At 40.2% G+C, this 64548-nt stretch overlaps 1 protein-coding gene, 3 long non-coding RNA genes and 4 gene segments (V, D, J or C); 6 read left to right on the forward strand and 2 right to left on the reverse strand.

Moving 5' to 3' along the window:
• Positions 1-3187: 3187 nt before the first annotated feature.
• LOC118227424 (trans-1,2-dihydrobenzene-1,2-diol dehydrogenase-like) lies at positions 3188-7132 on the reverse strand. Its single transcript, XM_035417858.1, has 7 exons — positions 6804-7132; positions 6512-6623; positions 6232-6395; positions 4871-5123; positions 4416-4540; positions 3839-3989; positions 3188-3495 (listed from the first exon to the last, which is right to left on the reverse strand). Exons 1-7 carry the CDS (start codon positions 6891-6893, stop codon positions 3386-3388), a joined length of 1005 nt encoding a protein of 334 aa, XP_035273749.1. The 5' UTR covers positions 6894-7132; the 3' UTR covers positions 3188-3385.
• Positions 7133-10639: 3507 nt separating this feature from the next.
• On the forward strand, positions 10640-15211 carry LOC118227427. Its single transcript, XR_004765276.1, has 4 exons — positions 10640-11187; positions 12013-13091; positions 13227-14198; positions 14406-15211. It is a non-coding gene; the product is annotated as an uncharacterized LOC118227427 (long non-coding RNA).
• Positions 15212-15522: 311 nt separating this feature from the next.
• On the forward strand, positions 15523-16314 carry LOC118227429. Its single transcript, XR_004765278.1, has 2 exons — positions 15523-15748; positions 15876-16314. It is a non-coding gene; the product is annotated as an uncharacterized LOC118227429 (long non-coding RNA).
• A 2158-nt stretch (positions 16315-18472) lies between these two features.
• Positions 18473-20117, forward strand: LOC118227428. The gene is made up of 3 exons (XR_004765277.1): positions 18473-19008; positions 19211-19818; positions 19979-20117. It is a non-coding gene; the product is annotated as an uncharacterized LOC118227428 (long non-coding RNA).
• Positions 20118-20627: 510 nt separating this feature from the next.
• Positions 20628-25850, forward strand: LOC118228173. The segment is given in 2 exon segments: positions 20628-21361; positions 25498-25850. Coding segments are annotated over 2 exon segments (396 nt in total).
• Positions 25851-35621: 9771 nt separating this feature from the next.
• On the forward strand, positions 35622-37463 carry LOC118227426. The segment is given in 3 exon segments: positions 35622-35657; positions 35859-36137; positions 36981-37463. Coding segments are annotated over 2 exon segments (573 nt in total).
• Positions 37464-42677: 5214 nt separating this feature from the next.
• Positions 42678-46272, forward strand: LOC118227425. The segment is given in 5 exon segments: positions 42678-43018; positions 44244-44600; positions 45175-45192; positions 45352-45458; positions 45564-46272. Coding segments are annotated over 5 exon segments (579 nt in total).
• A 9531-nt stretch (positions 46273-55803) lies between these two features.
• LOC118227643 lies at positions 55804-58811 on the reverse strand. The segment is given in 3 exon segments: positions 55804-56661; positions 57917-58226; positions 58439-58811. Coding segments are annotated over 3 exon segments (435 nt in total).
• Between the last annotated feature and the right edge of the window lie 5737 nt (positions 58812-64548).

Raw genomic sequence — 64548 nt, forward strand, 5'->3', positions numbered from 1 at the left:
AAGAACATTGACTACACTGATGGTCAATCAATCAGAGATGTGTAGGCTAGTACTGGTGATTTGACTAGGCTAATTTTCGTATAACTGTCTGGTAGACCTGCTGTTAACCGAGTAAGTTATCGTGCTAGGTTTTCGCCACAGCCCGTTAATGAGCCAGTAACTGCTACTAGCTACTCCATCGTCGTTTGTGGTGTTCACTTGCTGGGTGACGCTAGCTGCCCGATCGTTCGCAAATCACTTTCTACCGAATAAAAATTAACACTGTCAGCGGTGATTAACAAACCTACCAAGTATTTTAATAACTGATCTGCAGGCGTGTAAATATGACAACACACTTTGTACAGCAAGTTTTCCACCTGGTGCAAGACAAAAATAATGTAGCCTACATTGAATTTATAATTATTATTAGGCTATTATTTTTTTCTTGTAAATCATCAAAACCAATGGAGAAAAGCCAATATACGCAAGGAGCCCCCAGGACCGATTCTGAGAACCACTGTCTTAAATGCCTAGCTTGTCGGTCTCTTAAATGCTAAAAACATGTTCCTTTCTAAATGCCAAGATGGTTAAAATTTCGTTAAATTCTGTGTGTGTGGTATGTTATTCAGAAAATGAACCTTGAAACTCTTAATTCGCTTCGTGAAACTGAAAAAGTGTTTATCCCAAAATCGGGATTATAGTAGCTTTGTCACATGCGTGAAGCATGGCCCAGGTAGACATTTACGGAATGTACACGACTGACAAGCCGTCAAACACGTCTGAAAGATTGAATGTTTGCCGGTTAAGGTTAGCTAGCTAGTCAAATGGCTTGGTAGCCGAAGTTGCGAACTGTTTTAGCATAGGCTACTGGACTACCAAATATAGCAAGCTGATTACGCTTTCTGCCAACTAATTATTTGGTTAAGTAGGCTAAAGGAAATAGTAAAAATGTCTCGGCTACCGAAAAACTTAAGAGGAGGATTATTTTATGGTCGTCTAGAGCAGCTGTAAATAGCACACGCCATAATGAAATCACTACGAAATGGGATGCCTGCATTTTCTGACTTCACACAGGTGGACCGTGGCCGGAGCCGCAATATCAAGGCCAAGAGGCGCCACCGCCCACCCCAGTGACCATAGACTGTAGCCCCTACTGTAGCTTAGTCCTCAGCTGTAATCCGGAAGTGACGCAAACTGTACCTCATTGGTCCAGAACAAATATTGGCACTGTGCCCAAATGACGCAATAAATCATGAAATCGACCCATGGACAGTCATAAGACGAATAAAATACACCTATTATGACTATTTGTTCTTGTGAGAAAAAATTATTGACTTTTTGTATTTTGATCGAATTTGTACCGTAGACTTACATGGAAACCGGATATGAAAACACCTATACTGGAGCCATCCGTAGTGGCGCTAGTGAGCAACCAGGAACTACAACACCAGGAAATGAGCTTCAAAAACGAAGTCTGGCTTTGGCCGCTTGGTGCAAACTCATTGAGCTAGCCAACAATTTGAACACACCTAAGGTAAGGTCAACTAAGTTAATGTTAAGTTATGTTGATGAATTTGCTTAGTGTTAGCTTTTTTGTAATTTTTTTGTAAACCAACTTCAACCTGCTGTGGCTAGTTAATATACGAATGTTAACTAACATTAGCTAACGCTACCATCTATCCAATAGCTAGCTTTGTTCCCTCATGGTAACTGTTAGCTAAACGTCAGTTAAAGTAATTATCTCAAAGATTTTCATTAAAATGAATGTCTGTTAAGTCACTATCCATCGCCAAATTAGGTATCACAATGGTGATTGAGGCTATTATTATATTAATTTATATTATTATTATAGTAATTTACGATTAAAGAACTGGGTGTCTGTTGCGACATTCCCGGGAAAAAATCGCAAGCGGCGCACAGTTAGTGACGCGTTTTCCATCACCCATCAGTGGTTGGTCGGCAAGAGAGGGTAGGTGGAGCTAACGCAACAGGCTCGCTGTTCAACCAGAGACTATAAAAAACAGTGTTCCACTCACGTGTGTGAGCGGCGTACAGTTTTTTCCAGGTCTCTGCTAGCGTTGCGACTGGTTATCTAATTTAGCACGGACGAACATGACTCAAGTAGCCTGCATTTTATGTGTGGCGTAGCTTTGAGGTAACAGTTAGCTAGCTATGTTGCCCAGACCAGAGTGTTTGCACCTTTCTGAGAAAACTTTTAGATTTTTAGTGGATGTCGGTGTAGACATAATTTTTTGACTGGACTGTATACTGTGTTTGCATTGGAGGTTTTATAGCTGTATTATCTCTTTGCTCCCTTTTCACCTAAGTTGATGTGTGGTGAGCGTTCTGGGGCAAAATGGCTGCCCTGCATGACCCAGGTGGATGCTACACATTGGTGGTGGTTCAGGTGAGTTCCCCCCCTTCACTGTGTAGCACTTTGAGCATCTTGAAAAGTGCTATAAAAATGCAATGAATTATTATTATTATTATAAATGGCTGGAGCTAAGCAGATGGGAGACCTCCAGGGAAAACTAAGTTGTTGCTGGAAGTGCCCCTCATCACTATGCAGCACTTTCAGTGTGAGAAAAGCACTACATTAATTAAATGATTTATTATTATTATTATTATAAATGACATTAAGTGGTAAAATTTACATGATTTAATGACATTGACTGCAATTTTACTGTAAACTGCTGGGAACTGAGTTGTCAAAATACAGGTTATTACTGTAATTTAGAAACAGCTGATTACTGTAATTCTACATACAGCTATTTCGCATTAATCCATAGTCTCGTTTACGGTGAAATCACAGTATATAGTTGCCATTTAATTGCAATTTACTATGAATATGTAACAGTAAATTAGAATGAGCTTACATTAACACCTCATCCAATCAGCTCTCACTGGCATCACCTGGCTAGATTATACAGTTAGACAGCACATAAAACAAGAGCCTTGTTTCCAGCAGCTCCTGCCAATTCAGCTGCATTATTCTACGCTTCTTTGACACAACTGCAGAGCTCATCACAGAAAATGTTTTCATTGTCTGTGCAGAACAGACAGCCATGCTGGCACCTACGCCGCAGTTTGAGTTTGATTGTGTGTGTCGGGGCACATGCCTGTTTGTTTAACTCCCTTTACCCAATTATGTATTTCACAAAATCATAGAAGCCTTTATGGGATACAATTAAGCCTCTCAGCTGCACACTTCATGATCATGACTCTTTATTGAGCTTTCAGGGCTGAGCCTTCAGTTTCAGATTTAACAGCGGATGACGTTTGCTGAATTGTGCTTTACAGAGCAGTCAGGGGCTTCCTGGGTGAGGCAGTGGAGTTCGGCTGTGTCGCTGTCCCAAGTCAGGACCTCTCTTTACGGCACAGGAGCCACTGAGGCGTGGAGAGGGGGTCACTCGCCATCTTGGGGGAACACCACCCCGACCTGACGCCTGGCTTCGTCCATGATCTCAGTCAAGAGGGATGACTCCTCCAGTGACATCTGAGAGCTCTCTTTAAGCCCTAGGGAAGAGATCCGAATGTAGTGTTAGGCCCTTCTGTCTGCGATCTCAAAAATGACTTTGTTTAGCAAGTCATTCAATTTTGGCAGCACCATGACAGGCCATTTTTAATAGGAAGTTTGCTTTTAAGAAAGCTTAAAAACAGTGAAATGTTGTCATTAAATGCTTATCAGCATATATCCCTTCAAATAACTGCATTTTCTAAAGAGCAATTCGTTTTCTTTAAAAAATATCGAAAAAGCAACAGTATACCGTAAGTCATCGTGATGGCATGCTTACTTTGATAAAAACTTCAACCTAGGCCCTGCGCTCTGCTTTTGAAATGTTCTGCCGGGCTACTGCACCTTTGAGAAGGCACTGCCTCACTTCCTCTGCCTCGTAGCGCAGTCCAGTGCTGTTGGTGTAATGCAGGGGCATAGACGGTTCCGGAAGCGGGTACTGTGACTCCTGCCCATTCACCACCAGGCGGGTTGGGCACCACATGGGAAAGGGCACCTACAACAGCCATCAGACCAGCATTAGGCCTGCTGGCCGTGCAGTCTTAAGTGATGGACACAGATCAAACTGAGAAACACCATCAACAAATGACTGAAAGAAAATGGAATAGACGTTTCTTTCCCAATGGAATACAAATGCATGATGGTTATAAAAGCATCACAGTAAATACTGATGTTAGTTTATGTAAACATTGTGTCTTAACTTTCTGTTCTCTGAGAAGTATTTTTGGTTACATCTTATCTTTGAAAGAATATAGTTCTTATTTAATATTAAGCGATTAAAACATTATGGGCCAGTTTCACAGACAGATTAAGTCTAATCCTAGACTAAATTCAATTTTGAAAAGAGACTCTATACAAAACTCAGTTTAGTCCAGAACTAGCCTTACTCTGTGTCTGTGAAACTGGTCCTATATCACCTTACCGTAATCGTTCCTTTGGTGCCACAGATGGTTGCGTCATTGGGCATGGCTACAGCGATAGAAAAGCCACAGATGGCCATTCTGTTCCGGGAAAATTTTAAAACAACCACCATGGATTCGTCGACTCCTGCAAAACCAGAAAACAAGTTAAAAAAAAGGTGGAAACAGATAACAAAGAAATGATGATTTGATGTGTGTTAACCTTCTGAACCTCAAAATGCTAAATCTATATTGTTGTTTTAGGAAGACTGGATCTGCAACACATTTAGTTGTGACATCTTTTTCAAGGTTAATCTCTGACTCTTGTATTTACCATCAGCGTGTAACAGCATTTCGAAAGGGTGCATCTTTTATGAATGTGGTTGTCGACAATTAGCCGACACTAAATTAGGATTGTAACTACGGTATGTAGAATGTAATGCCGTTTGGGCAATCTGTCCGTTCTGTGAGTCAGTACCGGTTTCCAAACGGACGCCGGTGGCGTGTACGGACTCCGGCCTCTCGCCCCTGTACACCATCAGCACAAACTGCAGGCAGTAGACCCCAATGTCCAGCAGGGCCCCCCCTCCCAGCTCCTTCTCCACCGATCGGGGTATGTGGAGCTGGGGAGAGCCGAAGTAGGCCTTCACCATCTTCACCTCGCCCACCGTGTCCTCGGCCAGCAAGCGGCACACCTCAACGTGAACGGGAAAGCACCGCGACCAAATGCCCTGCAGGAGGAGATACCGTCTGTCAGACAAGGCTGTCTGCCCTGCAGCAGCAAGAACATAATTAGCGGCCTGTCTCTGTGCCTGGAACCAAAGCAAATAACTCTGCTGTACGAAAACAGGTTTCCCTTATTCAAATATGTATAAGTGGGTCAGGGAAGTCCATGCATGTAAAATGTATCATCCAATTGCAAGTTAAATGAGAGAAACCACTACACCGGAATTTAAATTGCTCATGATTCTAAAATGCAGAATTCCTTTGGCTTTACACAGCCTTGCAGGAACTACCTCCTCTGTGACTCGCATATGTACTGCATATTCAAACCCCAGCCACATTTTCTATGACGCTTATTTGATATAAGTGACACCATATCTGAAGAGTGGAGGGTCCAAGGTATTCAAAACACCCCCATATCATTTAGACAACATGTCCAGGGGAGGCAGCAGCGCATTATATATGTCATGCTATCGGAAAGCAATTGGGATTTAATTGATTGAAATCCGCCCTATGTACTGCATGCTTATACCCCAGCCATGATATTCTGTGTGTGATGTTGTCACCTTTACAAACAAGTGTCAATACTGTCCTATTCTCCTTGCCATTCTAGTGAAATATCCAGCCACATTTTTATATATATATATTTTTTTTTTTAGTTGCATAGTTGATGTTACAAGGTAGCACAGAATGTTGAAGTAACGCATTTTCCTTACCATTCAGTTAAACTTATGTACTGATGTAATGTATTGGATATTGCAATAATAATTAAAAGTAATGGGTGTATTTTATCTATTATTCTCCATTTAAAATTTTGGATTGTCATTGTTAAAAATGTAGGGGGAAAAATAGAAAAAAGGAAGACAGGTTTGTTTGTAATTAATATTAGTGTTGTGATTAGTTTTACAATGTCTGTGTTTAAAATCGAAGTTGTTTTAATATTGTACACATAGAAAACGAATAGTTCGTATTTTAGGACAATTGCAGTCCGGTTTTTCCTTAATTAATTTCATTTTGCTGAACGTAACAGTGGTTTTATCGTCGGACTTTTATTTTAAAGTTTTCAGACCCGCGCGAAAGTCCTTACTGTCGCTAGCTTCACACTGCTCAGTGTACCTCCATCAGGAAAACGTTGTTCTCTCTGGCGCTGGCGATGAGTTGCTTCACCTCCCGGGAGTTCATGGCGAAGGGCTTCTCGCACAGCACGTTTCTCCCGGCGCGGAGGAAGAGCAGGCCGACCCGCAGGTGCTGCGTGTGCAGAACGCCCAGGTAGACCACGTCTGCGGGAACACGGGAGGCTCGGTTTCAGACAGACGGACCGACGGTCGGCCTCGCTTCGTTAACCGCCTCCGGTCTCGCGGACCGTTCGCCGCGGGCCGCTCGCCCACCTACCTACCTATCTCCGGGTCCTTTGCCAGCTCCTCGTAGCTCCCGTACGCTTTAGGGATGTTGTGCTTTTTGGCGAATTCCTCCGCGTTCTGTAGAATGCGGGCAGCCACAGCCACAATCTGGAAGAGGAGGAAGTGATAGGGAGAGCTAGAAAGAAAACCAGAAATTTGGGGAACTTCAGTTGATACTTCTGTCTTAAGGAACTTCGGATTCAGAACAGGAATTCTGTCTTAACTGTACATCTTGTGGCGATAGGCATTACTTATCGTGTCACCTGTGGCAGCAGTGGGATTCCATACCTTATGATTTTCAGCCGGAAGCGTCTTCAGAGCCACGGTGAAGTCGTGGCTGATCTTCCCGGCGCCGCATATTCCCCACCTGGTTGCCATGTTGACCTCGCTTTTAGTTAGCCGGTGACGGGAATGGCATAAGGGTGATGTCCAGAAAGACGGAAGCAGGCGTTGTTTGCTCCTGTGCTGTGGGAAGTCCTGACTTCTAAAATGGTGCTGTCAGAAGAAGCACTATGACTGGTGCAGTCGTCCAACAGAACAGTAGCACGCCTACGGAGCAGGTTGTTATTTATATGCAACAGAGCTTTTCCCCCTCCCTCTTAATTCGCCACCTCACCAACTGGTGGTAATCCGCAGTATGTTTTTGCGTGTGGCAGGACTGCTGCTACAAGCTGTTCAGACTGGGGAGAAGCAGTCTGTACCGGCTGTCTGAAACAATTTGTTCCAAAACAGTCCCCTAGAATGTCTACCAACATTAATGCAGAACAGGAAAAAGCCTTTATTGTATAGAACTTAAAGGTTTACCTGCACTCCACACATTTACCAGACCAGAAAGATCAGTGTTCTAGGTCAACCTGCTGCAGCACATTGATTTATCCAGCAAATCATCTATGTGCAGGGAAATTATTAAAATCCAACTTGTCTGAGGGAATGTTTATCAGTAGGTTAGCTGAGTACTCTGTCCTGCTCCACTTTTGTATTAACTTCACACAATTTAAAAATGCGAAAAATACTGTTTTGTGGTAATACTGTACGTTATTTCCCTCACCTGCAAAATCAAACAGTTTCTGGCGCATTTGTGTTGAAGTCGTTCTGCAAATGAAGAGTACCTTGTCTGTGCGTGTGTGTGCTTGCATTTGTGCATGTGTGCGTGTGTGTGGACAATTGTTTTTATTGACAAATGTATAAATTCATACTTAATATAATATACAAATTAAACATACCTAGCAAACCAGGGCTGTTTTCAGTCTGCAGCATATAAGAATCATTGTTAATGATGTTAATGAAGATGTTAATGAACACTTGTAATGAACTGTAAAGAACTATACATTGGGCACAGTGCACGAATAGACAGTGGAAGATTCTACTCCGCGCGAGGAGAAAGTGGCTCTTCGCGAGCGAGGAGAAAAATTTTGCGAGCGAGTAGAACTAGCTCGCGCGCGGCTCATTGTTTTACTCGCGGTGTTGAAATTTGCGCAGGTGAAAGTGGTTTTGTGCTCGCGCAGTGAATATCTACCCTCGTGGCTGCTTGTTTTACTCGCGCAGTGAATATCTGCGCGTGCGTGCCTGCTTTTTTTAAATTCGCGGAGTGAATATCTACTCGCGCTGATTTATGGCATTAAATTGACGCCATAGAAACCTGAGTGCAGTGTGTGACAACAAAAGTAATCGGTCATAATAATTTCAAAGTGTAAAAACCTACCACAAACTGGATCCTCTCGCAATGGTAGATGCGATCGATCTATATTTTCGAATGACTGATGAAAAATATTCCTTAGTGTCTGGTTGTAACCACGACGAGAGTCTTATATGAAACATTTTAATTTTGTCTTAGCCTATATGAAACATTTTGAGCCTTGTTTCGTCATACATGAAACACGACCAGCTTCAAGGCTGTGTGCCTACAGTTAGTCCGAAACATTTTTGTGTGTGTGTGTGTGTGTGTGTGTGTGTGCAAAACTGTTGTTAAACTTGTCCTGTCTTATTTATTGTATGTAGCCTATTGCATGCTACCCCCTGGCCAGGACACCTTTGAGATATTAATCTCAATGGGACACTGCTGGTAAAACAAAGGGTAAATAAATAAAGAAATAAAATTTTATTGCATTCATTGCCAACTTTGAGCAGTTTAGCTGATTGATTTGGGACAATTTGGTGTTTGTTTCAAAGCACTGTGGACATGCTCGCTGCTATTTCTATGATTTGGCACTGCATATGCTTCATATGGGGCAAAATATACCCAAAATATTTATTTACAGTGGTTTTGCCCAAAAAAAACAAACAAAAAACCACATTTCCACCAAATGCTTTTCAAATGAAACATAATGATTGTTACATGAGTTTTAAAATAAGTTTAAAGAAGTATATTTTGATGGGGAGCTCTATATTTGGTAGTGCTATACTCTGAGCCCCATAATTTCCATATTGTGCACTCCTTCTACTTGCCTATTTTACTTATGCTGTGTCCAAATCACAGACTGTAAAAAATATGGACCAACTCACTGTGACATCACCCACTGACTCTCCATGGGCTTGGTGAAAAGCATTTTGAAGCCACCATGTTGTACAAGTAGGAGCCAGAGATGTGATGCCGCATTTTTGCATTCCAGTGTGTTACACTGATGGTCTTCACTTCTGTATGCCGCTGTGGGTATGAACTCTGCTAAGTGATTGTAATATTAGGAAGGTATACTTTGTGAGAGACAAAAGGAAATTAAACTGAGAAACAGTCTGAATCGTGCAAGGTTAAAGCCCTTGTGCGCTTTTTATTTCTGAAGGAGTAGTCCTTGTATTTATAACAAGCCATGTAAGGACAGATACTGCCTGCAGAGGGAGACATTCTTCACATATTACCATGTGGCTCAATAAGGAACCTTCAGACCGATATTACTGCAGAAAATATCTGTTCTGCTCACTTCTACGTGAGCTGAGAGACGGACACCACTTGTACTATTAGTTTCAGCACCAGGATATTAGAAATGAGCAAAGACTTTCATCTACTGCCTAGCTGTCTGTTATGTCTATTTCGTAAGAGCGTCATCATGGTTTTATTAGTATATGCTTTCATCACTGGAATATAGATTGTGTACATTGAAATGCATAGTTTATTTATGATTATTTAATTGCATTCTCTCTTTCAGTGGTCCTCAGTAATGTTTTCCTCTCCCTTATGCAGAGTTAACAGGAGCCGTCAATGTGCAGCAGTTTCCAGTTGCTCAGTTTGTAAAACTTGGAGATGACATGGAGCTCACCTGCCAACATGATGACAAGAGCTATAACAGAATGTACTGGTACCAGCAACTGAATGGACAACAGGCATTAGAACTTGTTGGATTTCTATTTTTAAACGATGTCAACCAGGATAAAGAGTACAAGGAAAAGTTTATTTTGTCTGGGAATGCAGAAAGCAAAGGAGTTCTAAATATATCAAACATGAATGCTGAGGACAGTGGCACTTATTTCTGTGCAGCTAGTATCCACAGTGATGGAGGATGTCTTTTATCCTCTCAAAAACCCTCCTACCTAACCACGGCTGCAAACACCTGTCTAAGAATTTTTTCTGTTCTGTTGTGAATGTCTTACAGTCACTGAATCATTTGCACCATTTCTAAGATCTGTTTGGGAATCTGTATGGTCCACATGTAATGAATCACTTCAGACTGGCCTCACACTGCATGTGGATAATAGACGTGTTATGTGGTGAACAGCAGTGAAATCCAAAGAGATTATCAAAGGAGGGGTGTAAACTGGTGATGGCACTGTGAGTTTCATGAGACCACACATGGGTTAAGTTGCTGTTTGCTATCAGTGATTCGCTGGTTGGAAGATACTGTGTTTCACTGTTGAGAGTCTTTTGATTTGTTCAGACAAATATAGGTAAGGGGTCAGACCTTGTAGAGCAAATAATTATTATGTTAATGATAGAAATAGCAATAGTGTGAATAGCAACTCTACCGGTTGTGATGTCATCAGAGACCAGGGAGGAGGGGGTGAGGAGGATTTAACTTGCAGGGTAGGAAATTCATCATGAAAACCAGTCTATTCTTCAAAGAGAAAATGTACTATGTTGTGTTCTTTCAGTGGTTTGCTTTACTTATGCCAAGTAGGTGTTAGTAAATAAAAGACAGAAAATGAAACTAATTATACAAACCTATTGAATTTTATTTGATTAAATTCAACAAATTTTGGAGCTTCTCGATTATGTTTATATTACATGAAAATGTATACTTTTAATTTGAATGTTTTCTTAAACAGAGAATGCTCATGTTTTAATTATCTAAAGCCTGAATTTAATCTCTACTCCTGACAGGTGCAGTGAGTCAGTCTGGTGTTGAAGTCATCCAGAGCCCCAGTGTTCTAATGCTGAAACCAGGGCAGTCTGCTGTCATGAACTGCACCCAGAGCACCTCTCATACATACATGTACTGGTATCAACAGAAGAACAACGGACCTCTCCAATTTCTCTTCTACACTATGAACTCTGAGGAAGTAACAGAGAAGAGTGATGGGATCCCTGACAGGTTTACAGTGTCCAGGAAAAGTGTGCCGAAAACAGAACTCATGATTACCGGAGTTCAGCCTGAAGACTCCGCACTGTACTACTGTGCAGCTTCACCACAGTGGTGAACCATGTGGACTCTCCTGTCTAAAAACTACAAGGAGAGAGCAGAGGGTAACTGAGTGCTTTTTAGTTGACTCTGAGTCAGATGCTGAAGACAGTGGTACATATTTCTTTGCTGCTAGTTTTCACTGCGGTGCGAAGTGTCTTTAATCACATCTTTCTCCCATAGCCACTGCTACACACAACTACAAACCTCTTTCTCATTGAGATCTAAGTAATAACTTTTGTTAGGATAAAAATTCAGTCATATTTTGTGCTTTTGATCATACTATACATTATGAAAAAATCATTTAGGAAGTGGTTTTGTCTACATGTCTGCGTGTAATAATCCCCACCTCGTTTTATAATCTGACGGGTTATGTCATTTTTCATTAAGGATCCTTAAAAGACAGAAGCTTGGCTCCTTCAGACTGCAGAGATTACCCCTTACTGTTTTTTGTTTAAATATTCCATGTAAGGACAAATACCGCCTATAAAGAGTCATTGTTCTTTCTTTGAGGGTGTTCAACCAATAGAGACAGGCTTGCAGAGGAGTGGTCTGTCCCATACACTCTTACAGTTTAGATAGGTAGTGAGTTAATACTCACATAATCCTCTTCTATTCAATCAGTGCTATATAAAACCATTACTGACGTTGTTCATCTCAGGACCAGGCAATTGAAGATGGACAGAGTGCGCTACCTACTCACTGTTTGTTTAATGCGTAAGAGCTACATGAGGGATTTCATTTAAATACATTCTACATTGATGGAACATGGATTGTATTTAAATGTTTGTTCTTACTTTTGTTTCTAACTGTTAACTCTCTTTCCAGAGTAAAGTAGTAACGACTCAATTCGACGGTTCGTCAGTAAGGCTCTCGTTCCTCTTTTGCAGAGTTCACAGCAGCGATCAATGTGCAGCAATTTCCAGCTTCTCTCTTCGGAAGTCTGCACAAAACAACCCTCCTCACCTGCAAACACGATGACAGCAGCTATCAGTACATGTTCTGGTACCGGCAAGTGAAAGGACAGCAGCACTTGGAGCTTGTTGGTTTTCTCTTTTTAAAAATGTCAACCAGGACAAAGAATATGAAGGAAAGTTTAACCTCTCAGGGAATGCACAGGAAAGTGGCTCTTTGCTTATCTCAGGCTTAAAAGCTGAGGACAGCGGCATGTATTTCTGTGCAGCTAGTATGCACAGTGGTAAAAGCTCTCTTTAAGGCTGTCAAAATACATTAACCACTGCTGCAGCTGCAAAACCTGTCTGCATTCTCAGTGTCATTCTAGGGATTGACTTGAAGAATCAGCATAAAGTGAAATATGGTTTTCTAGCTGGTGTCAGTGTCTATATGTTATGAATGAACCTGCACATGGAATAGCCTTTCCTCCTTGCACGCTGACATGCATTACCAAAGACAAGTATTTGAGACAAGGGACCACAATAAAGCCATAAATGTTTTTACAAGTCAAAGCCACTTCCTCTAACTGTAGGTTTTTATCATTGGGCTGTGTTGTGCTGATAATACTGCCAATATATTATACATAAAAGTGGTTGTATGTATATGTGTAAATGTTGTTCATCATGTGGTAGAATACAAAAGTTGATTGATATGTGAATGATGTTTATTGCTATTTCTTTCCGTTAGCCAATTCAGACAGTGCTGTGTGCTTCTGTGCAGCAACTCAGGCAGCATTGCCTCTCCTGTAAACAAAAGGTCATGCAGGGAGAAGGCCTACCAATAGGGGGAGCCATTACTAGCAACATGAGGGCACAAATGGCATGTGTGTGACCACAGGGCTCAAAAGAGAGATGAGATGAGCTGAGAGTTTAAAGAGTGCCAGTCTGCTCGGTTTGCTCATGTTCTGAATGCAAGAACATTCTTCTCTATGATGTGATAAATATGAACCCCCAGAACTTTTGTAAGATGGAGAGAGTGTGCTTTATACTCCATGTCTACACAATGTCTCTGTTAGGTAAGTATAAAGATCAAATATCTTGGCTGCTTGTATTATACTTTAATATATAATAAATAATGTTAATGTAATTATTTGTTACACTTATAAAATGTGTTTAGCTCTTCGTTTGAAACAATCTCCCCTTTTGTGCAGGGTTCTCAAGAGCCATCACTGTAAAACAGTTCCCATCTTCTCTCTTTGGAAAACTCAGTGATGATGTCCTGCTCACCTGCCAACATGATGATAGCAATTATTACAGAATGTTCTGGTATCAGCAAGCTAAAGGAAAACAGTCTTTAGAGCTGGTCGGATTCCTTGCTCATGCTGAAGTAACCCAAGATGAAAAGTATAAAGGAAAGTTTAATTTGACAGGGAATGGAAATAAGAGAGGTTCTTTGCTTATCTCACAGCTGAGTGCTGAAGACAGAGGCACATATTTCTGTGCAGTAAGCACAGCGGTGCAAGGGGTCCGGAACCCTTACAAAAACCCTCCAACTTCATCACTGCCGATTGAACCTACCTGGTAACTTTTCTTTCTCTGAGAGACAGAAAGTCTGCCCACTATCCAGTGATAAATTCACAAATGACATTACCAGGCCTTCAGATGCAGACTTTCTCTGTGCAGTTGCATAGCGCAATGGTTCTTAAACTCAGCCCTCATTTTTACATGAACACCACAGTTTGATACATGCCTTCTCTACTTTGGAATCTTAATTCATAGAGAATATATTTAGAGGCTCTTCCAGACATGGTTTAAACCAAAAAATAAATTTTAACGTAACATAACATAACATAACATAATAATGAGAACAGGCCATTCAACCCAACAATGCTTGCCATTTTACGGACTATATTGTACCTAGCGATCTGATTACTAACAGACTAGATATTATCTAACACCTTATAAAGTCTGGTCTTGAGAAACACCAGAGTTCCTGCCTCTATTATGTGACCTGGCAGGCTATATACATAGATTCAACGTTCATTCATGCACAGCCAGACAGGAAGTGGGTAGTAAACTGTAGTTCTGTTTCTCCTCTTTAAAAAGAGTGACCTTGTGTCTGCCTCTCAGTGCTCGAAGAATGGAGCCTGAACTTTTGCTGTTGTTACTTTCAAGTCTGGCCAGTAAGTGTCTCCATTGGTAATTTATTACAGGCTTCTGAATATGCTTTAAAATGCAGTGACAACATTCATCTGTATAGTTAAACTGTCAGGGAATATTGGGATGTGAAATTACTGAATTGTAATTTCATTTATATTTTATTTTAATCTTATTTGTTTGATATTTGAGTCTATTTATCAAGTGAAGCTGGTTCCTATTTATATCCACAGGTGTCCAGTGTCAGTCTCAACAGAAGGTCTCTCAGTGGCCCTCACAGACGGTTGTGACCCTGGGCTCCTCTGTGGAGCTCCAGTGCAATCAGAGCAGCTCTGATAGCTACATGTACTGGTACCGCCAGCAGAGCACTACAGGGCTACAGCTCGTCATGCTTTCTGTCTACATGAATAATCCAGAGAGGGGAGAGAACATCAGTGATAGATTTACCAGCACCAGACCGAAGACAGAGAGTATCACCCTCACTATCAGTCAGGCTGAGGAGTCAGACACAGGTGTTTATTTCTGTGCAGCAAGTCCCACAGCAGGCAATTCTGTCCCTCCTCCTGCAACAAAACACCAGATGATTAGAATAAGCCGATAGATTTGAAAACATTCTCATTTTAGTGTTAACTGACAAAATTGTTTTTGGTATTAATATATTGCAACTAGCTGAAATATTTTATTTGACCCAGCTGTTTTGAAGACTGAAAAAACAGTTATTTTCCTTAAAAAATACTGACACCTTTGATTTAAAAAAAGTCCAAAATGGGAAATAATGTTCAATGTTGAACTTTTGATTGGAACTGGATTGGATCCCCCGCAAAAACTGGCCTGTAAGACAATGATCTCAAGAATGCCTCAAAATCAACCAAGTAACGGTGAACTGACCACACTAACATGTGCAGTTTTGAACCTTCTGAAAATCAGTGGTTTGACCTGAAGGAGAGCATAGAGTTTCTGTCATAGTAATGCCATTTCATGTACAACTCCCGAAGTGAAACATAAACAGAATGCCAGAGAAGAAAACATTCCGTAGATATGAAGACCGAAGCTGTTCATACGTATTTGTACCATCAGTTGAAAACCTAAAATTCACTTTTTTTAAAGATAGGTAGGTCCCAATTTATAGTACACATTACCATTTTCACAACGAGGCCATCAATACACATCTGTACACATGTTTTCACTGTTACTGTCATGTTTCATTTAATCCAGGCATTTTTAGAGAAAGATTCATTCCATGTTAAAGTCTGAGGATGTCTGAGAGTCAGCTGAGATCTGCTTTCTGACAGCAGCTTACAGTCATGCACGGAGATGTCCGACCAGTAGAGGGAACTATTACTCGTAAGATTTATAAAACCTCCATATCTGAGATATTATATTCACTGTTATATTCAGTTACTCATAACAGATCTGATATGAGCTGGGAAGAGAGTGACTCCGCTAGAGTCTGCTCATGTTCTGAAACACAGGAACAGTGCTTTCTATGATAATCCATCAGAACACCCAAGACTTTTGAAGATGGACGTGGTCTGCTATCTACCATTATGTACTGCCTGCATAATTTCTCTGTTAGGTAAGAACACATTGCTTCAATTAAAGATTTTACCTGCACATTATATTATTATATTTATTAAAATGATCCATTGGACATTGTTTTCATGTTACACTTTCCTTTATAATCAATCTCCTCTCTTGCGCAGGGTCTTCAGGAGCCATCACCGTACAGCAGTCTCCATCTTCTCTCTTTGGAAAACTCAGTGATCATGTCCAGCTCACCTGCCAACATGATGATAGCAACTATAACAGAATGTATTGGTACCAGCAAGTTAAAGGAAAACAGTCATTAGAGCTTGTTGGTTTCCTTAATTACAACAATGTCAACCAAGATGAAAAGTATGTAAGAAAATTTAATTTGACAGGAAATGGAGATAAGAAAGGCTCTTTGTTTATCTCAACGTTAAATGCTGAAGACAGTGGCACTTATTTCTGTGCAGCAAGTAAGCACAGTGGTACAAGGTGTCTTGAACCTTTACGAAAAACCCACCTACCACTACTGCTGGCTACCTAAAAACTTTTCCTTCTCTGTGTAGCTGCATTCACTGATATTTCCAAACATAATAAAACCTGGTGTTTATTGTCTTTTTGTAGTTATGTGACCAAATTTCTCATAATTAAGTTGGGAAAAACTGGCAGAAGATTCTGAACATATTTGTGAAAAACACTGGAAATAAGCTGTATACTGATATATTTTAGACATTTTCCTCTATGCTGGGAATTCTTTAAACATTTCAGGGAAATCATCTTCCTATTATTCATCAGAATGACAGTGGAAATAAAAGCAACTCTAAAATTCCATCTCATGTGAACACAGCCTCCATCTCAGGACTACTTAAGACTGACAAAGACCCAACGTTACCCTTCAGCTATTGATTCCTCTCACTTATAAACACAGATGTAAAAATAATTAGCAAGGCCCTAGCCACAACAATACAAACCATTATCCCAATAATAATCAATCCTGACCAAACCGACTTTCATCAAAAAATATGCGTGGAATATTTAATTAAATGAATTTGACTAAACAAAACAACAATTGCTTCATTGGATGGAGAAAAAAGCTTTTGACAAAGTCAGTTGGAAATTTATTTTTGCAACACTACAGAAATTTGGTTTCAGAGAATCATTTATTCTCTGGATAAGGATACTGTACACCACACCAATGGCCACCGTCGCCACTAACGGAATAACATCACCAAGTTTCACGCTACACAGGAGACACAGGCAAGGATGCCTACTCTCATCTTCTCTGTTTGCCATATTTATTGAACCACTTGCCGCGGCAAACCAACAAAATGAAAGTATCAAGGGAATCATATCCCCACATTCACATCACAAAGTCAGCTGTTATGTAGATGATGTGTTTCTATACCTACAAGGTCCAGCAAACTCATTGCAGGAAATGATCAACCTCATAAATACATATTTCAGAACTATTTCATAAACTGGTAAAATCTACCATTTTACCTTTAGAAGATATTTGGAATGCTGCAACTAAAAAATCAACCCTCCCCTTCTCCACTGGGAATATTAGGTATTCAGACATCAGCGTTTCCCCCTGGCTGTCAGAGTTATTCCTTCTCAACGTTAATCTGTTAATTTAAAAAACAGAGGCCGAATTACTTTGGTGGATGAATTTACCCCTTTCTTTAAATGGCCGAATAGCAACAATCAAAATGTCAGTCCTACCAACTCTCTGTTTAATATGATCCCAATAATAAATAAATTCTACTGGAAAAACAAATAATAATAATAATAATAATAATAATAATAATAATAATAATAATAAACACGGAATTAAATTGGCCACAAATAAGAATCAAGGAGGACTTGTTGCACCAGACTTCCATAAATACTATCTGGCAAACCAATTCATCAACTCACAAACTCTTCTGTCACACCCTGCAAGTACACCCCAATCTGGCATAACCCTAACCTTCAGCTTAATAAATCTCCATTAAATTTCCCCTCTTAGAAACAAAGAGGCATCACAAATCTCTATCACGTCTTTCAAAACAACATCCTCTTAATATTTAACAACCTGAAAATGAAAGAGTTGCTGTTGTGTGTGTGTGTGTGTGTGTGTGTGAGTGAATGTGTGTCTGTGTGTGTGTGCGCACGTGTGTGCGCAGGTGCTTGAGTGCGTGTGTTTGCTCTGTCAAACAGGGACAGTTTACTGTCATTCACTGGCTGTACAAAGCAGATACTGTTAGAATGAATCCTGCAGTGTTATTGCTTATATTTTCCAGCCTGGGTTGTAAGCGCCTCCTTGAACTAAGCATACTGCCGATATCTTAAGTGTAACGCCATTTTAAATTTAACAGTTTGATAGTTGATATGTTTAGCAAGGTTTCTATTGTGAACATTTTTAACATTACAAGCAAAACATTGTCTTCTTTGTTTCCACAGGTGTCCAGTGTCAGTCTCAACAGAAGGTCTCTCAGTGGCCCTCACAGACGGTTGTGACCCAGGGCTCCTCTGTGGAGCTCCAGTGTAGTCAGAGCAGCTCCGACCAAAACATGTACTGGTACCGCCAGCAGAGTTCTACAGGGCTACAGCTTGTCATTCTTTCTGTGCACATGAGTGATCCAGAGAAGGGAGAGAACATCAGCAGTAGATTTACCAGCACCAGACCGAAGAGGGAGAATATATCTCTCGCTATCAGTCAGGTTGAGGAGTCAGACACAGGTGTTTATTTCTGTGCAGCAAGTCCCACAGCAGGCAGTTCTGTCCCTGTCACTGTATCAAAAGACAATAGAAGATTTAAATGCACAGTAAAACGTTCAAGCGTGTTCTAACAGAGTGAAATGAATTGTTTCAGAGTTAATTTGAGACTTCACTGTTTACAGCACTTACTGTAACTGTGTGAGGCTATTGACACAAATATACATTTGATTTGTTTCTCTTTGTGGCTCATGGTGTAACATGCCAAACTGTATTTAATTCCATACAGCCACCTAAGAAACAATTCAATTTCTATAACATGTTGGACTGCATGTACTACTTATAGATGTAAATTCAGTTTTAAAGAAAACCAGCTTTCTAATGCATTTGTCTAAACAAATATCCTACTAGCTGAAAAACTGCAGAGCACAAGGATAATACTTTTTGTATGTTAGTTTTTTTCTTCAGGTTAGTAACTTCCTGTCTTCTTTCCTGTCATGATGTTCTGTAGCGCTGAGTTTTCACATCACATAGATCACAGAGAAGAAGCCATAGACATGAGCACTTGTGATTTGATTTTACTTCTATTGTACTTTGGCTCCCAGCAGACAGGTGTCTAAGAAAGGAATTTTAGAATTTTAAACATTGTTTTTAAAATGCTGAACATCTTGTCCTTATCTTAATGTTCCTGATGCATTCTTTCCATTTCAAATGTAATGTACACTTAACCCCTGAAGGCACTGCTCCTCACAGTCTTTCATAGAGTCTCTGATTAATTAATTGAATGTTTTGTTTTTTTTGTTTTTTTCCACAGCATTTGTAAAGGGAGCTGATGTCATCCAGACACCCAGGCAGGCTGTGATGAAGACTGGGGAATCAGTCAAGATCTCCTGCTCTCACAAGGACAGCAGTTTACACTATTTATACTGGTACTGGCAGCTGCCTGGCAAAGGCATCGAGTTAATCGCATATATTCTCACAAATCAGGAGGCAACATTTGAAAAAGACTTCAGCAACAGAACAGAAAGATATGAAATAAAGAAGCCAGAGACACTGTTTGGATCATTCAGGATCAAAGCCTTGCAGATATCAGACAGTGCTGTGTACTTCTGTGCAGCAACCCAGCACAGTGGGGCAGCATTGCCTCTTCCATGAACAAAAAGTAATGCAGGGAGAAGGCCTACCAGTAGGGGGAGTCATTACTAGCAACATGAGGCCACAAATGAAATGTGTGTGACCACAGGGCTCAAAAGAGAGCTGAGATGAGCTGAGAGCTTCAAGAGTGCCAGTCTGCTGGGTTTGCTCGCATTCAGAAACACAGGAACGCTCCTTTCTGTGACATGATTAATGTGAAGACCCTGAATTTTTCTAAAAAGGAGAGAGTCTGCTTTATACTCCACGTCCACATAATGTCTCTGTTAGGTAAGTACTTGGTGCTTTGTTCAAATATCGTTGGTGCTTGTTTTATACAGTTCTTTATTATTTAACAATTTGTGTTATTATTTTATTCATTACATATTTGTAAGAGTTGTTTCTTACATGTGTTTAGCTCTCCATTATAAATGATCTCTCTTTCATGCAGGGTTCTCAGGAGCCATCACTGTACAGCAGTCCCCATCTTCTCTCTTTAGAAAACTCAATGATGATGTCCAGCTCACCTGCCAACATGATGATAGCACCTATTACACAATGCTGTGGTACCAGCAAGCTAAAGGAAAACAGTCTTTAGAGCTGGTCGGATTCCTTGTTAATGCTGAAGTAACCCAAGATGAAAAGTATAAAGGAAAGTTTAATTTGACAGGGAATGGAAATAAGAGAGGTTCTTTGCTTATCTCACAGCTGAGTGCTGAAGACAGCGGCACATATTTCTGTGCAGCTAGTAAGCACAGCGGTGCAAGGGGTCTTGAACCTTTACGAAAACCCTCCAACTTCATAACTGCCAAATGAACCAACCTGGTACTTTTCTTTCTCTGAGAGACAGAAATTCTGCTTGTTATCTAGAGATACATCCACAATTAACATTACCAGTTCTTCAGAAGCTGTCATTCTCAGTGCAGTTGCATAGCACAGGGGTACTCAAACTGGCCATTGTGTGTATGATGGTTTTAATTGCAAACACAATTGTAACACCAGAATTGTAAGAACATGCTCAGTGTTTTTAATCAGACACTTGTCAATGTCTACTGGGAGATGTTTTGCCCACTTAAAGCCATATTATGCCAGTATGTATACCACAAAGAATAAATCAGTTTCCTATCATATGGCTTTTAAACTGTTTAATCAAGTTTGAGAACCCCTGACACAGGGTACAGTAGCTACAGAAATGAACCAAAAAATGAAAAAACAAGTCACTTAAACAAGTAGTCACTTAATGGGGTTGTGGGCCACTGCCATTTTCTATGTGACTGGCTGATCTTATCCCTCATTGAAATCGATGCTGCAGTGATCACCAGTTGCTCCCGTGTTTTGCCTTGAATGTTAAATGGACATCTTGGTCCCAAAGAATGCACTTCTGCTGGCTGTTGTTGTTTGTGTCGTCCCTCAAGAATTCTATGCCGACACCATCAGAACATTGCTTACACATGTTAAATATTTCAGTCCTCTTAGTTGCTAAAACAAAATCTCACCAACACCAACACCAACACCACGCTGTGAAACATGCAAAGCTATCTTGAAAATTAAAAAACATATTCCTATGCAGATGAATCTGATTTCATAGGGACTACATTTACAGGGTGCTATAGAAATGGTTTAAAACCAGAAATTAGAATTTATATATGTAGTTTCAAAGTCTACCTGAATTATTTAATGCACTTTATTCACGGCTAAGCACACCCAGACAGGAAGTGAGTAGTGAACTGTAGTTCTGTTTCCCCCCCTTTAAAAAGAGTGGCATTGAGTCTGTCTTTCAGTGTGCAGAGAATGGAACTCAAACTTTTGTTGCCGTTACTTTTCAACCTGGCCTGTGAGTGTCTCCACTGGTAATTTATTACAGGCTTCTGAATATGCTTTAAAATGCAGTGACAACATTCATCTGTATAGTTCAACTGTCAGGGAATATTGGGATGTGAAATTACTGCATTGTAATTTCATTTATATTTTATTTTAATCTTAGTTGTTTGATATTTGAGTCTATTTATGTAAGTGAAGCTGGTTCATATTTATATCCACAGGTGTCCAGTGTCAGTCTCAACAGAAGGTCTCTCAGTGGCCCTCACAGACGGTTGTGACCCAGGGCTCCTCTGTGGAGCTCCAGTGCAGTCAGAGCAGCTCCGACCAGAACATGTACTGGTACCACCAGCAGAGCTCTACAGGGCTACAGCTCGTCATATTTTCTGTGCACATGAATGATCCAGAGAAGGGAGAGAACATCAGTGATAGATTTACCAGCACAAGACTGAAAAAGGAGAATATCTCTCTCACTATCAGTCAGGCTGAGGAGTCAGACACAGGTGTTTATTTCTGTGCAGCAAGTCCCACAGCAGGCAACTCTGTCCCTCCTCCTGCAACAAAACACTAAATGATTAGAATAAGCCAACAGATTTGAAAACATTCTCAATTTAGTGTTAACTGACTAAATATAGTTTATGACACAAATATGTTGCAACTAACTAAAAGTATTCTATTTAATCCTACTGTTTTGAAGTTATTTTTTAAGAGAAAAAAATTGGTACCCTTGTTTACAAATAAACAAAAATGACACAGTGTTGATTCTTTCAGACTTTCAGTTGGAACTGAATTGGACCACCCCATACCCTACCTCACCCAGCCACCAAATGGATCAGCCCACACGACAACGGGCCTCATTCACCAACCGTTCTTAAGAAGAATTTTCTTCTTACAACCCACTTACGCAGTTTTCACGAAGATTCTGACATTCACCAATGTTTTCTTATTTGGGATTTGTTCTTACACATTTGAGTGCTGACGTGTGTGCAAAATAATTGGTTATTGCGTTTTCTTCAATTCTACAGTTGTATTATATTATAGGATTTAAATTACAATAATATTTTTATCATTTATAATATTTCTTAATAATTATTTTCATTATTGTACAAAGCATTAAGGTGCCAGGTTCCACCTCAGAGGGTGGTTGCCTCAGTGGGAGTTAATGTGTAATTAAATGATAAAAATCTAACCATTGTAGTGACCTTTCATTTTTGGGGGTTTCAGTTGTGCAATGTTTGGTCTATACTGCAAAAGCAAATACAAACTAAGCACTTTATAAACATGGACATGATGAAGAAGAGAACACTTATTCAGAGGCGTCACTACGGGGTGCGGACCGTACCGGGTGACACCATCAGAGGGGGGTGACACCAAAATGACTGGCAATAATTTTTTTGTGCAGTGTTTTGTGTAGCGACGGGTTTACTCCGATGCAGTTTACTGTCGGTTGATTTAATTAGCGGTATTAATGCGACGAGAAGCGCTTTGTCGTTTGAATCCATAACACGCAATTCGATGCGCCCACTCCTACCTGCATATATATATATATATATATATATATATTTTTTTTTTTTTTTTTTTTTTGCCTCAAATTTGACAACAAACCATTTTTTTTTACTTCATCAGTTGTGCGCCCTTCTCCGGATACAGCGTTCACTGAACGAGTAATAGCATCCCATGTATCTTTTTTGTGTTGTTTTATATCCACTATTGACACAACTAAATATGACAGGTCGTTTGCTGTTCACTTCCTGCAGCAATACCTCCACTTCAGAACTACAGAAGTTTTTCTTACGTTTGGAGTCCGGTCCGGTGCTTTTCTTTTCGATTTCTGTGTGCACACGCCCCTGCAGTCTCATGCCCTTTTATGGGGATTGGCGGGGCGTTTACTTATGCTAATTAGGAACAACTGGCAGGCGCTTTCCATTTAACGAGGACAATGGGATTCATCATTTTAAGAACACGTGCGAACAATTCTGCGACAGCAGCTTTTAGTCATGCAGGGAGAAGTCCGACCAGTAGAGGGAACTATTACTGGCAACATCTGTAAAAACTGAAATATTTGTGTGACCTCACAGAATTGAGAGCTTATATTCAGTTACTCATTTGCGATTTGAAATGAGCTGGGGAGAGTTCTATTCTGCTGGAGTCTGTTCATGTTCTGAAACACAGGTACAGTGCTCTATCTATGATGATCAGAACAGCCTAGGCCTTTGAAGATGGACACAGTCTGCTATCTGCTGTTACGTACTGTATGCATAATTTCTCTGTTAGGTAAGGATGGACATTGCTTCAAATATTTTGGCTGCACACATTTTATTGCTTATATTTATGTCAATATTTGTTAGGCATTACATGCATAACATTCTTTGTTAGAAACAATCTCCTCTCTTGTACAGAGTTCTCAAGAGCCATCACTGTACAGCAGTCCCCATCTTCTCTCTTTGGAAAACTCAGTGATGATGTCCAGCTCACCTGCCAACATGATGACAGCAACTATTACAGAATGTACTGGTACCAGCAAGGAAGACAGTCATTAGAGCTTGTTGGATTCCTTAACTACAACAATGTAAACCAAGATGAAAAGTACAGAAAGAAATTTAATTTGACAGGAAATGGAGATAAGAAAGGCTCTTTGTTTATCTCAAAGTTAAATTCTGAAGACAGTGGCACTTTTTTCTGTGCAGCAAGTAACCACAGTGGTACAAGGTGTCTTGCCCCTTTACGAAAAACCCATCTACCACAACTGCTGTCTCTGCATGACTGTACTCACTGACATATCCAGATGCAACAAAACCTGGTGTTCAAATTTTAATATTTTTTTTTTGTATTTATGCAACTATAACTTTCTCATAATAAAAATAAAGTTGGGAAAAACTGGCAGAAGATTCTGTGCATCTTTGTGACAAATATATGGAAAGAACTTGGAGGCTTTTTTTAAAGCTTTTACAGGTTAACATCTATGCACTGAATAAATAAGGTGATTAGGATACACTGACTGACTGTTGGAAATGTCTGTTTTCCAAATGAGTATGTGACATCCAGTTCTGTCTTCTTTTATTGGTTAGTGCTGTGAAGACCTTGCTCAAAGCAGAAGATCAGAGCAGAAAACATTCTGTAGGCATAAACACTCAGTCTGTTCATATGTCTTCTGTTGCATCTTTCATTAGGTAGGTCAGGTTTATGAGAAATATTCACAAAACATCCCTACAATGAGATTTGATTGTTAATTCTGCTTAAGAATGTTCCCAGAAACATTTGAGCAAAATCTATGTTTGTTTGGAAATCACAGTGAAGATTTCTATTTAGAATGCTCCATTATTTATGGAAAAAGTTTTTTAGACATTATATTGACAACAAAAAGGCTATTACAATTATGTTTTAACAGGCTGTTGATTTTTATCTACATGAACTAACCTCCCCGAATAACCTCAAATTTTCACTAGTTTTTATTTTTATTGAGTTTTCAATCTTGATTTAAACTTCAGTTTAGTTTAAAGAGACATTTTTACCTGAAAAGTCCCAAAGTTAAAATTCAGGACAAATGCCGTAGTCAACAAGAATGTCATTTGGCTCATCCAAGCTTGACTTTTCTATTTGCTGTTTTCTTAGCTCAGCAAATAATTTCAAGTGAGTGTGTATACACAATAATCACTGCAATTCTATTTTCATTGCATGTCATTATTTCTGCTGTGATGTTCCCTATTACACCATATTAGTATTAGCTGTGTACAGTCAATCATTCTGGATTTTCAAGTGTTATTACATCAAGATATTGATGTAATAACATATATAAGATTTGATAAAATCCTAACTGAAAAGCATGCAGAGATATTCAGTGCAAAGTCTGTTAGTATAGTGATAAGCAGGGCCGGCCCGTGGCATAAACGGTCTATGCGGTTGTTTAGGGCCGCAACCGCTTGGGGGGGGGGGGCACACGATCCAATGTTTATCTGAGGTAAATAACGTTATTTTTTCAATTACGTTATTCATCCCCTATCGTGGAACTAGCGTTATAAATATTAAACGGAATGGCAACCGAACAATTCATAACAATGCTTAACGGAATCCAACACAACCCCCCACTCCCCCTCCTCCCCCCTGCTTGACAGAATCTGGCACAACCCCCCAAAACTTTCTTTGTTTCCACAGGTGTCCAGTGTCAGTCTCAACAGAAGGTCTCTCAGTGGCCCTCACAGACGGTCCTGACCCAGGGCTCCTCTGTGGAGCTCCAGTGCAGTCAGAGCGGCTCTGATACCTACATGTACTGGTACCGCCAGCAGAGCTCTACAGGGCTACAGCTCGTCATATTTTATGCCTACCTGAGTGAGCCGGAGAGGGGAAAGGAGATCAGCGGTAGATTTACCAGCACCAGACCAAAGCTAGAAACCATCACACTCGGTATCAGTCAGGCTGAGGAGAGAGACACAGGTGTTTATTTCTGTGCAGCGAGTCCCACAGCACGCATCTCTGTCCCACCTCCTGTATTAAAACACCACAGATGATTTAAATGCAGTAAAACGTTTGGCATTAATATAACTCTGTATCTCTCTGTGTTTATTTGAGAGGGATCGAGTGTACTCTAACAGAGTAAAATGAATTATATCAGAGTTTAACTGAACACTGAACATTTTCCTGCGTGAGGCTACTGAAACAAATATAGATTTTGTTTCATAACTCTTTGTGGCTCATTTGTCAATGTGATCAACTGTAGAGTGCCATAGAGCCACTAAACAAACAATTCAATTAGTATAATAACGTTGACAGAATTATGGATACAAATTCAGGTTTTAAGGAAAATTAACTTTTCATTGCATTTGCACAATCAAATTCAGGTTGCTAATGTTAGCACTGGGCGACTTCCGACATATTTGCCATCACACGGGAAAAAAAATCCTATATTAAACTGCATTTGCATTTGCAAACTTTTACTACCAAAATAAAGGTAAGTTGCTGTTGTGCTGTTTAAGAAATTAGAATTCTGACTACAGGTGAGGCCTCCTAATACAGTACATGCAATTTAGAATTCTGAGCATATCCACTTGGTGCAATTTACAAACAGCAATAACTTGTTAAACAACTTATTAACCACTTTCTTCCCCCAGCAGTATATTTGTTATGTTGACAGCTGCAGCGGAATCCATCTGCTCAATGTTAGCTTGGCTCAAAAAGAGAAGATATAATAACTGACTAGCTAGCTATTGGGGTGAAAGGGTCAGCTACAGTTGGCCATATGCCTGCATCACCTCGCTTTCCCCCTTTTAGATATAATGTTGCCATTACGTTTCCTGAAATTTCCATTTCTTCCTCCCAATTGCTTTTTGTTTCTACATACCTGAATTATGTGGTGCCATGGTCCGCCACACAAAAATGTAAGATTATGTACAGCTGCTTCGTTGTGAAAGAACAAGTTTGCAGGTTTGGAAAATCTTAACGAAACAGCGTAGCAGATCAAACCATTTTTACAAAATAGGGAAAGACTAAATCAAGTGATGACCTTTAACAGCATAATGCTAAATTAGAAGCATTGAGGCTATGTACATGCAATACAAATTAATAAATTGAATGTTTGCTTTTTCTGCAGCATCTGTACAGGGAACTGATGTCATCCAGACACCCAAGCAGGCTGTGATGAAGACTGGGGAATCAGTCAAGATTTCCTGCTCCCACAAGTACAGGAGTTTGCACTATTTATACTGGTACTGGCAGCTGCATCGAATTAATTGCATACATTCTCATAGATCAGGAGGTGACATTTGAAAGAGACTTCAGCGACAGGACAGAATGATATGAAATACAGAAGCCAGAGACTCTCTGAATCATTCAGGATCAAAGCCTTGCAGATATCAGACAGTGCTGTGTACTTCTGTGCAGCAACCCAGCACAGTGGGGCAGCATTGCCTCCCCCGTGAACAAAACGTCATGCAGGGAGACAGCCTACCAGTAGGGGGAGTCATTACTAGCAACATGAGGCCACAAATGAAATGTGTGTGACCACAGGGCTCAAAAGAGAGCTGAGATGAGCTGAGAGTTTAAAGAGTGCCAGTCTGCTGGGTTTGCTCACATTCAGAAACACAGGAACACTCCTCTCTATGATGTGACTAATCTGAACACCCTGAACTTTTTTAAGATGGAGAGAGTCTGCTTTATACTCCATGTCTGCATAATGTTTTTGTTCGGTAAGTACTCTGTGATTTAGTCAAATATTATGGTTGCTTGTTTTCTATTGTTGTATATTAAATATTACTATTTTATTCATTACATATTTGTTAGAGTTGTTTCTTACATGTGTTTAGCTCTCCATTATAAGCAATTTCTCTTTTGTGCAGGGTTGTCAGAAGCAATCACTGTACAGCAGTCCCCATCTTCTCTCTTTGGAAAACTCAATGATGATGTCCAGCTCACCTGCCAACATGATGATAGCAATTATAACACAATGCTGTGGTACCAGCAAGTAAAAGGACAGCAGGATTTAGAGCTTGTAGGATTGCTTCTGTATGCTGGAGTAACCCAAGATGAAAAGTATAAAGGAAAGTTTAATTTGACAGGAAATGGAGATAAGAAAGGCTTTTTGCTTATCTCAAAGCTGAGTGCTGAAGACAGAGGCACATATTTCTGTGCAGCTAGTAGGCACAGTGGTACACGGGGTCTTGAACTCACACAAAAAAGTCCTCCAACTTAACCACCGCTGACTAAACCTGCCTGGTAACTTTTCTTTCTTTGTGCAACTGAAAGTATGTTTTATGTCCAGTGATACATTCACAAACAACATTAGCAGGTCTTCAGATGCTGACATTCTCTGTGCAGTTGCATAGCCCAGGAGTTCTCAAAATCAGCCCTGGGGCCACCATGTGTATGTTGGTTTTCATTCCAAACACAATTGCAACACCTGTATTGGATAAACATGCTCATTGCTCTTATACTGACACTTTAAATGTCTACTCAGAGATGGTATACCCTCTAAAAACCCATGCTATGTTGGAAATATTATGCATGTCATGAAGAATAATAATATTCCCATCCCATGATGTTTAATCAGTTATATCTGATATTACGCGGGAGACATAGCTCCGGAGGTAAGACCGATTGTCTGGCAGTCGGAGGGTTGCCGGTTCAAACCCCGCCCTGGGCATGTCGAAGTGTCCTTGAGCAAGACACCTAACCCCCTAACTGCTCTGGCGAATGAGAGGCATCAATTGTAAAGCGCTTTGGATAAAAGCGCTATATAAATGCAGTCCATTTACCATTATGTTTTTCCTAGTTATAAACAGACGTGAAATCACTGGGGACTTAATTGCTGAAAATGTGGACACCTAGTCAGTGAAACATGATTTCACAAAGACAAAGTAAAAGACAATGAGCCACACCTAACAAAAACCTGCATTCTCAGCAAGGCCACAGTAGCTACAGGAATGAACCAAACATTGGAAAGACAAAGGTATAGTCACTTAAAGGGGTCTTGGTCCACCACCAATATCTTTACGACTAGCAGCAGCTCTTATCCCACATAGAAATTTGTGCTGACGTGATCTGCAGTTGCTCTCAAGTTTTGCCTTGAACATTGAATAAGTGCAGGGACATCTCAATCCTAAGGCATACACTTTGCTAACTGTTGTTGTTTGTGTCATCCCTCAGACTTCTATGCTGACACCAGCCCAAAGACCGCTCCATATAAATGCTAAATATTTGAGCTATCTTGTTCACTAACGCTCTCAACAAAATGCACTCCAACAGTCATAATCAACGATCTTTCAAAATGTCTGAGATCTCCTCTTGCAGCCATGCTAGCTAAAGCCGCCATCACGCCTGCCCAACATTTTTATACATGACCCTATGCATGCTGGAATCTTAATTGCTTGATTAATGGCTGAACCACACCTGCTACCCTCTGCTTTGCATTTTTGTATTGTCCCTCATTTACCACGGAGATTTCATTTTTTGTTCAATATCTGTATGTTTGCAATAGAACATTGCAACAAATGTACCTTACGTCTCTGAAAGCAATAATTTTCACAATAATCCCACAGTTTGAAACATGCAGACTCTTCTGAAGGTTAAAAGACAGTCCTTCTCGACGGACGAAACTAACTTCCTAGAGACTACATATAGAGGCTGCTTCAGACATGCTTTGAACCAAAATACAAAATTGCATTTTATATATTATACATAGTTTCAGTCTTCCCATATTATTTAATGAACTGTATTCACTGCTTACCAAGTGTCCCCCTTGGTAATTTATTATACGTTTATGAATATGCTTTAAAATGCAGTGACAACATATTTCTGCATAGTTCAGACAATATTGGGATGTGAAATTACTGTATTGTAATTAGTGTTTTATTTTCCACTCAGTTGTTTGATATTTGAGGCTATTCATGTGAGTGAAACTGGTGCTTATTTATATCCACAGATGTCCAGTGTCAGTCTCAACAGAAGGTCTCTCAGTGGCCCTCACAGACCATCGTGACCCAGGGCTCCTCTGTGGAGCTCCAGTGCAGTCAGAGCGGCTCTGATAACTACATGTACTGGTACCGCCAGCAGAGCACTACAGGGCTACAACTCATCATGCTTTCTGTCTACCTGAGTAAGCCAGAGAGGGGAAAGGACATCAGTGATAGATTTACCATTAGCAGACCGAAGAGGGAGAATATATCTCTCACTATCAGTCAGGTTGAGGAGTCAGACACAGGTGTTTATTTCTGTGCAGCAAGTCCCACAGTGGGAAACCCTGTCCCTCCTCCTGCAACAAAACTCTAGATGATGAAACATTCTCATTTTAGTTTTAACTGACTAAACTCATGGTTTATGGTACTGCTATGAGGAAACTAACAGAAATGTTTTATTTCACCCTACTGTTTTTGGAGTACATTAACTGCTCGTTTTAAAAAATATGTTTTTTTTACATTAAATATTCTTAAATCCTTGATTTTAAAAGGCATTTAATGTTGAATGTTGAACTTTTGATAGGAACTGAAAGTCAGCCAAGCAATGGAGAACTGAACTCAACATGATTGTTGTGCAGACTAGTCCCTTTTGAAAATCAGTGGTTTCAACTGGAGGGCAGTCCCTAAATAGATCGAAGTTTTCTTCATAGTTATGTCATTTCATGTGCTGTGGTCCAACTCCTGATGTGAGACATGAACAAAATGAAAAGAAGAAAACATTCCAAAGATATGAAGACTGAAACTGACCATATTCATCTGTACCATCAGCTGAAAAGCTCAAATTCAATTATTTTTATGAATGTAGGTCCCATTTTCTGATTTATTGCATGAAGTACACATTACTACTTTTCCAGCTGCAATGCACAATGAGGCCATCAATACACATCTGTAAACATGGTTTAACTGTTATTGTCAAGTTTAATTTAATCTAGGCATTTTTAGAAAAATATTAATTCCATGTTTATGTCTGAGAATTTCAGGGGAGTCAGCTGAGGTCAATCAATCAATCAATCAATCAAATTTTATTTGTATGGCGCATTTCACAGCAATTGTCACAATACGCTTCACTGACAACTCTAGTCTAAACCCCCACAGGAGCAAGCCTAAAGCAGCAGTGGCAAGGGAAATCTCTCTGTGGCAGATGGGAAGGAACCTCGGAAGGAACTAGGCTGAAGGGGAAACCTATCCTCCTCGCCCCGGGGTGTAGGGTGTCGGTCGGCTCAGGGTGTAGACTGGTGACCAACATGTGTCAGTCAGTCAGTGTTTATATTGAACAAATTGAGGCTCAGATGATTGGCGGTGGCGGGGCAGGGTGACGGTGGTGGGGAGCAGCAGGTGGCGATCGAAGTGGATCTGCTTTCACAATGATACCAGCTTATAGTCATGCAGAGAGAAGTCCAACCAGCAGAGGGCACTATCACTGGCAACATCTGTAAACGCTCAATATTTGTGTGACATCACAGAAATTAAATCTTATATTCCGTTACGCATTACAGATTTTAGATGAGCTGGAAGAGTTATTTCTATTCTGCTGGAGTCAGTTCATGTTCTGAAACACAGGTACAGTGTTCTACCTATGATGATCAGAACAGCCTAGACTATTGAAGATGGACACAGTCTGCTATCTACGATTATGTACTGTCTGCATAATTTCTCTGTTAGGTAAGAAAACACATTGCTTCAATCAAATATTTTGACTGCATATATTTTATTGATTATATATATTTCAATATTTATTAGACATTGTTTACATGTATACCATGCTCCAATATAAACAATCTCCTCTTTTGTGCAGGGTTCTCAGGAGCCATCACTGTACAGCAGTCCCCATCTTCTCTCTTTGGAAAACTCAGTGATGATGTCCAGCTCACCTGCCAACATGATGACAGCAGTTATTACACAATGTTGTGGTACCAGCAAGCTAAAGGAAAACAGTCATTGGAGCTAATTGGATTCCTTAACTATGACCGTGTAAACCAAGATGAAAAGTACGAAAGAAAATTTAAGCTGACAGGAAATGGAGATAAGAAAGGCTCTTTGTTTATCTCAAAGTTAAATGCTGAAGACAGTGGCACTTATTTCTGTGCAGCAAGTAAGCACAGTGGTGCAAGGTGTCTTGAACCTTTACGAAAAACCCACTTACCACTATTGCCAATTAAAATAACCAAAGAACTTTTACGTCTTTGTGTGACTGAACTCACTGACACAATAAAACTTAAATAGATGCTTTAAAGCCTGGTGTTAAAATGTTGATATGTTCTTTGTAGTTATCCCATCTCTTTCTTATAATAAGTGTAAAGCTGGGAAGAACTGGCAGAAGATTCTATGCATCTTAGTAAAGAACACTTGGAAAGAACCTGGAGGCTTTTATTGCCTTTAGACATGAACATCTATGCTCTGAATAAATAATGTGACACTGATTGACTGTTGGGAATGTCTTTTTTCCAAATGATTAGGAGTTGTCCTGTTCTATTTATTGGTTGGTGCTGTTAATACCAGAGCAGAGAACATTCTTTTGGCATGAGCATTAATGAGCTTTTCATGTTTCTTTTGTAACATCTTCTATATGCACATTTTGTATTAGTACCCCGTAACTATATTAACATGTATTAGCATCATAATTCTCTTCTAGACCACTAATATAATCCCAGGGGATATTAAGGTCTATTATTATTATTATTATTATTATTATTATTATTATTATTATTATTATTATTATTATTATTATTATTAGTGGTCCAAGCAGCAAAACTGTGGGAACCCTATTGTTTTTGTTCCGATAATTCTTATTTATTTTTCTCCCCTAAAAGTGTTTGTGCAGCAAAAACCGTAAGACATATGAACATGGAACTTCACAGCATGGTCCCAAATTCCCCCCACTACTCAGGCCCCAAAACCAGAGGTACTGTGCCCATAGGTGGTGCTGTAATAATCAAGTTTGCATTTTGGCTCATAACAGTGTGGCCTAAAGTCAAAATTCTTTCTTCATGTCAATCTCTCAGGTCATGTGCATCTTTGCTCCACTGGTCTTCTGCTCTAAAAATGTCAAACGTTGCGACTTTTTCTCAATTTTCTCAAAAAGCTATTTTCAACATCTCGTCAGAAACCGTTAGCCCAATCGTCCCAAAACATAGTCAGGATCATCTACAGACTTCACTGATCTTAAGTTGTTAAAGAAATTTTGATACGTCAATCCATTTCCAATATACAAGCCAATAATTTTTTTTGTCAAAATGCCTAAGTACAGTAGATGTCTTATATCTTGTTAACGCATTGTCTAATTTTCACAGAACTTCCCATGTACTATCTTTACAACATTCTGTGGATGATCCCAAATTTCGTACAAACAGACCACTAGGAGGTGCTATAACTAAAAATAGGGATTTTTTTCAGTGACAAATTTTCCGAAAAAGTTCACATTTGGTACAGTGGCTCATGGTAACATTTTCAAAGGTTTGTCAAAATATTGCTTTGATAACATAATCAATGTGACTCCCAGCACAATTTCCATTGTGAACGTCCAATCGACATGAAAATTGGTACAGACGTTTATGACATCATGAAGAAGGGGTGTACAAAACCTTGGAGCAAACGGCCAAAAGGTTGCACTACAGCAAGGATGTTTACCTTTTAGCCTGTATCTCAGGAATTACGTGACCTAAATTCCAATGGACAATGGACCATTTTATCAATTTGCATCATAAATTTGACTTTTTACAAGTTAGTCTTCTTGCCTATTCACACTGTGTGAAATATCAACTTTTATTATCTCAACCGAGACCGTTTGTCAGATTCGTCTCAAATTCAGTGTGAAACATCTACAGACCATGCTTACCAAAGGTTATCAAAGTTGGATACGTCAAACCGTTTGATTTATTTTCTCAGATTAAATTTTGTCATGAGGCAATGAATTTTAAGTAGGCTAAATAAGCCACTCTGAATGTGTAATCAACATGTTTTTTTTTTATATACAGGTGTACGACATCATAATTGTTAGATGTTTGTTAATAGTTATCATTCATTACCTTTATTATTCATATTTTTCTTAAGAAATGTTTATGTTGCTTGGAGCCTTGACAATTCAACAGTTTGAGTGCGTGGAATCGGTAGGTCTGATCAAAGATGCTCCGTGGCACTGGGGGTTAACCCCACATCATAACATGCCGGATGTCCCCAGTTCGAATCCCGACATAGGCTTGGCCTTCTGAACAACTGGTGAAAAGTAAACCATGCTGCCGCTGCATGAGTGAACTTACCGTAGCCAGTTTTTATTTTTATAAAAGCATATGATTTTTTCAAATATCGTCAATTACCAATGTTGTTGCTCCTTTTCCCATTTGACTCCAATGACTGGAATGACCAGAGACTTTCAAATCTAAATCACCAGTTTCCAGTGCCAAATCTCCAATCTCTAATTTGCATCAAATTGCACAAAAGGTACGCATGTAACCAAGGCTGCATAATGAAAAGTTACCTCATTATTTAGCCTATGTGTCAAAATTTCCTGGGCCTTGAGTATTTTTTGTGTGTCCAAACATGCACTGGAACATGCCTTCCCAAATAGCTCAGTGGTAATCTGTTTGTTAGTTTGATCTGGATCTGAGCTTGTGTTCATAATGGGCATTATCTGAAAAATCATCTACACTGCTTTGACCCCGGTATGAATTTGTAGCATAAATCCAACATGTAAAATGTTAGATGTATGTTTAGAATCGTACTTTCCTCATCCTAGTCTGCTTTATTTTAGCTAAAAATCAGTCTGAATAAAGTTTTTGAAGACAATTTGCTGTTGTAAAACACTAACACAGTATAGATGGATGAGTAGGAAACATTTGAATTAAGAATCAAAATATAGGAGGTTTAAGAAAATAATTCTAGTCAACAGCACAATGTTTTTGTAAACGAAATATATTTTCACAGTGATCATTTTTCTGTGATCAGTAATAGCTTACTGAATGTGACAATGGTCCATTGGAGTATTTTTGTCTTGGTAAAATAAATAGACATACATATGTGCATACATATCATTTAATTTATTAAATATTTAAGACCAGACTCAATTTCAAATGAACACATGACTGAATACAGACAATTGCATACATTTAAGAAATGCTCCATTCATCTCCATTTTAAAATAAGTACATCAAATTGTGCTAAAAGTGTACAATTAACCTAAATATCTAAACTGTAAAATTCAATTACATTATCATTCAATTCATAATGTATCTTGTGTGTTTCAAAAACTTTGTGGAATTACACACTTCCATATTTTTGTTCATGCATACATGCACTCAACATGTACTTTGCCAGTAACTCAGCGAAAAGGCGTTTGTTTTCCAATCCAAAGGTTGAGGGTTCAAACCCTGCCTTTGCCTTACTTCACCTGGTCTTAATGTTAAATCTTCAATTTCTTGGACTGACTGTGTCTCATCATTTCAGCTTGCATTCATGAAAACCACATTTCATTAATAAGTAAATAACAAACAAGCATCCAAATGCTCCCAATCTGCTTGGACCCCAATCATCGCCGCTTGTGGCTGTTGTGGTTGTTGTCGTCGTCGTCATTGTCGTCGTATAAACTTTGTACACTATATTCATTCTGGATTAGACTTTTGAAGGTAATACACAATAATTCACATTGGATTGGATACAATCTATATTGTCAAATAGTATACATAATTTACATAGCATCAAAGTCTGCCTGAATTACTTTGGCACTTTATTCACTGCATGGTACAGCCAAACAGGAAGTGAGTAGTAGTGTAGTTCTGTTTCCCCCCCCTTTAAAAAGACTTTCCTTGTGTTTGTCTCTCAATGTCCAGAGAATGGAGCTTGAACTTTTGTTGTTGCTACTTTTCACCCTGGCCTGTAAGTGCCTCAAATTTATTGTGTCTGAATATGCTTTAAAATACAGTGACAATATTTATCAGTATAGTTCAAATATCAGAAAATATTGGGATGTGAAATTGCTGTGTTGTAATTTCATTTGTATTTTTTTTTTTTACACTCACTTGTTTGATATTTGAGTCAATTCATGTGAGTGAAACTGGTGCTTATTTATATCCACAGGTGTCCAGTGTCAGTCTCAACAGAAGGTCTCTCAGTGGCCCTCACAGATGGTCGTGACCCAGGGCTCCTCTGTGGAGCTCCAGTGCAGTCAGAGCAGCTCCGACCAGAACATGTACTGGTACCGCCAGCAGAGCTCTACAGGGCTACACCTCGTCATATTTTCTGTCTACATGAGTACACCAGAGAAGGGAGAGAACATCGGTGATAGATTTACCAGCACAAGACTGAAAATGGAGAATATCTCTCTCACTATCAGTCAGGCTGAGGAGTCAGACACAGGTGTTTATTTCTGTGCAGCGAGTCCCACAGCAGGCAATGCTGTCTCTGCCCCTGTATTAGAACACCACAGATGATTTAAATGCACAGTAAAATATTCTTCAAAACTCTTTGTGTGTTTCTACGAGTCCTAGAGTGATCAAGCATACTCTATCAGAGTAAAATGATCTATATCGGAGTTTAATTGAACATTGAACATTTTACAGAGCGAAGCTATTGAGACAAATATAGATTTAGTTCATGTCTCATTGCTTATTGTGGGTTATGGGTTAATGTGCCACACTGTAGGTAGAGTTGTACTGCCACTAAACAAACAATTCAATTTGTAAAATATGTTGGACAGAATTACAAATACAAATTCAGGAAAAGCAACTTATCGTTGCATTTGCACAATCAAATTCGGGTGCAGTCATTAAAAGACTGCAGAGCATGTTGGTCATACTTATTATTTTGATGGTGAGGTTTTTGTTTGTTTTGTTTCTTCAGGTTTGTCACTTCCTGTCTTACTTCCTGTCATGATGTTCTGTGGTGCCGGGTTTTCACATCACATAGATCACAGAGAAGAAGCCATAGACATGAACACTTGTGATTTGATTTTACTTCTACTGTGCTTTGGCTCCCAGCAGACAGGTGTCTAAGAAAGGAATTTTAAACATTGTTTTTAGAATTCTGTACATGTTGTTCTTATTATAATATTTCTGATGCATTATTTCCATTTCAGTTGTAATGTAAACTTAACCCCTGAAGGCACTGCTCCTCACAGTCTTTCATAGAGTCTCTGGCCATTCAGGCTATAATTTTTCAGGGATTAATTCATTTAAAGTTTTTTTTTTTTTTTTTTCACAGCATTTGTAAAGGGAGCTGATGTCACCCAGACACCCAAGCAGGCTGTGATGAAGACTGGGGATTCAGTTGAGATCTCCTGCTCTCACAAGGACAACAGTTTACAGTATTTATACTGGTACTGGCAGCTGCCTGGCAAAGGCATCGAATTGATCGCATACATCCTCACAAATCAGAAGGCAACATTTGAAAAAGACTTCAATGACAGGACAGAAAGATATGAAATAAAGAAGCCAGAGGTACTCTCTGGATCATTCGGGATCAAAGTCCTGCAGATATCAGACAGTGCTGTATACTTCTGTGCAGCGACTCAGCACAGTGGGGCAGTATTGCCTGTCCGATGAACAAAAAGTCATGCGGGGAGACAGCCTACCAGTAGGGGGAGCCAATGATTATGTTTTATTGTAAGCTTCAGTAAGAAGTTTGTTGAAATATAGAAGTGTGAACTTTCACAGCATGGTGCCTAGTTGGAGCTCAGAAAGCGATGCATGCTTGTCTGCAGTCTGATGCATTTATGGGCAATATGATTTTAAACTTGGAGAAAAGGAAAAATAGGTGATTAAATTTGTTTTTGTAACGCCTTACAATTAGTTCACATGAATTGGCATTAACTTACGTAGTTGTCAACTACAAACTACTGAAAAATTAATCTGTACAGTTTTGTTAACGTAATTTTAAATGATTAATTCATGTTAATAACTAGACGAGTTTGTACATATGTTAATCGTTACCTAATTATATGTTTATCCTATGTTTTGCTTATGTATAAATAATAACACAATATCAAAACAGATTCAGTAAGGTATTTAGGGCTGAGACAAGAGATTTCTCATTTAATATAAGAATACAAATAAGTTATTATTGCCTGAGGCTCTGTATTTCTCCTCCAGAGTAAGCTCATCTTTAAATGAAGTCATTTATCCTTGATCCTCCATTGGTGCAATGAACCTGTTGTTGAAGTGCCTCTGGGCCCCAGTTTGCAGGAAGTGTACCCAGAGAGCCTCTATTGCTCATTTGCTTCCAACAGAAGAACCACACGCCTCTGGTTCCTATCTTAGTGACTTCAGAGAACTTCACAGAGAAGGACGGTGGGGTCCCTGACAGGTTAATTGTCTCCAGGAAAAGTGTGTAGGGCACTGTTCTCTTATATACAACATGCAGATACATTGAGGAGTGCGCCTGCATTTCTAAGTAATCCACAATGAAACAATTTAAATTAACAGAGTTGAATGCAAAGGTGTTACATATCATCCAGCTTTTGTTTCCTGGTCCATTTTGTTTACAATGTAACATGACCAGACAGGAAGTGATTGGTGCCAGAGATTAAGCTGCACTGTTGGTGTGTGTCTGTTCCTCTAAGAGTGGGGTGCTGTTGTGTTCCTCAGAGAATAGAGGCTACTTATGCTGTTGTTGCTTTTCAGTCTGGCTGGTAAGTGCCTTCCTGGATTGTCTGCTATGGACTTAAAATCCTGCATTGATGGATTTTATATTGTTCTTCAACACGTATGTATATTTTAATTTCATGAGAATAACTAGAAACAAATCCATAACACAAAACACATTGTTTCTCTTTACCAGGTTTTAGAATACAAGGCTAACTTTAGATTTTCTTTACATTCCTGCAGTAGATAAGGTAACGTAGCATATTACTATTCATGGAATGCATAAGTGCTTTTAACATAAGTATAGCAGAGCAGCTTTGACAGGGGACTCGTATCATGCAATACGGAGACATGGTTGATCTATGAATCAATGAATCCCTAAGTCAATTTTCCTCTTTTTGAGACTGTGATGGAGCCAGCCACCATCAGCACGGGTATAGATTTGATCCAAGGCTCTGATTCTCATCCATGCACAGCGTGTTGTCTCAATCAAATGAGCCATCTACCTGCCAAAAAGCTGATATAGTTAACCCCTCAATACTTTATTTATTGAATGCAATAAATGTATAAATAAATGAATTTATATTATAAATGAATGCAAATAGCAGCACGGGTGGCTCATCCTGTGAAGTCAATATAATCAAATGCATGGACGAGCCCAGTGGTTATGGATATGCATCCGAACCGTGGCCAGTACCAACTGTGGCTGGCACCCTTTCAGGGTGGCGCTCAGCTGACATTTGTATCGCCCAGGGACGGGAGGGTTCAGTTGATTAGGGGTCCATGACCATTGCTCTCTAGCGCCCACCCCCGGTGTGATTTGTTCATGGTGTGTGTCTCTGCACACTTGGCCTGTCAGGGTTGTGGCGTGAAAAGAAGCTTTTGGCGACACCATGTGCATTGGAGGAAATCCGTGGATTTTCAGCACATGAACACAACTCTAAAGAGCTAACTGGAAATTCCAAATTAGGGTGGGTGCCACATTTGTAAGAGCAGTTGCAATAAAGCAAATACATTTGTTAATGTGTTCTTTCCGTAGTCTGTTCATGAAAAACAAATTAACTGAAAATCCAAACATGCAAACTGTAGCTACTATAGGTAACAGAAAACCTAATAGTCTCCTTAATAGTCGCTTGTGAATGGTGTTTCACCTCCCTCGCTGACTGTACCGTGATGCTATGTATTGTAAAGTTTGCAGAAAGGTGATAAATTGCCACGAGTTCTTCAGACACTAGTTCCTTAGAGTCTACATGCTGCTCCAGAGTCCACGTTGAGAAAATTCTCGAAGCTCACAAACTGTACAAGAAAGTGTCCCCCACCATGGTTATGCCCTTGATTTTGAATGTACGTATGCGCAATAAGCGTTTCTAAACTGCAAATATTATTCACCTCTCAATAAAGCTGAATCAACTGGCATCACATACGGAAACATTTATGACTCATCTTTTCCTAACAGTCAAGCAAAATATCGGTTATCATGTTCCAAGGAACCCGCTACAGTACGACTGTATATGTTGCAACATGCATCTGGATAGTTATTTAGCTGCCAAGAATTCCTTCTAAATTAGTCATTCCCTGAAACCGTGGGAAAGTGGGGAGACACCAGATCCACTCACCCTTTAAAAGGTCAACAACACTAGAAGACAGAATTTAAATATATTTTTTTTGTGAAATTTTCGTAAATGTCAGAGTTTCACCAAAAAGAAATGTTTTTGTAAAACTGAAAATCAGATGTGAATGAATCTGGGATTGACATTGGGATTACCTTGCAAGGCAAAGATAACCAAGTCTACCTAATATGAAGAGCCATACGCTATTCCCAGCATATACACTATCTGCAATCCCTGGTGACTGCCACAACCGAGAAGTTTACTTAGAGGAGAGCTCCCCCTGCAGGTGACACAGCAGACTCGTGTTTGCACTTCTTGGGACAACTTCGATCACTGATATTTTTTTCTCCCTTTATCGAGGGCATGCAAGTCCATTTCTATATTTTTTTAAACACAGGAACAGCTCCCCATATCTCCTGAAACAAAACGATTTTCTGCTCAGGAAATAAGGTATGATTTTCCCTTATTTAAGTTTGCTGGACTAAACCTCATTCAATTCTTCAGTTACAAGTCTGCAAATTCAGGATAATGAAAAGACTACCACCCGACATGGTTTAATGAATCTACATATGTAGCGTGGTATATCTCTACAATCATTTATCAGGCTGAAGACACACAAGTCAGTTTGGGTGGGTACAATACACACATAGTTGGCACCCTCCCAATGCCACGCAGGTGAGTGGCATGTCCCGGAAGTGTAGTTCTATATTGTGGAGTGGCGCATCCCCCCAAACACAGTGTCATGACACAGATGTTTCACTGTTTCTCTTCTGGCGTATAAATAGATATATCTGGTCTGATCCGTTAACTTCACATCTTATCCGTACAGCAGGTGAAGGAGCTGAGCGCATCTTTTTTGTTAGACTGTGTAACACCGTGGGGACAGGGGGGACACAGTGTTACATCTCCATAGACCGGCTGTACAAAAACCTCCGCCTCAGAGCACGGTGGCAAAGGCCGGCAACAGAGCCAAAATGGCGGTCAGGTGGACTTCGGCAGGGGTACTGCTCCTCAAAAACAAGCCTGATTCAACTACAAGAACCAGTGGAATGCTGCTGTTTCACAGAATGACATGGAAACAACCTGGCCTCCTCACCTTCGACGGTGCCAATATTCATGTGTTTGGCTTGATCATCGTGCCACTGGATCAGAGGCACACTTTGGAAATGGAACCAAGCTAACGGTGCTGGGTAAGTTTTCACAATGTCTTTTTTTTTTACATTGGTAAGGTATTACCTGCTATTCTTGCTGCTTTAAGCCATTTTTCATAGGAAAAAAGATAAGTTGTAATTCAATCAGGCCCAGTCACTGTGCTGGATTTGAAGCTTACTTTGGCAGAGGTACAAAACTGACTGTTTTAGGTAAGAAATGGATATTTCTGTGTAAGCTATATCAGTCAAATGTTATGTGTCATGATCTGAGCGACGTGCAAACACTGAGTATTACTTTGGTCCAGGCACAAAACTCACAGTTATAGGTAAGTTCAAATCTATTTCTGTAATTCTTCTATATAAAACTTTAGGAACCATTGTAACATCATAAATAATGAAGTGTTTATATAAATCAAACATTAAGCAGTTTTGCAGTGCTGGCATATGGAACATTTTTGGAACACTTTATTCTTAGTCAGAAATATCATGCTGTGCTCAAGCACTCCAGCATATTTTGGTGAAGGAACAAAACTAACTGTTTTAGGTAAGAAAACTATTTCTTTGGTCCCAATCAGCACTCGATTGGTTTCTAATCAAAAGATCACCTCTCATGTTCAAAAATTGCAGTGTAGTGGTACTTTTTAAGTCTGCTAATTCCTTCAGTGCTCCTCGATTCCACCATCATTTGGAAAAGGAACCAAACTGACAGTTTTCGGTATGGGTGAATACCTTTAAAAATATATTATTTGCTCTATGCTGTGCTGTACTGTGTACTCTATTAGCATAACGTTGCCTGTGATTGATGAATTGAGCCCAGTGGGTTTTAATTCTGCCTCAGATCAAGGTGAATGCCGCTCAGGCTTACTTTGGTGATGGAACCAAACTAACTGTTCTCGGTAAGTGGAGTGGATGCTAGTCTGTCCAGGTTGTGTGAAATTGTATCCCACTTTGGTAATCTGTAATCGTGGATTGGTTAAGAAGACTCTGCAGTATCCATTTGTCCATCTTCGGTGATTGTGAGGTTGTTCAGGTCTAAATAACATAAACATGAAAGTATTTAATTAAACTGAATCTTAGCATTGATGACTGAACTCAATGAGATGAGAATTGTACACATGCCATCTAACAGTGCAAACAATAATCCAGTTTACTTTGGAGGAGGAACCAAGCTCACTGTCTTAGGTAAGAAATAAAAAAGAGCCATTGTAAAAGAGAGTAAACTATGTAATATCTCCTGGTTTTACACATATTCTCTAGATGACCCCTTTAAATAATTTCTGTGTGATTGGAGGAAAGGTTTTTATGACAGCTTAGAAACGATGTGACCAACTACCCCGCATACTTTGGTGGAGGCACAAAAATCACCGTTTTAGGTAATTCAGAAATGTTTCTTTAATTTAACTGTGTTCTGATTGCCACTGCATGGTCTCCTTTGGTTTGAGAATGTCTTATTATTTTCAAAGACAAATGAGACAGTTTTTCTGTTGTAAGAAATCAGTGTGAACCTTAATCCTGCTTACTTTGGAAATGGAACCAAACTCACAGTTTTAGGTAAGCAAGTTGCTAGAACACTTATTTCATCAGTAAATACCGTCCGTTAAATTAGATGCCAGTAAAAACAGTTGTAATATAAGTAAGATTGGATTGGTTTTGCATGTCACATAGTACCTAGGGACTCATCTTTGACAATTGTGAGGTTTTGCTGCTCTGGTGACATAAAGTAAAATTCGACAAGAAGGTTGCATTTGCTTTTTGAAAATGGAATGGTAAAGAATGAAATGAAGGTAAGTAATGATATTCATCGCAATGCTAGCAGAGTAGATTTGTACCCATGCTGTCTAACAGTGGATACAATGACCCAGCTTACTTCGGAGAAGGAACCAAGCTTACCGTATTAGGTATGTTATTAAATTCTTTTAAAATTAGATGTTATTCTGTCATTTAAAAACACCTGTACATGTTATGAGGCTCCATTTCTAGAATTCCAGTATTATGGCGTAAAGCTTTTCTGATAGTTCGGAAACAGTGTAAACAACAAAATTTGTTCATTAATTTGAGCCCCCAATAGTAGAGTTCATTGGGTTTCAGAGTTTACAAAGAGACAGAAGTTTCATTTAGGAGTCCAGTTTTTCTGCAGCAAGAAAGCAGTGTGAACACTGATCGCGCTTACTTCGGAAAAGGCACAAAGCTCACTGTTTTAGGTAAGAGAGGTGTCAAGAGTTTCATTTAGAAGAAATTGCTTTGTTTGGGGGTTCATTTCTTAAGAAGATCTTGTTTAATTTATTTAGGAATGAGTCTCTTATAATTCTTCCAGGGCATGTTGCATCTGAAAATTCTCAGCTCCTTCAAAATCAAGCAGAGCTGGAAAAAATTCAACATAGGGCCAAAAACAGAAAAGTACATTTTGTTACTAATAAAGCTGTAACTGCTATGTCTCAGTAAACCATTATGTTGCTCTAAAATGGTCTAGATATATGAAAAGACTCAAAACACAATTTGCGTTTTTATACATTAAAATGATAGTGTCATACTGCTGAAGGTCACAGCGACATGCCATTAGAGTGGGTATAACTCGTTAATACCTTAGAGTGGTATTGCACCAAAGGAAAGGCAGTGTGAGAACAGGGAGCAGTTCTTCGGGGAAGGAACCCGGTTAACAGTTCTAGGTAAGACAGCACCATTAATATCAGAGTCTGGGAAAGAAAGCACTATCAATATCAGAGAAAAATGTAAAATTTGGTGCATGTTTTGCAGCAAACAAAGAAAATATTGTTATTCCTGACATGGTTTGTATGCTGAAAAAAAATGTAAGGAAAACATTTATCGAGCACAGATTGAATGTTATTAAAACAACTGACATGATATGAAGTTCCTGTGGAGTAAACGAGATGGAAAGATTTTTGTGTCTGTCATGCAAGGCTGTGCTCTGCAAATGTGCTGTATTTCGGCTTGGGAACAAAACTCACAGTGCTGGGTGAGTTTGATTTGAGGTTTGTGAATATTAGTGCCTTAAACATTTGAGCCTGTTACAATGTCTCCTTCTCCTGTCCAGATTAGATGATGCTCATGAACAGAAAATTGATAAACATAAATATTCCTCCATTTATTTTGTTTGACTTACAGAAGAAAATTATATCATATCAGAGCCCAAAGTGAAAATTCTCCCACCATCCAAAAAGGAGATCAAGACGAAGAATCGTGCCACCCTGGTTTGTGTGGCCACCGACTTCTATCCTGATCATGTCTCGATCGCCTGGAAGATCAAAAGCCGCGATGAGACCCCCCGCGATGAGACCCCCCGTTCCAAGACGGATGAGTCTGCAATACGGTCAGACAAGTCCGGCAACTACAGCATCACCAGTCGACTGAGGGTCAGAGCGGAAGAGTGGCAAAACACCCGGAATAAATTCTATTGTTCAGTCAGCTTCTTCGATGGAAACAAAACCATATACGTTAATGCCACCATCCAAGGGACCCTGTGTAAGTAAAGAAACTACAAATGTATAGATTCTTGAGCACTGCTTGCAACGCTGGACTCATACTCTTGTTGATAATGATAATACTATTATTATCATCATTCAATTGATTGATTGTTTATTGTATTGGGATGAGAGAGTAACAAACAGGAACAAGGAATCGCACTGCCATGCTAATGTGTATGTGATCAATAAACTTGACTTGACTTGTTCTCACATTATTGTGGTAACATAACTGGGGAGGTTTTTGATGAGTTTCTCAGTGAAAATTTTTAACAACAGTTTATTAAATCATTACATAATTAGCTATTCACTTATTTTATGTGTTCATAGTATTATGTCAACATTTTGGGTATATAAAACCAAATATTATGTTATGTTATGACAGTTGGTTATGAAAAGGATGGCACTCATCCATGCAATCAGCAATTATTTTTGATGGTAATGGTAGATAAAACATTTTTGAAAGCATACAACTGAATGTGGAACATTAATTAACTTGAGGAGCATACACGTTAATTAAGGTGCTGTAGAACTGAATTCAATTACATTTTAACATAGTTCTATTTTTGTTTCAGATTGTGGCACTACAGCAGGTAAGATTTATTATATTCTAATAGCAGTAGCGTTGACAGAAACATTTAACCATAAGACAATGATTACTACCGCATGAAAGACTGTTGTTTAATTCCTGCTGTGTGTTGCCGCTTTTTCTGGCAATTAAAACATCGACTTCTCTCTCATTTCACAAACAGAGGAAAATAAGTGGAGTGGAAATGCAGCAGAGTTATCGTATATTCTTGTCCTGGTGAAAAGTGCTCTGTTTGCGTTATTTCTGGCAACCTTTGTATGGAAATTGAAGGTAAGAAACTGATCAAATCATCATTCAAATAAATCATTTGCACTGACAGAACTGTATCCATGATCAGTATTGCTATATGCCATTGTATATGTCATATTTTCCCAGGGTTCCTCAGCAGCAAAGTTTCTTGACTGACAACAGACTGACAAGAAGAAACATCAGAAGAATCCTTTGAAAAAGAAACTATATATGTGTGGTTTATGTGTTTATGATAAGTATAATGTTATTATCAGGTGTTGCCTGTCATCATCTCTTAAGTATCCAAGTTGTGTGTCAGGTTTTTCTTAATTATCCAAAATGAGTTACATTCAACAATTGTAGATTCCTACAGCTGTCAAAAATGTTGACCATCTGCATAGTATGTTTACTTCACAGGATGTCATGTGACCAAAGTTCTACTTTGGAACCCTTGTTCTCTGTAACAATTCACTGAATATGATTATGGAGGGGGCATGATAAAGTAATATAATATAAATGTAAATGGATGAATAATGGCTGTGAAAACTGAATATAATAACTGAACATATATTTCTATAAATGACCAATAATATTGTCTGGCAGACATCTATAATCATTAAAGCTTCTGTTTTCAGTTTAGTGAATAGTAGCGTGGTTTGTAAAAATTTGAAAAGTGTATGCAAAAGAGGATATTCGTGTCATATTTTGTTTGTTCTCCTGTTAAAATGTAATATTATGTTTTATTAGCAATTTACTATAATCCTATAATCCTTCTCCCGTACAAGCCGTACAAGAATTTTATACCATAAACCATGTATTCCTATGTTTAATTAAAATATTTAGCTGGTAAACTGAACACTTCATTGGAAAGGCATCATAATTTTATTTTAATGACTATTAAAATAATACCAGAGCTACCACTGCATGCACATCCAGATCCTGGAAACCAACTGACACGTGTGTTATGAATACGGGTATTTATCCATATTTAGTCATTATGGAACATTAAATATGGTATAGGCAGTTTTAGAAAATAACATTGTCTGAGCAGAATTACACCGAGATAAGGAACCTCTTTTGTTAGGGAGAGCACATACAATATCCTGCCACTCTGTGTCCCTCAGTGATGAACAGAGATGAGTCTACATCATTTATTGATATGTATTTACTGCAGTATAATGTATGATGATTTTCAATTCCAAAATGATTTATCTAAATGACTGATTTAAATAAATGACATGCTGCCCAAACTCAGCCTTAGCATTACTGCAATAGCTTACTCAAGTGGCGCACCCATGAAGATTGCTTTGGAGTGTGGTTTTTTGCAAAGAATGATTTCCTTTGTTTGCAAGGCTTATTAAAGAGAACACATTTCCTGTAAGTCTGAAAGAGTGGGTTTTTAGAAACGCAGGGGGTTCCGAGAAAATGATTCAGTACAGAGACACAGCTGCCTCAACTGCAAACTACACTTCCAGCTATTCACACCAAATGAACAATTCACAGAACAATACAATATAGCGTTTACTCTGTGTATAATGACTGTTGCTGCATGTTAACTAGCACTCTATTTAATGAGGGGAGTGTTATATAAGCCTATAAATCACAATCATACATTTTTATTGTGTGTATTTTTTTCAAATATATGTGACAATAATATTTTACATTAACCTAGAGCACTTTATAAATTGAATTTGTGGCCACATTGCCATCTTAAGTTTTCTGAAGATGGATATATACTCTTTTATCTAAAGACTTTCAGTAAAAAAATTAATGAAGATTCACGATGTTCTTAGTGTAGCAGTTGTAGAGATAAATGGATGTGTGTCTGTTTTTGTTCACTTCAAAGTCTTGAAATGATCTCCTTGTCAGACAAACGTGTTTCCATAGTGCCTGTCCAAGACAAACTTCATTTCTTTTATTTTTTCATTCATATAGACACATCACCCACGTTTTGCTTCGCATAAAATTGCAGCAGGGAGAAAAAACAAAGAGATATGAAACAACCTGTACGCAGTGCAGCAGGATGTGGTTTTTAGTAGGCAGAAATGTGCCGTTTACTTTGGAAAGCGTTAGCATAGCGTGGGCGATGTGGAGGTAGGCCAGGAAACCAAACCGCATGCTTTTAGCTGCAGAGAAAGAGTGCAGCACAGAAGCGCGGTTGAGAGGTGCACCAGAACTCGACACAGCAGATGTCAACAAGCATTACTGCTGAAATAATCTTGATAATTGGAAGTGAATGTTTACACAAAGGGTATTAAAGTATTTAAAATATTCTGAAATTATAAAATGCTGTGTAATATGCTTAGTGTGTTTCCATACATTTATGCAACCTTGCTGACAATACTGATCTCCCACAGTAGAATTAGGAGGGGTAGCTCAGCACTTCCACATTGTGGACTGATCTCGAGTCCCTCGAATTGCAAAATGCTAGTTGCAGATGCACATGCACATACAATGAGCTGAAAAAGAAAGTCAAGGCCCTTTCAATTCTATGGTTTTGCATATTTATTTACTTATTTGTGGTTCAAATAAAAAATTAGTAATCCTTTCGTGTGCTAGTTGTGTGTCTTGTGAGGTTAGATTTATTGAGGACTTTTGTGAGATAAGAGAGTTGGTTATGTCCTAATATTTTTAACTATAGGACTGAGAGAGGGTGTACTTTCCTTTTCACATCAGTGTAACAGCCCTAAGTGTCCAAAGTACAGAATAAGGAATCAAGGGTACAGGTGCATCAATACCTTTACCAGTGACTTGCTCATACTACAGCTGTCAGTGAAGCTGTTAAAATACTGATGGATAAACGCGTCTTCTCCTCATTTTAAAATTGAAAAACATTTCCACATGGGATTTTTAGAGGGCGCAGGGTGATTTTGAAAATAAATGAGGGAAACTGACTGAATACTACAGAAGTGAAGAGCCACAGTTTTTGACCTGGAAATGCAGGAGGCGTGCTCTGAAAACACGTGACATTTTCCAACCACATGTTCTGCCTCCACATGCTCACGTTCAAGTTGAAGCAACCACAAGTAGTGTAAATGAGCTGTGCCAATGTTATCAGACTACAAATAAAATCTGTCTCTCCGGAGGGCTTGTCAAGGTATATTTCATGCAATAATGTTTTAAGGCAGCAATTTGTTTGCTACAGAGATGATATTTTTGGGCTATTTTAACATGCAAATACGCAATAGAAACACTAGCTAGATGTTCAGGGAATTTTTCTTTTTCAAACAACATAAGACCTGATTTACCAGAGTGGAGAGGAAGACGTGAAAATAACTACTGCAGTTCACAGGAAATAAATGTGATAGGGGTGACAAACTGCTTGCTCATGTGTGTTGGACACTCCCCAATACCACATGTGTGTGTCTCCATTGAGTCATCCTTCCCTGTGATGGTGTCAACACTCCTCTTAACACATACTATGGACCAGACAATGGCAAGATCATTTTTACTCAGAGAAACTACTTCACTTCCCGTTCTCTTGCTTGTTCACTTTGAGACCGAAAACACCAGCAGAAGGTCAACTCTCGTGCTATTGATAATATTTGTGAAAAAGCAAAAATACAAGCTCAAGACAGGCACTTTTTATTTGATAGTGACTCTTCAATAACCCTAATCAAGGGAATCAGATGAACCTTAGTATAATAATGAGATATATTTCAAGTTTTTTCATACATTATTCATACAAAAAATTCACAAAGCCAATACAGTATACTCTGGTTTTGCTAGAAAGTAAAAAGGTGTTTTAAAATGTAATCATTTAACATATATTCTGAAATTACAATCAAATTACAATCATTCTGAAGTAAAATCCATGAAATCAGTCCATTAAAAGTCAGAGCAGACTTGTTCATAAAAAAAGAGAAAAGGTTCCCTTAAGAATTTACAAAACAGTGATGATACGTAATAAATGAAGATAATTTTGCAAGTTTTCTGTACAGCAGTGATAAAGAAAACCTCCAAATGTGACTTAATAGGCAAAGATGAAAGGCAGCAGGACAATTCACAAATTCATATCCTGGTTTGCCTCTTTTTTCATGCAGCATTGTCGGATCACGTACACGATGAGTCCCAAACATGTAGGCAGGAGCAGAGCTATGCCTATAACCTGAAATATAAAGCAAACAGAAAACATAGGCATCAGTTTAATTAAACCCGTTTACCTTAATAACCTACACAAAATGGAACTTTTGAGTTTCAGCCAAATCACATAAGTAGGCCCATCCCTTTGCGACCATCTCCATTAATATGGGAAGGGACTGGCAATCCTACATCCCCAAGGTGCATTTTGCCAGCATTTCTTTTCACTCGGATGTCCAACAGCTGAGCTGAACAGTCATTGTTTCAGAGGAGTAGTGCCCAGTTCATTCGGACAGACTGACCATCCATTCTGTCCTTGGGCATGTCTGCTCACAAAACTTTGCATCTAATACAGCACACAACTAGACAGCAGAAGGAACACTGGAGCTGACACTCTGGTTACTATCGAGAAACTATGGTGCCACCCAGTAGAACAGCCAAATTTGGAACTGGCATGGTCAGCATTTGATACCAGACCAAAGAGCAGATAGAGCACCAATGCTTTAACAGGACAAGCCACTCAACAGTCCTATGAAATGTAACTTTGTTGAGGGCAGCTGTGTGATTCCATCTGCTAAGGCACTGTTCTGGTGTAGATGTGGTTCGGGGTCTGGCATCCTGGTGGCATATTACTGGCGTAACAACACTCAGGGAGTACGGGATCTCAGTGAGCGGTCAAGCAAACTATCTGCATGAACAAGCTACATATTAAATGTTCTTCTTTGACTCAACATCTGTGCAAGCCTAACTTGCGAATTGCGGAGTAAAATATTCAGGTGCTTGAAATCACACGTTTTGAGGGTTCGTGCCTATCTGCATTTTCCTGATTTGACAGAAGCAGATGCAGTGAAGAGCACAAACAATTCTGGTATACATGCACTGAGCGATATCATGGATGGTCATGGTTTAAGAACTTTTTCAGATCTGAAAGAAACTTATAACTTGCCGGATACTTCTTTTTTCTTGTATTTACAACTTCGGTCTGCTATGCGGGCCTACGGGGTTCCATGGTCTCAACCACCCATTCACCCCTTAGTTACTTTCATTAAAAAAATACCAGGTTTACCCAAAGGACAAGTCTCCATAATATATAAAGATTTATTACAAAGATCTTCATCCTCATTGCCTGTCATTCAGGCTTGGAATACTGATTTTGGCATACAACAACATATCAACTGGGTCAAAGTTTGGGGAAATATTAGCATGGCATCCCGAAACCCAAATCATCAGCTGATCCACTTTAATTTTGTTCACAGAACTTATCTAACTCCCCAGAAACGCTATAGAATGAAACTAGCGAACTCACCAAATTGCTTATTTTGTTCCTTAAATGTACCTGGTACCTTCCCACACATGATGTGGGAGTGCCCCATGGTTAAATGCTTTTGGGAACAGGTTGCTAAACACTTATCCAAAGTACTACAAATAAATATTCCTTGTTGTCCAAAATTGATGCTCCTTAATGATGATGATGTATTAACTTTAAATGCATTCCAAAGACGTTTCTGGCTAGCAGGAAACACAGCGGCAAAAAAAAAAAATTCCATTCTAGATCAAGTTAAGTCCTTTACCTTATAAAGTAAGGACCTCCACCTTATAAATATGATGACCAATTTGTGTTTTTTATTTATTTATTTGTTTTACTTTTTAAAATTTATTTATTTTATTTTATTTTTTTAAATGAATTTATTTATTTTCTTCAAAGGTGGTTGGTAGTGGGATACAGGGGTTGATGGGAAGGGATACGGGGTTGGTGATTCGATACGACTGAAGTGTTAAGGAGGTGGGGGTTGCTACTCATCTGGGAGGGATAAGGGGATGTATAGAGGGAGGCTGATATGGGTATATGTATGAGTATAGGCATGTGTATGTATGTGTGTATACCAGCCATTTGTTTTGTTTTTATTACTATTTTTAATTTGTTTGCTATTTGCAAAATAATGATTATATGCATAATGTGCAATAATATGCAAATATGCACAAGAAACTATATGTGTATGTTACATGTTTATTATTATTATTATTTATTTATTATTATTATTATTTTTTTTTACATTATGCTATATGGAGTGGCAGCCAGCAGGTACATTCAGATATCATTTCTCCTGTTTTGTCTTATATGTGAATGAATGTAACTTTTTCGGCTTGTACCTGCAACCTTTCTCATAAAAATTAATGTAAAAAAATAAATTAAAAAAAGAGCACAAACAGACAAAATGGGCATTCCAATCTAAGCAGGGCATAAAAATATGAGTTTTTACTGTTGCCATCACGCACTACCGGGCAGAGTCAGAAAAACTTCAATTAAAATTGATATTACTGGGTGGTTTTTGATGTGAAATCTTTTCAGTGTGGATTATCTTGCTATGTCTCATATAAACCTCACATTATATGAGACATGGTGAATTTTTCTTCATGACAGCTTTGGTGCTAAGTGCTAGAGGGTCATTGAAGAACTAATTCTACAATTAGGGGAATAAAACCAATGGTACATTTAGTTATGCAAAATAAGTAATGACAGCAACACATATTACTACTAACTGATCAAGTCTGAAGGCTCCAGATGAATTTTTGGTTATACTTGAGTCACTTTATGCCTCTGCTAAATCAAACTGCAATGCATTTGTCTCACAGGCGTAGGTTTCATTTCAACTTTGCGGAGACACACTACTGGACCACCAAGGGGTCTCCCTGCCCAAACCCCCAAAACTATGCGTATGATTTGTCCGTAACTTTGAGTAAAGATATTGCTACGTGTCAGCAGCTGCCAAACATTTAATACTGGGTCTGGACTGGACACATCTGGCCAGTCCTTCCTACATGTCCTCATTGAAAGAAATGTGCCGTTACATGTGTGTTTGTACCAATGCATACCAAGTACTTTTGTCATGAATAGAATTATTTGTAATACAGACTGCATTTCAAAGAACTAGGTGTAAGTACAGGGCCTCAAATCTAACATTTAGTGTGAAGTGTAGCTGGCCTTCAATTGTTTAAGGCCAAATTATGTCCCAAACTGCCTTCTTGTTAAGTCTTAGTCGAAAACAAACACCTCCAACAGTGCAATTGTTTTCACAGGGCCTCAGAGACCTCAGAAGTGATGATCATTCGGTGCAGGGACAGAACCTGGAACCTGGATAATTAGTCACCTCATTCAAACTTAAAGAACTGGTCAGTTCTAATGAAGATTGTGGTACACAGAATTGTGTTGGGGCCAGGACCGATCCAGCCCCCCAAAAGAAGTCCTGAGAACAAATACAGACAATAAAAACACAATAAACATGTGGGTACATCAGTACCTGGAGCGTTCCTCACCTGAGATTGAACAATGAATCCCTGAGAGCGCTCCATCAGCTCCTGCTTCTGTGTAACGTTGTCGTCGCCTTTCGGCTCGCACCATTTCAGCGGGTCAGCTTTATGAACAATAACAAACCTGCCCTTCCAGTCCGTCTTCGCGCAGGTATAGTACTGGCCATCGAGAAACAGAAGGATCAGCCACACGAGCGCAGGAACTGAGCTGGATATCCAGCTTTTGAAGTTGCAGTTCTGGCATCTTTGTATTATGACCATGAGAGCAATACCCATGACAGCTGGGATGATGAAGAAGGAGGATGAAAACAAAGCATTCCATTTAGGTTTGCAGGGGCACTCAAACTCCAGATCTACGAGCTTCTCCAGTCCCATAAGGATGAAGCTAAAAACCGCATTCGAGACCAAAGGGCTGTTTCTGAGTTGATTTTTCAATATGGTAAACCATTGTTTTATTTCCATACTTACTACTACACAAAATGAGATGTGTAGAACTGAAAACCCTGACTGAAATCTGTTCAAGAGAACAATCTTTCAGAATTCAACTCACTAACTGGAGGCACAGAAGTACACAGCTGAGTCTTGAGGTTGCAGCTTGGTCACGTTTAGATGGAAACGCTGTCTGTTCTCTCTGGTGGCTGTGAATCTGTCATCAGCTGATCCACTTCAATTTTGTTCACAGAACTTATCTAACTCCCCAGAAACGCTATAGGATGAAATTAGCGAACTCACCAAATTGCTTATTTTGTTCCTTAAATGTAACTGGTACCTTCCCACACATGATGTGTGAGTGCCCCATGGTTAAATGCTTTTGGGAACGGGTTGCTAAACACTTATCCAAAGTACTACAAATAAATATTCCTTGTTGTATAAAATTGATGCTCCTTAATGATGATGATGTATTAACTTTAAACACATTCCAAAGACGTTTCTGGCTAGCAGGAAGCACAGCGGCAAAAAAAAAAAATTGGCACTCAGATGGCGATCTCCGCACACTCTCCCATTTAACCAGTGGAAACAGTTATTACAAGATGTTGTATCAATGGAACTTTCTACAGCAAGATTAAATGGTGCTAATTACCAGAAAATAGAGAGTTGGAATTCCATTCTAGATCAAGTGAAGTCCTTTACCTTATAAAGTAAGGACCTCCACCTTATAAATATGATGACCAATTTGTGTTTTTTATTGATTTATTTGTTTTACTTTTTAAAATGTATTTATTTTATTTTATTTTTTTAAATGTATTTATTTATTTTCTTCAAAGGTGGTTGGTAGTGGGATACAGGGGTTGATGGGAAGGGATACGGGGTTGGTGATTTGATACGACTGAAGAGTTAAGGAGGTGGGGGTTGCTACTCATCTGGGAGGGATAAGGGGATGTATAGAGGGAGGGGATAATGGGTATGTGTATATGTATGAGTATAGGCATGTGTATGTATGTGAGTATGCATATATATATATATATATGTATACCGGCCTTTTGTTTTGTTTTTATTACTATTTTTATTTTATTTGCTATTTGCAAAATAATAATTATATGCATAATGTGCAATAATATGCAAATATGCACAAGAAACTATATGTGTATGTTACATGTTTATTATTATTATTATTTTATTATTATTTTTTTTTTTTTTTTTTACATTATGCTATATGGAGTGGCAGCCAGCAGGTACATATAGATATCATTTCTCCTGTTTTGTCTTATATGTGAATTAATGTAACTTTTTGTGCTTGTACCTGCAACCTTTCTCATAAAAAATAATGTAAAAAATAAAAAATAAAAAAAAGAGCACAAACAGACAAAATGGGCATTCCAATCTAAGCAGGGCATAAAAATATGAGTTTTTACTGTTGCCATCACACACTACTGGGCAGAGTCAGAAAAACTTCAATTAAAACTGATATTACTAGGTGGTTTCTGATGTGAAATCTTTTCAGTGTGGATTATCTTCCTATGTCTCATATAAACCTCACATTATATGAGACATGGTGAATTTTTCTTCATGACAGCTTTGGTGCTAAGTGCTAGAGGGTCATTGAAGAACTAATTCTACAATTAGGGGAATAAAACCAATGGCACATTTAGTTATGCAAAATAAGTAATGACAGCAACACATATTACTACTAACTGATCAAGTCTGAAGGCTCCAGATGCATTTTTGATTATACTTGAGTCACTTTATGCCTCTGCTAAATCAAACTGCAATGCAATTTGTCTCACAGGCGCAGGTTTCATTTCAACTTTGGGGAGACACACTACTGGACCACCAAGGGGTCTCCCTGCCCCCACCCAAAACCTATGCGTATGATTTGTCCGTAACTTTGAGTAAAGACATTACTATGTGTCAGCAGCTGCCAAACATTTAATACTGGGTCTGGACTGGACACATCTGGTCACTTCTACATGTCCTCATTGAAAGAAATGTGCCGTTACATGTGTGTTTGTACCAATGCATAGAAACAAGTACTTTTGTCATGAATAGAATTATTTGTAATACAGACTGCATTTCAAAGAACTAGGTGTAAGTACAGGGCCTCAAATCTAACATTTAGTGTGAAGTGTAGCTGGCCTTCGATTGTTTAAGGCCAAATTATGTCCCGAACTGCCTTCCTGTTAAGTCTTAGTCGAAAACAAACACCTCCAACAGTGCAATTGTTTTCACAGGGCTTCAGAGACCTCAGAACTGATGATCATTTGGTGCAGGGACAGAACCTGGAACCTGGATAACGAGCGCAGGAACCAAGCTGGATATCCAGCTTTTGCAGTTGCAGTTCCTGTATCCTTGTATTATGACCATGAGAGTAATAGCCATGACTGCTGAGATGACGAAGAAGGAGGATGAAAACCAAGCATTCAATTTAGGTTTGCAGGGGCACTCAAACTCCAGCTCCACGAGCTTCTCCAGTCCCATAAGGATGAAGCTAAAAGCCACATTCGAGACGAAAGGGCCGTTTCTGAGTTCATTTTTCAATTTGGTAATCCATTGTCTTCTATTTTCCATACTAAATACTACACAAAATGAGATGTGTAGAACTGAAAACCCTGACTGAAATCTGTTCAAGAGAACAATCTTTCAGAATCCGGATTTAATGCCCTCCCTCTTTTATGAGGAAATAATTTGTATATTTAAAAAATATGAACTGAACAGTCATTAAAAACAAACAGATAAAACTCCATGAGTGTGATAAATGTCAAATGATTGAACAACAAAATACACTGGCGTACAGTAAATTAAATATGTTTTGACTCACTAATGGTGGATATGCACATGACTACAATGGTAGCATGCAGAGATGTGTACATGGTACTCAGCTGAGACACAACAATAACTGTCTCGCCCTTCTCTTTCATATCGCAAATGTGCATGCACTCGCAAAACTGGATTCAGGTCACAGGGTTACATTTCCTGCTTTGCCCAGTGTGCAGGTGTGGCTTAATGTTTAGTCCTATCAGGAAGATATAAAGCATGCGTTCCGTCAATTATATCTATATGGATACTTTCATAATCCTTAGTAGATCCAACTGAAGCCCTTTTCCAGGGTTAAATCTTTCTCTCAGTATCACCACATATGCCTGTTCATGTCATATAAGACTGAGTGCCTGCATCTCACTCACATTAAACCTCTCATACATGTAACTAAGTGCTTCGTTGTACTCTTTTTATTTAAAATATTTAATGAAAATAGTTTGCAACAGATCAACCAGAGAAGTGGTCCAAATCGACCCCAAGAAAACTGGAAAAGGTTACGTGAATGAAGCATGTAGTGTCATGAAAAAGTACTTACCCCCTTCCTGATTTCCTCTATTATTCCATATTTGTAACAATGAATGGTTTCACATCTTACGATAAACTGTAATATAAAACAAAGGGAACCCCAGTTAACACAAAACACATTTTTAATATAATGTCATTTATTTACTTAAAAAAGTTACTAAACACCCATATCACTCGTGTGAAATAGTGATATCCTCTTTAAACCTCTTCACTGATTACACCACCTTTAGCATAAATAACTGCAACTAAATGCTTCCTATAATTTGATATCTGTCGTTCACATCACTGTGGAGGAGTTTTAGCCCACTACTCTTTGCAGAACTGCTTTAATTCAGGCACATTGGTACATTCTTGTGCATGAACCACTCGTTTCAGGTCCTGCCATAGCATCTCTGTTGGGTTCAAGTCAGGACTTTGAATAAGCCAATCCAAAACTTTAATTTTGTTTCTTTACAGTCAGCCAGACGTGAACTTGCTTTTGTGTTCTGGATCATTGACTTGCTGCATAATTTAACTATGCTTCAGCTTCAGCTCACAGACAGATGACTGGACTTTCTCCCAAAAAATGTTCTGGTACAGAGCAGAACTCATGGTTCCTTCAATAATGGCAAGTCATCCAGGTCTTCAGGCAGCACAGCATCCCCACACGATCGCAGTACCACCCCGTTTGACTGTTGGTATGGTGTTTGTACTGTGAAATGCTGTATTTGTTTAATGCCAGATATAGTAGGACCCATTTCATCCAAAAGGTTACACTTTTGACTCATGTGTCCAAATAACATTATCCCAAAAGGCTTGGGGATCATCCAGGTGGTTTTTTTAAAAATGTGAGACAGGAAATTAGGTTTTTCATTGTTAGCAGCTGTTTTTGCCTTGCCTCCTATGACTCTCATTTTTGATATTGCCCAGTCTCTTTCTTATTCACCTTGGCTGAGGCTAGAGAGGCCTGCAGTTTTTTGGATGATCTGAAAACAGGACAGACCTTCCCATCAACAGTTGGCATAGCTTATCAAGGCTGGTTTTGCAGGAGGAAAGGTATTTCTGTAAATAGGCGATGCCTTCTTTTTAGGTCAGTGCAAAAACAGCTGTTAAAGTTGTTTTCCTGTCTTATATTATATTTTGCTTTTTCCCACTAAAACACATTGTGTTCTGACTTCAAGGCATACTAAAGCAGAACGTAAATATATGTAGAGTCATGCATTCATCTTATCTAGAGTAAATGGAACAAGTAAACAAATAAATACAAAGGGTATACATTAGTGCAATGACTTCAGTGATACTGGCCTCTAGCGGCCAGATCTCCGATGGTTTTGGCATTGGGAACACATTACTTTTGGGCACTGTGTAAACTGGAGGCACAGAAGTACACAGCTGAGTCTTGAGGTTGCAGCCTGGTTACGTTTAGATGGAAACGCTGTCTGTTCTCTCTGGTGGCTGTGAATCTGTCCTCAACCACAAGCTTCTCTGTGTCCACACCATCCATCCGTGAGAAGAAGATAAGCTCCAGGCCGTTTTGATGACCCTGCCTGTACCAGTACATTTGTTGGTCTGTGCCATCCTGTTCACACTTTATGTGAACGCTGTCTCCTTCCCTCTGCACAACAGCCTTTTTCTGAGTTATGGTGGTCGCATCACTCAAAACTGAAATCAAGAGAGCAATCTTAGAGAATCAGGATTTAATGCCCTCTCTCTTTTATGAGGAAAAACAATGATGAATAATTTGTATATTTATAAAATATAAACCGAACAGTCATTAAAAACAAACAGATAAAACTCCATGGGTGTGATAAATGTCTAATGATCTAACAACAAAATACACTGACGTACAGTAAATTAAATATGTTTTAACTCACTAATGGTGGATATGCACATGACTACAATGACAGCATGCAGAGTTGTGCACATGGTACTCAGCTGAGAGACAAAGATAACTGTATTGCCCTTCTCCTTCATATCGCGAATGTGCATGTACTTGCAAAACTGGCTTCAGGCCATGGGGGTTCATTTCCTGCTGTTGCCAGTGTGAAGGTGTGGCATAATCATAACCTTAATGCTTTGTGCTTACTGACGGATATAAAGCTTACATTCAGTCAATAATGCTTACAAGGATAATTCAGTAATCCTTAGTAGATCCAACTAAAGCCTTTTCTAGGGTTAAATCCTTCTCCTAGTATCAACACAGATGCCTTTTTATGTCATTTAAGGCTGAGTGCCTGCATCTCACTCAAATAATTAAACCTCTTTATTTTTAAACCGCTTCTTCTTTAAAATATTTAATGAAAATCAGTTGCAACTGATTACCCAAATAAGGGGTACAATTCGACGCATAGAAGGGGTCCAATTCGGCCCAAAGAAACCCGAAACAGGACGTATGTGTATGAAGTGTGTGTGTGTGTGTGTGTTTGGGGGGGGGGGGGGTTATTTAAAAATGGTTTTAAATGTTAGTACTTAGTTGAAGTTTTCTTAAAGCAGCAGTTAAGTATATCAAGTAAAAACATGTCCTACATTATAAGGACTGTAATTGACTGATCTCATTCAAGAAAAAATACCTGGCAAGTTGAGAATACAGAAATTCTGTATCTATAATGAAGTATTTTGCACAAATGATATATATATAAATATATATATATAATAAATTCTTAAAAACACACAATGCAGTACATATTCACCAGAGTTCTGAACAGGGTTTTCTATGTAGTGTATTAATCACAATATTTTCAACATCCAACATGAATCATTCTTCCTGATAGGCTTTAACAATTAAGATTAGATTTATTTTAAACCTCATGATTCCCAACATTCCTCTTGCACTACAAATAAACTGCTATTGCAATACACATATTGTTTTCATGCATTAATATACAGTGTATGGTTTGTGGTTTTTATTATTTTTTTTACTGCAATAAACCGGCATGTATATGCATAATGTGCAGTTTCCTACATAGATACCACAGCTGAGGGAGGGTATTTCCTGAGTCAGGACCAATGCAGCATAATTTCCTCTCCTTCCCTTGCTGTGTAATACCTCCCACTCACTTCCTTTAAGGCAAGTGTGGTAGAAGCATCAAACAGTCATTAGCACTTCGTTAAAAATACTCTAAAAGATAAGCATGGAACAGGAGGATGAATGGAAGCTTCTTGTTGTATCTTGGGTAAAAAATATATTCAAGCAAATGGGATAGCTTTATGAAAATAAATCAAAGTTCATTGAATTTTTACATTTTTCTGCTTTCAATTTTCGAGGCTGAATTCAACATTTCCTTGTTGTCAATACAACAGGGTCTTCTGGCCTGGTCCAGTAAAATCCAGTGGTATGCATACAAATCAGTAATTACTATCCAAAGACCACCTTGCAATGGCAGATATGCAAATCCAGGTTAGACATCCATTGAGACTTTGCAACCTGACCCAGAGGCATAATCTATAGGAGAGGGTGACAGTATTGTTCAACTGATGGAGGCCAAGAAAGAACCACCAGCTGCCATCATTTCTGGACCGTGGTGACTGTGGTGGCCGTGACATAGGCAGCTTGTGACCTCACTGATTCTGTCCGTCCACATCACCTCATAACAGCATTCAATAGAAGCCATCAGACGGCTGGCAATCAGCACAGCCTTTGGCAGATAGGGCATTTTCCATTGGTTAATGTTTTAAAAGCTACATTCATCTTACAGTTAGGGGACTGTAAGAAATCTGTCTCTGATGCCAATATGTCTGCTGGCCACACATTCCCTTGATCTTATCATTATCACAATACAGTTGGTACAAAGGTAGAATAGAATAGAATAGAATTTTTTTGTACGTCGCTTTGGATAAAAGCGTCTGCTAAATGAATGTAATGTAATGTAATGTAATGTAATAGCGACCGGGAGTGAGAGATTGGGAACCATCCAAGTCAACAGATGTGCTAATTCAATCACAACAGGACAGCCAATACACTACGGCCTAATTGATAGGTGTTACAAAACTGACTACATCCGTCTTAGTATGTGTACTCAACACTCCTGATCAAAGCTTTGAAAACAAATAAGAAGCAGCCTCTGGAAAGGTTTGTGGCTCAGTCAGACTCTGCTGAATCCAAAGTGTCATTCATGCGCTTTGTCACTGCCGGTATTGGAAATAAACTTTGTACATTTTCATCACGTTCGAGAGACGTCCTTTTTTCCTTACAGGACATAGACCGAACTGTCAGGGTTCTGTTGTCTTCTGTTGTTTTCCTCTTGTTGTTCTCCGTTGGGCCGCCAGATGGCGGCACCTCGGTTTGTGTTCAGTTAATTGTTTTATTGTTTTCTATTATCCTATTATTAGTTGCGTTGTGTCTCGTGTTCCCCTCCCTCTCTGTGGCTTGATTGTTCATCGTGCCCTCCTGTGTCTCGTCTGCGTCTCTCTATTTAAATCGCCCTCTCCCCAGACTCAGGCGCTGGAACCTTTGCTTTGGTTTGGTTAGTTTGGTTTGCGACGCTACCTGCCTACCTGTTTGTTCCTGTACCTGCCTGTTTTCCTGGTTACCTGTTGTTTGCCTGCCTGTGCCCTACCTGCCCTGTTTCCCTTCGTTTTTGTATTTTTGTATTTTTGTTTTCTTGTGTTTTTTTTGAGTATTTTGCTATTTGTGAATTTTGCCCTGCGAGGCCTTTTGTTCCCTGTTCCCGGTTAGTTTATTAGTCTTGTTTTCCCATTTTTGGATTTTTTGTTTTTTCACTCTGCGCTTGGGTCCATCCCCGCACCCCTCTCCTGACAGAAGGTTCCAGCCAGATCTGGACCCAGCAGAGTTTTTTTTTTTTTATTCCCCCCTTTTTTTTCTCTCCTCGGGGTTTTTTGTTTTGTGCTGGTCATGCCACCGGTGTTGAGCAAGCCGGTGGTGGCTGGGGAGGCCTCCGGCCCGGGTCCTGCCGTTGGGCAGGCTCCCCTGTCCAGTAGCCAGTGGGCGGACAAACTGCACGATACGTGCCAGGGGTCGCGCCCCTTCCTGGACTATGTGGGTGAGTTCCGCGCCGTGGCCACTAAGGCCAACCTGCCCCAGTCTATCGTGTGCCAGCTATTCAAGGACAACATGAGGGACCCCCTCCACGGCGGGCTCATGTACTCTGGCGTGGACAAGTGCGGGGACTTCGAACTTCTGTTCGCTACGGCCCTGCACTGGGACGAGTACCTCCGGGGGGTGGCAGATATGCCCCCTCTGGCGGAGAGGTACTCACTACCCAGTGAACCGGACCCCGCCGTCCCGCCGGAGTGGCCCGCCGTCCCTCCGCCGGAGCCGCCCGCCCTGCCAGTTGTCCCTCCGCAGGAGTTGTCTGCTCAGCCCCGCGTCCCGGAGAAGCCTCACGCTTCTCCCCGCGCCCAGGAGAGTTCTCCTGCCCAGCTGGGTTCCCTACGGCTGGGGTCCACGTTCCTGTCTCCTGCCCAGCCGGGTTCCCTGCAGCTGGGGTCTGTGTCCCTGTCTTCTGCCCTGCCCGGGCCCCCTGCCCTGCCTGTCTTTCAGCAGGGGCCATTGCCGCCTGTTCGGTCCGCCGCTCCCCGGGAGCAGTTTCCAGCTTCGCCCCGCGCCCAGGAGAAGCCTCGCGCTTCGCCCCGCGCCCAGGAGAAGCCTCGCGCTTCGCCCCGCGCCCAGGAGAAGCCTCGCGCTTCGCCCCGCGCCCAGGAGAGTTCTCCTGCCCAGCTGGGTTCCCTACGGCTGGGGTCTGTGTCCCTGTCTCCGGCCCAGCCGGGTTCCCTGCAGCTGGGGTCTGTGACCCTGTCTCCTGCCCAGCCCGGTTCTCCTGCCCAGCCCGGTTCTCCTGCCCAGCCCGGTTCTCCTTCCCTGCCCGGTTCTCCTTCCCTGCCCGGTTCTCCTTCCCTGCCCGGTTCTCCGGCGCCCCCTGTAGCTCCGGCGCCCCCTGTAGCTCCGGCGCCCCCGTCCTCTAGTGTTCCCTCGTCCTCTAGTGTTCCCCTCTCCCCTGGTGTCTTCGCTCCCCCCAGTGGTCGTCCCTCCCCCGGTCTCGTCGCTCCCCCCAGTGGTCGTCCCTCCCCCGGTCTCGTCGCTCCCCCCAGTGGTCGTCCCTCCCCCGGTCTCGTCGCTCCCCCCAGTGGTCGTCCCTCACCCGGTCTCGTCGCTCCCCCCAGTGGTCGTCCCTCACCCGGTCTCGTCGCTCCCCCTGGTGTCCATTCTCCCTTTGGTGTCCGTCCTCCCAACCGTGTGTCCGTGTGTTCCCCGGCCCCCCTGTCTAGTTGTCTGCCCGCCTGTTTGTCTGTCAGTTTACCCGCATGTGTGTCAGCCAGTTTGTTGGCCTGTTTGTCTGCCCCCCAGGCCGTCAGCCCATCGGCCAACGTGTTTGCCCGCCTGTCTGCCTGTCTGTCAGTGTGCCAGTCTGCGTGTGTTTTGTCTTGTTTGCCTGTGTGTCAGACCCTATGTCAGTTGTTGGGCTCTCCCCTCGCCTTCCCTGTCTGCCTGTCCCTTTGTGTGTCCGTCGGTGTCTCCGTGTGCCTCCCCGCCTGCTTGTCCCTGTGTCTGTCTTTGTAGGTCTCCCTATTGTGCCAGTGTCTGTCAGTCTTTCCCTCTCAGTCTTGCCCTACCCAGTCCAGTGTTGTCGTGCCCCGTCTCAGTCCTGCCCCGTGTCTACCTCGCCCCAGTCCAGTCCTGTATGTCTGCCTTGCCCCTGTCCTAGTCCCCCCTGGTTTCCTGAGTTCGCCCTGAGTTTCCCCGTGTCGCCCGAGTGCGGGCCCTGAGTTTCCCCGTGTCGCCCGAGTGCGGGCCCTGAGTTTCCCCGTGTCGCCCGATGTGCGGGCCCTGAGTCTCCCCGTGTCGCCCGATGTGCGGGCCCTGAGTCTCCCCGTGTCGCCCGATGTGCGGGCCCTGAGTCTCCCTGTGTCGCCCGATGTGCGGGCCCTGAGTCTCCCCGTGTCGCCCGAGTCCTGTGCGGGCCCTGAGTCTCCCCGTGTCGCCCGAGTCCTGTGCGGGCCCTGAGTCTCCCCGTGTCGCCCGAGTCCTGTGCGGGCCCTGAGTCTCCTGTCGCCCGGGTCCTGCCTAGCCCTGTGTCTCCTGTTCCTGAGTTTTGTCCCGAGTCTCCTGTGTTCTGTTTCCCTGTCCCCGCCCTCCAGTTCACCCCCTCCCAGGGTCGGCCTCCTGGGACGTCAGGAGCCGTCCCTTGGGGGGGGGGGGGGGGTACTGTCAGGGTTCTGTTGTCTTCTGTTGTTTTCCCCTTGTTGTTCTCCGTTGGGCCGCCAGATGGCGGCACCTCGGTTTGTGTTCAGTTAATTGTTTTATTGTTTTCTATTATCCTATTATTAGTTGCGTTGTCTCGTGTTCCCCTCCCTCTCTGTGGCTTGATTGTTCATCGTGCCCTCCTGTGTCTCGTCTGTGTCTCTATTTAAATCGCCCTCTCCCCAGACTCACGCGCTGGAACCTTTGCTTTGGTTAGTTTGGTTTGCGACGCTACCTGCCTACCTGTTTGTTCCTGTACCTGCCTGTTTTCCTGGTTACCTGTTTGCCTGCCTGTGCCCTACCTGCCCTGTTTCCCTTCGTTTTTGTATTTTTGTATTTTTGTTGTTTTTTTGAGGATTTTGCTATTTGTGAATTTTGCCCTGCGAGGCCTTTTGTTCCCTGTTCCCGGTTAGTTTATTAAAGTCTTGTTTTCCCATTTTTGGACTTTTTGTTTTTTCACTCTGCGCTTGGGTCCATCCCCGCACCCCTCTCCTGACACGAACACAGCTGGCTCCCAGTTAGATGTTATAGTATTGTGAGAGCACATTTAATGGGACTTTTGGAGGCATGATCTTGTCATGAATATCCAGAAAGGCATGGTGGCCAGGACTGGTAAATCTCCTCATTTACTGCCCTGTATATTTGTTAGGCTTCAGATAAAGCAGCAGTGCTATTCAAGGTCAACAGGTATTCTGCAATACAACAGAACACGTTACATTACAGACATTTATCAGACACAACTTTTTACACAGCATTCATGGGTAAGCAACATTGTATTCATAAACT

This window comes from Anguilla anguilla, chromosome 5, assembly GCF_013347855.1.
Source record: "Anguilla anguilla isolate fAngAng1 chromosome 5, fAngAng1.pri, whole genome shotgun sequence".
Classification (NCBI taxonomy): domain Eukaryota; kingdom Metazoa; phylum Chordata; class Actinopteri; order Anguilliformes; family Anguillidae; genus Anguilla; species Anguilla anguilla.

What these genes read in the sequence shown, in the direction of transcription:
- LOC118227424 (XM_035417858.1), bottom strand. Translation starts at nt 6,893, where the DNA reads ATGGCAACCAGGTGGGGAATATGCGGCGCCGGGAAGATCAGCCACGAC. An exon ending in CGGCGTCCGTTTGGAAACCG is followed by an intron (nt 4,541 to 4,870) that starts GTACTGACTCAC and finishes CTGGTTTTGCAG; the next exon opens with GAGTCGACGAATCCATGGTG. An exon ending in GCACCAAAGGAACGATTACG is followed by an intron (nt 3,990 to 4,415) that starts GTAAGGTGATAT and finishes TGGCTGTTGTAG; the next exon opens with GTGCCCTTTCCCATGTGGTG.